Source organism: Gymnoscopelus microlampas (genome assembly GCF_963454915.1).
Source record: "Gymnoscopelus microlampas genome assembly, chromosome: 12".
NCBI classification, from domain to species: Eukaryota; Metazoa; Chordata; class Actinopteri; order Myctophiformes; family Myctophidae; genus Gymnoscopelus; species Gymnoscopelus microlampas.
Window position 1 is genome coordinate 1,171,389 of NC_139949.1, and position 62,600 is coordinate 1,233,988.

Here is a 62,600-nt window from a genome sequence, read left to right on the forward strand (position 1 = left end):
CTTCAGTTCCCAGACCACAGACAAGGTCAGAGAGAGAAGGATGAGGCTGGCTGGGCACTGCGTCAGGCACCCGGAACTAGTGGCAAGCAAACTGACACTGTGGGAGTCAACCCTTACTGCACAGCCAGGAGGGGAAAGAGGTGTGCCATCTATGTAGACACACTGCGGCTTGACAACGGAGCCAGTAGGAGGTGCACCACCTATGTAGACACACTATGGCTTGACAGCAGAGCCAGTAGGAGGTGCACCATCTACATAGACACACTGCGGTGTGACAGTGGTGGAGCCAGTAGGAGGTGCACCACCTACATAGACAGACTGCAGTGTGACAGCGGAGCCAGTAGGAGGTGCACCATCTATGTAGACACACTGTGGCGTGACAGCGGAGCCAGTAGGAGGTGCACCACCTATGTAGACACACTGCGGTGTAACAGTGGAGCCAGTAGGAGGTGCACCACCTATATAGACACACTGCGGTGTGACAGCGGAGCCAGTAGGAGGTGCACCACCTACATAGACACACTGCGGTGTAACAGTGGAGCCAGTAGGAGGTGCACCACCTATATAGACACACTGCGGTGTGACAGTGGAGCCAGTAGGAGGTGCACCGCCTACATAGACACACTGCGGCTTAACAGTGGAGCCAGTAGGAGGTGCCCCATATACGTTGACGCACTGCGGTGTGAAAGCTGAAGTAACAACACTGCAGAGCTCCAGACCATGATGCTAGTCAGGAGGGTGTGGAGGGCAGCGATTCAGGAGTTCCGAGTTGGTGTTGGCTAGACCACACTCTCACATCTCATCGCAGTTCCCATAACTTAAGGCCATGCTGGTGGTGATGTTTTGAGCCGTGTGTGTTCAGTTTTTCTTTAGGAGATGTGGGAGGTGACAGCTGGCAGTTAGCCAGAGGAGAAATGTCCTTTACGTTTGGACGGACCATGGACACATGGATGGACTGTCTCTCCACTTACACGTCACTGCTTTGTTCAATCAGAAACACTTTAAAATGTCCTCTTTTTAACCACCAGTGTCCCTATTCTGGGGATATGTTAAGGTGAAGACATTTGGTGTAGAGGGAAACACTTGGTGCAGAGGGAAACACTTGGACATTTGGTGTAGAGATAAACTCTGGGTGTAGAGGGAAACACTTGGCCATTTGGTGTAGAGGGAAACACTTGAACAGTTGGTGTAGAGGGAAACACTTGGTGCAGAGGGAAACACTTGACCATTTGGTGTAGAGGGAAACGGGTGGTTAGAATGAGACACAGGTGTCCAGAACCACTCCAAAACGGTGATTCCACTGCCACTAAAAATAACATTGAAGGCCCACTCCACCAAACCTCATGTTGTTTGTGTGGTAAATGTGTTTTAGAATTGCAGAGTGTCGACCGGCGTGTCACACCACGAAAGTGACGTCAAAAGTGACAAACAAAGCAAAACAAAGTGTTGTGGAGGATGTCTGTGGCGGTGCGGCGTTCTTCTGGAAACATGGAAGGCTGCACCCGCTTTATAAAATGTTACAGACTCTGAGGGCCATAATTTGCACAATTTAAGTACCAGGTCTTATGACTTCACTTAAGACCTGGAGGCGTGGCCAATGCTTTTTGGCTATTTTGAGTGGCCCAACGGCATTGGCCACGCCTCCAGGTCTTAAGTTGAAGGAGCAGTTCACCCAAAAAATGACTTATTTCCTATCAATTACACACCCCATGAAGCATTGAATTAATGGAGATTTTTTAGTTGTTGTCGCATTCCTAAGCCAATACTTTGATTATCGGTGGTCTCTCCTGTAGGAGACTCAAAGACTCTCCTTTGTGTCTCCTACCAGATACATTAGCATCTTTATTATTATCATCCAATTATTGGCTTAGGAATGCAACAAAAACTAAAAACTCTCCATGAATTCAATGCTGGGGTGTGTTAAGACCTGATACTTAAGACACTCAAAATAGGGCCCTGATTGTTTTGGAAGACGCACAAGACTACATCCACTTCCTTGTTTAAGTTTTGTGGCGTTAACCAAGCCCCCAGAACCGAGAGGGTAAAGTGAAGCTAGAGTCGCCTGGTGGCCGACTTTGGAAGTGCAGCTGGGGGCCCTATGCATGCAACGAATGAAAACAGTTTTGACCAATGGGCTCGACGCACGAGTTAGCATTACTGCGCATGCAAGACATAACTCGGAGGAGCCCCGTAACGTCATCATCCCCCCCCCCCAAAAAAGGGAGTATGCACTTGCCGAGCAACTCCATAGAAGAGAACGGGGACTTCTGGTTACCACTCTAGTTCTTTTATAACTCTGGTGGCGGTGAGTCACAGACAGTACGAACGCTCAGAACGTTGAGACACACGTAGCGCAACACTTGACGCTCACAATCATAAATTGGCCTTTAGTGTCAGCCCTGACTGAAATCAGTTTACAATGAGTGCTGGGACTGAAACACGCATTTTGTTGGTGTCCAAAGTGTCCTTTAAGCACTTTACGCTTCTAAAACACGTTAACCTAAAGCTCTTCAAAGAAAGAAACATTAGGTCTGGAGTGAGGGAACACCTCGTCTCCTTGTCTCTTCTTTCACTGCTCCTTGACACTTCTGTCTCCTAACTCACTTCCTCTTGCAGATCTCCTCATATGTGGGCGGGGCGTCACAGAAGGAGGTCCTGGTGGAGGTCTCGTCCCCGCTGCTCTCGGGGGCGTGGGCTCCCGTCACCTCCTCCCTGCTCGCGGGGGCGTGTCCTCCCGTCACCTCCTCGTAGCTAGGGGGCGGCGTGGCGCCCGACAGCCTGGAGGCCACCGACAGGGAGGCGGAGTCATGCACGTAGAGGGCGGGGCCACTCACCACCACGGTGGGACGGTGGGAGGAGGAGAGCGCCTCCTGGTGGGAGGGGGAGGAGTCTCTGTGGACCAGGATGCGAGGCGGGGGCAGGCTCCTGGACAGAGGAAAAATTATAATATTTAAATTAGATCTTCAACAGGGGGTCCGGGACCCCTAGGGGCTCCTCAGACTTAGTACATGGGGGGTCGCCAAATCTTTGTGTGATAGGATAGGAACTTTTGAATAAATGTTGTGACCTTGTAGATCAGCTATTTTCCGCAAAGAGGTTTGGTTTAGAGGGGGAAAGAATAACATTCCAAGTACAGAGCCAAAGGTCAAGTTTACAAAGTATTGAGGACCCTCTGGCGTCTGACATAGAAAGGCACACTTTTAAGGATTATGTGATTAAATGTCTGAAAATACACATTAACATGAATGCAATAGAAAAGGTAATGTGTAAACAAACAAACAAAACACACATTTACACAACACTTTTACAGTGCTCTCAAACAATACAACCGATGAAAAAGTCTAACCTGCAAATCAATTTTATACAATATGTAGTGGGGGTCCCCGTTTCATCTCTCTCTCAGCTAAGGGGTCCTTGGCCTAAAAAATGTTGAAGACCTCTGTATTAGAGGGTTTTGTATAGTTACGACGTTAGAGGGTTTTTGATACTGACATGACACTGACCATGATACTGACCATGATACTGACCATGATACTGACATGATACTGACATGACACTGACCATGATACTGACATGACACTGACCATGATACTGACCATGATACTGCCATGATACTGACCATGATACTGCCATGATACTGACCATGATACTGACCATGATACTGACCATGATACTGACATGATACTGACCATGATACTGACATGACACTGACAATGATACTGACAATGATACTGACCATGATACTGACATGATACTGACCATGATACTGACATGATACTGACCATGATACTGACATGACACTGACCATGATATTGACATGATACTGACCATGATACTGACATGACACTGACCATGATACTGACCATGATACTGACCATGATACTGACCATGATACTGACATGATACTGACCATGATACTGACCATGATACTGACATGACACTGACCATGATACTGACATGACACTGACCATGATACTGACCATGATACTGACATGATACTGACCATGATACTGACCATGAAACTGACCATAATACTGATACGGTGGTGTCAAATGTCTATGAAATCTATGAAAAAATTGAATCTGCAACACAATTTTATACAATATGTAGTGGGGGTCCCTGCTTCATATCTTTCTCTCAGGTAAGGGGTCCTTGACATGAAAAACGTATGAAAAGTATCGTTTTATCACTTGAGAAATATTGTTAGAGTCTGCCGTTTTCTCTCCCAGGCCGACACAGAAAGGCTAATGCATGCTTTTATCACTAACAGGATAGACTGTTGTAATAGGCTCTATGCACAGCAGCCATATTGTGAAGACATTCACAGGTGTTACCAATGAAACTAATGAAGGCTCTGTTCCATTTAGTGTAGCACAGTGGTTCTCAGATAGCACAGTGGTTCTCAGATTTTTCAATTTCCACGACCCCCATAACTCTGAGAGTGTACAAATGGAACCAAATGGACCCGTCTCAAAGTTACACACTCGTAAGGGGCCATTTGGAAACCCCTTAAGGAACCATGAGGGTCCCTGGACCCAAATTTTAGAGCCAATTGGTGTAACCGTGAGCCAACATGCACAATATCAGCACCCTGACTCCGTTTGACCAGAATGGAACAGAGCCTTCATTAGTATCATTGGTAACACCTGTGAATGTCTTCACAATATGGCTGCTGTGCATAGAGCCTATGCTCTCCTATCTGGTGTGCCGAAAAAAAGACGTTGTCCGGTTACAACTAGTCCAGAACGCAGCAGCACGCCTACTGACCAAGACCAGACGGAGAGCAAACATCACACCCATCTTAAGGTCACTCCACTGGTTGCCTGTTAGTTTTAGAATAGATTTTAAAGTCCTTTTATTGGTTTTTAAATCACTAAATGGAAACGCACCTGCCTATTAATCTGCAATGCTCTCTGGGTATGTGCCTGGTAGGGCTCTCAGGTCCTCTGGCACTGGTTTCTTACATGTTCCAGAGGCTAAAACTAGAGCTGAAAGCAGTGGTGTAAAGTAACTAAGTACATTTACTCAAGTACTGTACTTAAATACAATTTTGAGATATTTTGACTTCACTGGAGTATTTCCAATTTCCAGTACTTTTACTTCTACTCCACTACATCTCAGAGTGTACTTTTACTCCACTATTTGACAAGTTTGGTTACTAGTTACTTTGTAGATATTGATGATTATTACAAAACATACATTAACGACTTCAGCCCTACATACATTTCGAGCCATTTGAAAATAGCAGATCTAGAAGCTTTTTTTTTTTTTTTAGATATTTTTTGGGCTTTTATGCCTTTATTTGGACAGGACAGTAGGCTGACAGGAAATGGGGAGAGAGATGGGGGGGAGACATACAGCAAAGGTCGTCAGGAACGGGAGTCGAACCCGCGACACGCTGTCAAGCTGGATTACCAGCATGTGGTATGCGCCTGGACCGATAGGCCAGCGGACGCCCCACAGATCTAGAAGCTTTGTGAGCTAGTAGATCGGCTATTTTCAAAGGATTTTTAAACATTTGAAAACTTGTGAAATGGGACATTTTGCATAGTACTTTCTACTTTTGGTACTTTTGTAATGCGAGTATACTTTTTCCACCACTGACTAAAAGGCACAGAGATTCAGCCTTCAGCTACTATGGTCCTACAAAGTGGAACAGCCTGCCTGTCTCTGAATCCATGGACACCTTTAAAATAAATCTTAAGACACACCTTTTTAGCATTGCCTTTACCTAGGTTTTAGCATTACTCCTTTTTTATTACATTTTCTTTTCCCCTTTGTTTTATTTAAAAAGTTGATTGTCCTTTTTCCTTTCATTAATGTTTTTAAAATGTTTATTTATTTGTGAAGCGCATTGGGTTGCACTTGCTGTATGAAATGTGCTATATAAATACACTTTGATTGATTGATTGGCCCCTGTATTAAATAATATTTCAAATATTAAAAAATGTATTCTGAACGTGACCAGATAGTCTTAAAGCTATAATGTGGCCCAGTGGTTCCCAAACATTTTACCTCGAGACCGTACAGAGAAATGTGATGTCTCCCCTGAACCCAAAGTAGTGTTTTTTTTACCTTTATCATTTATGTTTTATAAATTGTTTGGGAAGATGAAATACATGAAAATAGTAACAGAAAGAAAATCTAAATCAAACCCCCTTCAAGGATTAATCAATATCAGTCACCAGAAGCAGGGACGTGTGTTTTCAATGAGGCTAACATGGATAAAATGGAGTTTGCTTCTGATCAAATGAATATCAAATATTATCTAAATACCGGTATCTAAATACTGAATCAAGCAATTTGAAAACTGTCTGTGGTGACTACAAGATGTCTACAACTGTCACTAATAATAATAATAATAATAATAATAATAATAATAATAATATCTCGGATTTCAGATTTAAATTTTCTACAATATGAATAAATAAAGATATTAACTGGAATACAGACTGTGCCCGCTGTCAGTGGAGTACAACCCACGCACACACACACGCGTACACACACAGAAACAAGTGTTAATATTTGAACACCGATATCTATGAAAGGAGATAAGTTCAGCTAAAAACAGACACATCAGTTTTCCAATGCTACTCTGGTACACGCACGCACACACGCACGCACACGCACACGCACACGCACACACACACACACACACACACACACACACACACACACACACACACAGTGCACCTGTTGTGCTCGCTAGTACAGGGTTTCTCAAAGTGGGTGCCGTAGACCCTCTAGACTTAGTAAAACTGAGTTGTACTGTACTTGTACTTGGTGCATTCTTTTTCCATCTACACCAAATCGCAGATGTACAAGCTCACAACGTGTGGCGTTGCAGGGCGTTGTGACCTTGTAGATCGGCTATTTTTGACGAATGTTCCCCCAGAATAGAGATGCTGGGGTTCAAGTGGTTAAATATCAAGTATAAAGTTATTGTAAATCTGTCCTAAATGGAAACAGATATTCTATCAAGTTTTCCCTGGTGACATACTGTATATTTATGCACCGTAATATGACATAAATGTAAGGTGCTATAAAAGTAACAATGTCATTCAAGGGTGATGTGGATGAAAAATATATTTACAGGGGTGATAAATACAATAATAATACAAAGTTATTTACAGGGGTGATAAATACAATAATAAAAATATATTTACAGGGGTGATAAATAAAATAATAATAATAAAAGGTTATTTACAGGGGTGACCTGAGACAAAAAGGTTTGAAAACCACTAATCTAGTAGGTGATTGGATCAAATTATATTTGAAACATTTGAAAAATAATTTGTCATATAATTTACCTTTTATTATCGTGTGAAAACCTATCTATATTTCAAATTTTTCATAATCAATTATTAATAAGAAAAATAGCCCTATTTTATACTTATGACAGTGCTGTGCTAGTAAAAATAGCTGATCTACAAGCTTACAAGGCGCCGCATCTTGTAGATCTTGCAGATTGGCTATTTTGACTACTGTGACCTTTATTAACCATTCCAGACCACGACTGGAGCGGTGTACAACACAGATAGGAGGTCCCCTTCACTCAGGGACCTTTTAAAACAAGAAACACACAGAAGTGTAGAAAACTGTATATTTACTTGTGGCGACGCGAGAACTACCTTTTCTGCGCCATGGTGAACTCAGAGCAAACTCGACCGTGTTAGCAGGCCCTTGGCCTCCGGGGAAATGGCGGCTAAATTTTGATCTAAGTCTGGTCACCATCCGTAAGCTCTTTAATAACCAGATCCACTATCACAATACCCAGTCCCCGACTTAAGACAAAACTGTGTATATGAGGATAACTGTGTTATAAGAAAGACAGGGGGCAGAGGGGCCCCCTACACTTACTGGCCAGCTTCAACAGAAAATCAACTTGACCTTCACTCAGTCAAAAGACCCCATTGAAACAACCTATCCTACTCCTCTGACTAGAGAAATGCACTGAAACTCATGCGTTACACCAACCCACCATCCCCATGGCCTGCTACCCAGACCTTCACTCACTCTTACGTACAGTCACACACAGGGATAATGAGTCAACACATGCAAACCATCTCACTCTTTAAGCCACCTTGCCAACTCTCAGCACATTGTCATAGCACACCGTCATTGCAATACACCTAAATGCTTACAATTCATTGCATACAAAACATTGCACTCCTAAAACATTTGCTCAATACATCACTCCGCCCAGCTTTGTATCAAACGTTGGCATCAACTTTAGCATCAGTTACAAATCTCTACCTGTATGGGGTGTGTATAGAATGTGTATGTATGTCGCCGTAGTGTGGAATTCTCATACTCACCGAGGGCTTGGTGGTGTCCTTCAGAAGAAACCCCTAGTCTAATTATCTTTATAACACTAACTCAGAAAATGAGGCTTTTTGAAAGATTAAAAGCTTCCCTTTATTTGCTCAGTTCATAGTGGGATTACAGATGTGTATTTAACAATACAAAATACAAATACAAAATACCAATAGAAATGAAATCAATAATGTTTCATGTCTGTCTGGTTTCCAAATGCCTTAATTTAGGCTTGTCCTAAACTAATTTAGAATTTAGATTAAAAAGAGGAGGTTCCATTTAGATCTCATTCAGCCTGAAATACAGTCTAAATTTGGTAATTCCAAAAATGTCCTTAAAGTAGCACTAAATAGGTTTAATCTCAAAATAGAGACATTTACCCTTTTTGATTTAATTAATTGTTAAAAGTAATATTTTACCATCTTAATTTAATTAATTATTTACCTTCTTAATTTATTTAATTCTTTACCTTCCTCCATGTGGAGCCAAGACTGCTTAACATCTGAGCAAGGTGCAAGAGAAGAAGCCCCAAAAACCTAAGAGCCCAAGGGGCCCAAAGGGCCCCCAACAGCCGTCCAAAACCTCCCAAGTCTCCCTCAGCCTCTGTCTCCCCAGCCTCTCTAAAAAACCCGCTTGATGCTCTCGTGAGCGCCCCTTTATACGGTAGTACGGTCTAAAGGAAGTTCTCCAGATATCAGTGTGTGTATGTGAGTGCACGTAAGTGTGCACATGGGTGACTTTTCAAAAGTTAAGAAAGTCAGTGTGTGTGTATTTGCGTGCACATAGGCGTGCATGCCTTATTCTTAGAAGTCAGACGCTATAGGTGATTCTCAGAAGTCAGTGTGTCTGCATGTGGGTGTATGTGTGACTTGTCCAACAGCTACCCACACACACAAAAAATGCTTACTTTGCACCTTGCACGACATTATCAGCATTGCCATATATGGGCATACTGAGGGGTTAAATGTCCTCCGAAATGTTTCTTATACCTGAGCATAATTCAGTAAATGCAATTATACTGCATATTATCAGCAATTATATATGATTAAATTAAATCATTAATCAGAAAATCAAATGATTCACACTTTCATGTGTGCATGTAACATTTGGTTAAAACTATCAGATCTTGGGTACTCGTTGACCCCACTGATCAGCCATAGATGCAGGCTGTATGTCACGTACGCCGCGAGTGCAGCTCACATACAGGAAATGCACGTAAAGGAAATGGAGGCCTCTGCCTGCTGCAAGCCTTCGAGTGCACCTCAGCAGTCATTTCAACCAGTCAATATCATATTCTTTCTTTAGGCAAATCAAGTGATAACATAATTTAAAGCCTATATCCTAAAGTGAGCTGTTCAACATAAATTACGTTCTAATACATCTCCAGATGTTCAACACCTTGTAGATTGGTTTGATTATTGACTACTGTGTGAGCATGTAGATCGGCTATTTTGACTACTGTGAGCTTGTAGATTGGTTTGATTATTGACTACTGTGAGCATGTAGATCGGCTATTTTTACTACTGTGAGCTTGTAGATCGGATTGAAGATTGAATACTGTGAGCATGTAGATCGGCTATTTTCGTCACATTCCAAGCTTTTGACAAATCTTGACGTTTTGGCTTATATGCCCAAAATAGGTTTGCAAGGTTGGAAGTGTGTGTGTGTGTGTGTGTGTGTGTGTGTGTGTGTGTGTGTGTGTGTGTGTGTGTGTGTGTGTGTGTGTGTGTGTGCGCGCGCGCGACCGCGCGTGCTCTCACAGCAGGCAGTCTGGTTCAGCCATATGTTGTGTACTCTGGTTCAATTATCCTCTATGGGACCCCCACCCCCTTCTATCCCCTAGATTCCATCCTCCAAGACCCTCTCTTCTCCCCTCCCCTCCCCTCCCCTCCAAAAGTACTCATTGTGCAGAATGTCCCATTTCACAAGTTCAAAATGTATTAAAAAAGCATTGTGATTTTGTAGATCTGCTATTTTCAAATAAATATAAATATATATACGGCTGAAGTGGTTAGTGTGGTTTGTAATAATAATCAAAATCTACAAAGTAACTAGTAACTCAAGTTACTAGTTTTTTTTACTTTAAAGGGTTAGTTCAGATTTTTTGAGTATTTTCTGTAGGAAATACTTTCTATTAATGTAGTGGTTGCAAAGGTATTAATTGATTGCCCGAGTCCCGTGGTCAGAGTTATGGTCCGTTTCTGATAAATATGAATGTAGTTCCGGTAGATTAGTACATTTGGTGGGGGCCGCTCATTAAAAATAAATACATTTTAAAAAATAGCGTCATTTGTATTGTTGACCTATTTCTACCATATAGAGCAGGTTTCGTTCAATGTCGACCCCTCTGTCACATAATACTATTTTTTGTGTCATATATTGTGTGCGTGAGTAGGCTGCCGCGGCGCAGTGATTCTGGACACAAACATTAGTACCATGTGACAGAGGGGTCGAAATTGAACGAAACCTGCTCTATATGGTAGAAATAGGTCAACAATACAAATGACGTTAGTTTTTTTAATTTATTTATTTTTAATGAGCGGCCCCCACCAAATCTACCGGAACTACTTCATATTTATCAGAAACGGACCATAACTCTGACCACGAGACTCGGGCAATCAATTAATACCTTTGCAACCACTACATTAATGGTAAGTATTTCCTTCAGAAAATACTCAAAAAATCTGAACTAACCCTTTAACATAAATATGTTAAATAAAAATGTACATGTTCTAGGGGATAGAAGGGCTTTTTTCAGTATTTACAATTTTCAATACTTTTACTTCTACCCCACGACATCTCAGAGGGAAATGGTGTACTTTTACTCCACTCCAATTATATGAAAACTTGAGTTACTAGTTACTTTGTAGATTTTGATTATTATTACAAACCACACTAACCACTTCAGCCGTATATATATTTATATTTATTTGAAAATAGCAGATCTACAAAATCACAATGACCCCAAATGTCCCCACAAGTATATTTGAGAAATAGACCATATTCCTGGTCCTCACAAGAGAAATGGTTGTTTTACGGTTAAAAAAGTTTTTTTGAGATATTTTTACAATTAGAAAAATATTCAGCTTGTGTTTAGGGTTAGGATTAGACATTTAGATGTTAGGTTTAGGGGTTGGGTTTGAGTTTTCCCTATTTTAAACTTAATTGTGTGCCTATATCGCACACCGATAGATTGCCGACCTACAAGCTCATAAAGCGTCACAGCGTGAGGCCTTGTGAGCTTGTAGATCTGCTATTTTTCAGCAATTGTTCTGCTATTTTGTCATCCAAAAATGTTTATATCCTCACAAGTATAGTAATACAAACATAGTGTGTGTGTGCTGTAGATAAGCAGGCTCTTTTTGGACTGCAGGTAAACAGGCCTACACACAAACAAACACACACACACACACACACACACACACACACACACACACACACACACACACACACACACACACACACACACACACACACACACACACACACACACACACACACACACACACACACACACACGAACCAGCCTGTGTGTGACACACAGGCTGGTTCCTATGAAGATTAAAGTGAAGAGTTTGAGGGTCCTTTTTCTTCGACCATAGTAACATAACATAAAGAGGAAAAATAAAGGACTTAAACAAGCTGCACCTTTTACACCGTATGACATTATTTGTTCGTAGATCAGTGGAAGTAATAAATGCTGACTTGACATGAACACCTTTGGACAGCTCACGCTCTAAACTCAGTGTCCTCACATAACTTCAGAAAAACAAGCCTACTACGTTTATTTCAATAACAACAGCTGATTACATAAAAAATCTTCACAGACGCTCTTTTCAGAGCCAGGACGTCTTATCGTGGACCACATGTTGGAGTTCTCAGACCGTCCTCGACTTTATTTAGTATCCAGGTTGTAGATTAACTTTCCACTGGGCACAATGACGTGTCCAATGCAAGTCTATGAGGAGAGAGAGTATAAAAGACGACTGTACCACACAGTATCTTCAGTCACTCTGTTCCAGAATGAAGGCTGCTGGAGCTTTGGTTGTTCTGCTGTTGTGTCTCTCTGAGGCTGGAGCTCAGGGAGAGGGAGGGTCGGTCGATGAGAGACACAACAATGTAGAACCAGCTACCCTCTTACAACCTGACCTCTGGACTGAGCTGAGGGAGCTGAGAGACATGGTGCACAGCCTGGGAACCACCGTGGTGGAAATGAGAGGCGAGACCAGAGAGAGCCTGAGCAACGTGGAGGGAGAAGTCAAGGAGCAAAGGAACTCAGTGAGTGATCTTCGGGTGGAGCTGGGCATCACCAAACATGAGATGGATGGGATGGCAAAGGAAAATGCAGGTCAGGATGTTTAAGAAGCTACATGCTTGTTGTGCAAAATGTGGTTTTAAGTTGTGAAGATACAGGCTGATTTTCCAATATGTAACCGTTTCGCTGTAATTTTCTCTTCAGAAATGGTTGCCAAATTGAGTGCCGGTGAAAAAGAGCTGAAAGACCTTCAGGCCAGACTGAGCAGCAGTGAGACCTACGTCCAAGTGCTTCAGTACAGACTGGGTACCACTGAATACCAAGTCCAACTCCTTCAGACCAGGCTGGGTTCCACTGAAGACCAGGTCCAGGTCCTACAGACCAGACTGAGCAGCAGTGACAAAAATGTGGAGGCCTTGAAGAAAGAAAGTGAAGGTAATTAGAACAAAATGATGTTCAGTGGATGCAAGGAGAGTGTTGAAAAATGACTAACTTTAGCGTTAATTCATTTTAATAATTTGAGAATATATGCTGTGTTGATAATGTAATTTGAAGAAGTTGTGAAGGTACAGGCTGATATTTAATCGTTTCGCTGTAATCTTCTTCTCTTCAGAAATGGCTGCCAAATTGAGTGCCGGTGAGAAAGAACTGAAAGACCTTCAGGCCAGACTGAGCAGCAGTGAGACCCACGTCCAGGACCTACAGACCAGACTGGGTACCACTGAAGACCAGGTCCAGGGCCTACAGACTAGTCTGGGTACCACTGAAGACCAGGTCCAGGTCCTACAGACCAGACTGGGTACCACTGAAGCCCAGGTCCAGGTCCTACAGACCAGACTGGGTACCAGTGAAGACCAGGTCCAGGTCCTACAGACCAGACTGAGTACCAGTAATTAGAACACAATGATGTTCAGCGGATGCAGGCAGGAGAGGACAGTGTTGAAAACATGACTTATGTTAGTGTTAATTAATTTTAATTACTTAATTTGATGCTTGGAGAAGATATAGTTTTGATAATGTAATTGATTGTATATTTGACCCATATAATCCACATAGGAAAGCTTACCCTAAATGTGTATTTATGATTGATTTAATATTAATGTTGTGGATTTCAGCCCATCTTGCTCAGCTGTCCACCGTAGAGACCAGGCTCACTGTCACTGACAACAAAATGCAGGAACTGTGGAGTAAGTATGTTTATAAAAATGTTACATTTAGATTAAATACTGATGTTGTTAAGCATTATATTTCCCAGATTATTTATTTTTAAAATAATTATATGAATCTGTTGTATGCAGGTAAATGGGGCTTTAATATAGGGCTGATAATATAATATATGCTTTTTTAATATTATTAACAGTTTGATAATGTTCCTGTGTTAACAGATAAACCACAGGTGGCCTTCTCTGTTGGTTTGGGTTTTGGATATGTTGGACCATTTGGTTCTGACACCACTCTGGTCTATGAGAAAATCTTCTCTAACATCGGCAACGCTTACAATCCATCTACAGGTAGGTGGTGATTAAGTCATGTTATGTACTTTACAAAATTAATTAACTCTCACCAACTAATTACGCAATTACATATTGTCACTGTCAGGTGGAAACCTTGTATGTCCAAAACTGTTACCTTTTCAGGAAATGGGAAAAAAATAAGCTGTTTTCCAATGGATCCAATGTAGTTATTATTTATTCACAAGCTCTTATTAATACTTTTCATTGTTTCAATATTTATAAAACCCACATACACACTTCAACCGTGCGTCTCTGTTTTGGGCATGACATTACAGGCAAAAAAAGAAACAAATCTAAAATCGTTATAACAAATCTAAAAAGCATGATGTGACATGCTGTGAGCTTGTAGATCTGCTATGTTTGCTACTTGTGTGTGACACTGTCATATGAAGAAGTATAAAATATCAGACATGTTCAAATCTAAAATCGTTTTCTGACTTTTTCTTTTTTTTTTAACAGTCATGTAAATAGTTCCCATTGAAATCAATAGTCAGGAAGGGATTGAGAGAACTTTAATATCCTTTGCATGTGTATTTGTGTTTGTGTGCGTGCGTGCGTGCGTGCGTGCGTGCGTGCGTGCGTGCGTGTGTGTGTGTGTGTGCGCTCAAAGGTATCTTCACAGCTCCTGTGAAAGGAGTTTATCACTTCAGGTTCACTGCAGCTCTCTGGGATGCATCATCAGAGCGTGTGGTTATCGCGATGTATAAAAATGATCAGAGACTCACGTGGAGCCAGGGATTCCATAATCACGGATACATGGAAACCGTTTCTAGTGGAATGATCATAGAGCTGGAAGACGGAGACACAGTTTACATGAGTTTACCATATGGCTACAGGCTCTATGATGACTCAGGCAACCAAAACATATGGAGTGGTGTTCTGGTCTATTCTATGTAACACTGCTTCTGGTACCATTACTTTATAGAGTGTATTCTATGTAACACTGCTACTGGTACCATTACTTCATAGAGTGTATTCTATGTAACACTGCTACTGGTACCATTACTTTATAGAGTGTATTCTATGTAACACTGCTACTGGTATTACTCAATCAGTGAATAAACACATATTCAAACGCACTATTGTCTGTTTATTGTATGTTTTAATGATTCTTTTTAACACAAAATATTCAGCTGGAATTCCAAAGATGTTTTTACATGCAGTATATTGTGGCTGTCAGGTGGAAACCTTGTATGTCCAAACTGTTACTTTTCAGGAAAAAAAAACCTGGGTTTAACCACTTTCAACCTGGTGACTATGGGGACTATGGGCATGTCCTTATAGATTAAAGATTTTAAAATTATTATAATTATAATTACTAGACCATACCCGGTCGGCGCAGCGCATCCGTGGGGGGATATGCGCACATGATCTGGCAACCCGGGAGGCAGTTTGTCCCATAGCTGGGCAGCCGCAGCTATGGGACGACATTCTTTGACACAAAAACGCTAATAAGAAGCTGAGATTTGATGAAATTGAAAAACGGGCTTCACAGTTAAGTTCAGATGGTAATGGTCAATGGCTGAGTGCAAAATCAGAGCAATTGGTCCAGCCAGTGGGGAGAACCGGGTAGCTTCACCACCACCACCACTACAAACGCACGCACAGAGGTTACTAGAATTATAGTAGGATAATTGTTTTTTCAAAGATAGCAAACATAGCCAATCTGCAATCTTGTAGATCTGCTATTTTAGAAACTTTTGTGTGCCACTGTCTACTGTCTGACGAAATATAAAGTAGGGCATTAATGTATATACAAAAAACAAAAACATAAATATAGCTGCAAGCAGCGATAATACGGGGCCAGGTAATGAAGAGAGAAAAAAGAAAGAAGCAATGATAAGTAATATGCACAATAAGCCATAGAAACATAGAATACTGAACTTGAGAGAAAGAAGACCATGCAATTAACATGAGGATTTTAAACCCTCACTAACCCTAACCTCAGTAAAACAACGCCTAAGCCTATCCTCAAGACACACTATGTGTTATCCGAATAATGCCAAATCATGATCACCTCAATGCATTGTCGTGGACAGGGATCGAACCAGCAACCTACGGACTCCAAGACTGCCTTTCTTCTCATTGAGCTAGATATATGGCCTCCCTGATAGTGTCTGTTGATATTTATAAGTATTTCCGTTCATTTTGAACCAGGCCTCTGTGTCCCGAACTACTCTAGATCACTGGTTCACAAACCATTTACCAATAAAGGCATTTTTGTGTCTCCTCAGAACGAAAACTAGTGAAAGTAGCCGATCTACAAGCTCACAAAACGTTGCTATCTGAAAAGTTGTGAGGTTGTAGATCGGCTATTTTCAAAATGAAGTATATCATACATTAAAAGAGAGACAAAACTATAAGTAATATGCACAATAAGTAGTAGTAGTAGTAGTAGTAGTATTTTATTTTGATCTTAGCAGGATACATTCAACATATCATCATATCATGTCATGTATGATTAAGACCAAAAAGGAGTAGGCTGAAGCCAATGATCTAGTGAAAACGGAGGTCAGACAGATTATCATCTGTTAATTTCACGCAAATAGCTGAAAAATCCTGGGTTTAAGTGTTTTTCAAACTGCTCAAAATCTAAAGGACAATCTAAGGGCGGAGCTTACTGGTAAAAGTGATACATGTGTTCCTCATGAGTCAAGGCACATGTGTAAGCAGGTTTAATGGCTGTCGGCCAAACGAGGCATGACTTTTGCCTGTTTAAAGTTTGCATTTTCAAAAAATTGCTATAGCACCCCCGTTTGACCAATTGGAGTGAGATTGGTTTCAGTGATATTTGAATGACCCTGTACATTACTGCAAATTTTCAAAGAAATGTGAGTCTGCATGTATGTGTTAGGGGCAGATGAATAATTGTCATAAAACTGCAATATTCATTGGCTCATTAAAGCTTAATTTTTCACTTAGAAAATGATAAAAGAAAGGACGCTCAGCTTCCAAATCCCGCCGATTTTCGCCGTTTTTTTTTCTCACACGCCGTTAGGAGAAGCCCCCAAGGTTGGTGCTGCACTGCTTTTATCCGCCAGATTTGGACGTTCACTGCATATTTTGCACCGTTACGGTGCGTTCATCATCGGTGACGAGTGCCTCTAACAGCCGCTGCGTGCACGCAGCGAGGCGATGCGAGGCGACGCGAGGCAACAATCACACGAGCATGTGCAGCATGCGTCCCCTTCCCCTGCGCCTAATGGCTTTTATTTTTTAGTTTTGCTAAAAAATAAAAGCTTGGAAATTCCTGTCCCAGCTGTTGGTACGCAAAAGCGACTCGCGTCGTCTGATGTGGTGCGCATTATTTATTTTGGGTGCGCATGCGCACCTGCGCACCAGTTATGTGCAGCCCTGTATAATGATTAAATATGTGGATTATTAACTCATTCACTGCCAGAATTATTTTGGCCGCGTTTGCCCACTGCCAAGATTTTTCATTGAAAAAAAAAGTACTCAGGAGCCGAGATACAGCATTTTTAAGTTTTAAGTTTACAAGGAAGTGGATGGGAGTCTAGATCTTCAAAAAATCATATCTCCTTGGTCTTTGGGTGAAATAAAAAAAAGAAAATGTAAAAAAATAAATATATATATATATATTTTTTTTTTAAGTCGTTTTAGTCGTTCTAGGCAGGCATGGCTTAGGGACAGAAGTCGTTTTAGTCGTTCTAGGCAGGGAATTAGTTAAAGAATCATCTACATGTGGATTATTGAAAAAACTTTTACTATCTAAAACTTGGATTCATAAATGAGGGGATCATTTAGATGATGAATGAACCCCTCACTTCTGAATCCAAGTCCCTTCTTTAACCGAATACAATATTCTGCTTAGAAAACCATAGCTTGCATATCGTCAGTGTCGGTTATCTCCGTATTATAAATTTAAAATGTTTTTTCCCTGTAAATGAATGTCATTCATGTTCATTCGTGTATTTTCAGGCAGTTAACAACTTAAACCCTCAATAATTAAACGTGTATATTTGGTATTTTTTCACTATACAGCAGGGCAGGAATTTCACTTCGGCCACGGCCGAAGTGAAATCGAAAAATGACATGCCCTACGGCCACAGTGGCCTTGCCCTTGATGCCCTTTGCCTGCACTGCCCCAGCTGATTTCACCGCTTCTCCTCAGCCCTATCTTCCTGTCGATACGCTAGACACCACCAGTTGTCTGGTTGAGATTCTAAATTCTTATTGGACAACAGCAAGTGAAACGCTGCACATACAATCAGTGGTACTGTAGGTTTGATTTCAAGCCTAGATATTAATCGCACGCAGCCTAAAATGCCGCAGAAGCCAAGCAACTCTTTTGACAGAGAGAGGGGGAGGGAGAGAGTGAGAGAGAAACAGAAAGACAGAGAGAGATTATGAAAAATTAATAAAACCTGTTGGATGACATTGATAATAACATTAATGTGTATTAGCCATAGAGTTAAAAATAATAGAGAGGGCACCGGATATCCCCTCCCATCCACTTGCATTGAATTGCTCACCCAGCGCATGAGGCGAATTCACCCCTTCTTCCGGGTTGGAAATGTTTAATCCCCTGCACAAATACCAGGGCTCTGGCCCAGAAGTTTCCTCGACCCCAGGGGAGGACTGGCCATTTGGCGTATCGGGCAGATGCCCGGTAGGCTGCTGGGCCAGTTTTAGGATTATTACGGTCATTTCCGGGTCGCACGGCCCAATTATTAGTTACGTTAATGTTTGGGCTGGGATGCTTCCCAGCAGGGGCCTCAGTGCGGCTGAAGAGTTCATGTTCAGCCTAGGTGCTGGGCTGAAACAGTGAAAGCCCCCCCCCCCCCCCCCCCCCGTTGACAAAACGGACTCCCAGCCCCCGTTGACAAATACACATTAATTTGGGGTCCTTGACATGACAATGTTTGAGAACCACTGACTAAGAAGAGAAAGTGAATTTGAACCTTCATGCAGTAGCACGTGTCAACCACTAGGGGTCCTATCAGACAACAGGATATATCTCAACAAGAGAGCAGGGAGACCAAATACAACCAGAGGCGCTGTATTGATAAACAACGGGATATTAATGGTGGGCGTGACCAGTTGATGACATCAGGAGGTTAAATATCAATTCCATGTTCATATTAGCTAAATTCCTTTTTGGGGATTTAATTAACTAAGCATTTAATGTGTTGTTAGTTGACAGTTATAAGTTGCTCTGAGGAAGACCAAGAATGCATATATTGTAAATGTAATTTTCTGACAGTCTATTTAAGTCTATATCAAGTTTACTATTTAGAAGAACTCCATGAAACATTGCATTTATTTATAAAATAGAGCAGGGGTCTTCAACAGGGGCCGGGACCTCTAGGAGGTCCTCAGGATTACTACAGGGGGCCGCCAAATCTTTGTGTGAAAGGATTTTTTTTTGTGTATTTTTTACATTAACCACTTGAATCCCAGCATCCCTATTCTGAGGAGAACTAAGGGAAAAAAGAGCAGACTAAGTACAGAGTGAAAGGTCAAGTTTACTAAGTATTGATGGTTTAAGTGGTTAAATGTCTGAAAATAAACATTAACATGAATCTAATCTGAGTTCCCAGAAGTTTTCGCCAGCTCTCGCATACAAACTGGAGGGGCGAGGAAACTTCTGGGCCAGAGCCCTGGTATTTGTGGACGGTAGGGGTGTGCCGATACACTAATTTCACGAAACGATACGATACGATATTGGGCTCACAACTTCGATACAATTTCGATACGATACGATACGCACTTTTTTTATTATGACAATATATGGGGGAGAAAAAAAGCAAATGCAAACAAATAATTCTGTTTTTGCATTATTCAGACATGCAAACTTGTAGCTTTTCAGCTCCAATAGCCGTTTTGAATCCAAATAGGGCAATAGTGTGACACCTGACCCGAAAAAAAACAACCAACATGTTGTCACCCTTTTCACCTCGGGGCTGTTTGCATGCCTGATTATTATGATTGTAAAAAAATTTTTTTTTTTTCTTTTTTTTTTTTTTAAATGATTTTTTTTTTCCAAAACGATACATATCGTCACGAAAACGTATCGCATTTACATGCAACACCCACTGCATGTGGATCCCGCCCCCTTTTCTTCATTGGCTGTTGATTTGAATCAGAACGCAGTGGCCGCGCCCCTGCTGTCCAGGCTCTGAGGCGAAGTCTCCCAGACTGACATGAATCCAACATGTCAAACAAGTCTATGACGCTATCTATGAAATCTATGAAAAGGTTTAATCTGCAACACAGTTTTATACAATATGTAGTGGGAGGTCCCTGTCTCTCAGCTAAGGGGTCTTTGGCCTGAAAAACATTGAAGACCCCTGAAACAGAGCTTGAGAAAGAAGCTACTTCAGTAGAGTGCAGAGTTAAAAAGAGATGGAGATTTTGCAACTACTAGGACTGCGGAGTTATACAGATATCTTCATTTATTTGCTCTTGAACAGCTGAAGCACTCTTTTCTAGTCTAAACTAAACGCATTGTAGTGGAAAATATAACGTTGTCACTTTGCAAATGTGTGTGAATAGCCTTCATGGGTGAGATCGCTGGTTAACTTTAGTATCACAGACACACTGAGAGATTATTATTTTAAACCCAAAATTGAACATTAGCTTTTACAAATTCGGAGAGATGTGGTAACCTAGGCTACTTATAGGATGTCAAATCCCAAGAATGGTCTTTCCCCAGACACACCGCCATGAAACTAGCCAGCCTCCTCCTGTGGCGTGCCATCAAGTTAAATATATGATTCTGTGGGTTGTATGATGTTATATCTGTGTATCTTGACTTATGCCTTTGAAGGGCTCAATATTTAAATGTTTTTTTTCTGTGGATTGTATGTTAATCTGTATATTAATTTATGCCCTTGAAGGGTTCAATGTTATGCAATAATATCTGTATTTTGCAACCTGAATACAATAGCATTGCAATAAATGGTTAATCCTGACAAAGGTGTCTAACTGAACTCTGTTTATGTGCAGCAGCTACATGAGTTGGTGCAAGTGATCTATGCAAAGTGGGTGGTTGTCTTCTATTGCTCTGTAGCCTGCACACCAATTCACTATTCAGTGCCAACAATGGCTGTTCTTCCTCAGGAAGATGAGGAAGCTTCAGGTTCGACCATCAATCCTGCAGGCTTTCTACAAGTCCTTTGTGGAATCCATAATGAATTTCAACATCACAGCGTGGTTTAGCATGATGTGTGCCTCACGACAGGGTTGTTAAGATCAGTGGTTAAGATCACTGGGAGGACTTGAATTAACACATAATAACATTTTGTTCACAAAGAAAAATATGTTTCATAGTGTTCCTTTAACAAACAAACAATAAAGCTCCTGGTGTGTTAAGGCCCTTTAATTGCTATCATTTGTAAGACCATTCATCGGCAATTAAACCATCATCCTACCTGTTGGCTCCTGCGATGCGATTGGAGGAGGTGGTCAGGTACCGGGGGGCGTGTCCTCCTGCGTAGGGGGCGTGTCCTCGCCGACGGGTGGCTTTGTGCAGCTGACACCGCCACAGGAGGAAGAGAGCGATGATGATGAGCAAGGCCACGCCCAGCAGCGGTACCACCATGTACACCGTGTCCGCACGATGTTCCCCGCGACCGCCGTCTCCTCCGCTCACCGTGTACACGCTACGAGACTTCCAGAACTCCATCTGGAGGGAAATGACATCACAGTGATGTCACAACGACATCACAACGACCTGCATCACCGCCGATCACCGTGTACACGCTACGAGACTTCCAGGACTCCATCTATGGACATATGACTTCACAATAATGATGTCACAATGACGTCATAACAACCTGCGTCACCGCCGCTCACTGGGCCTGTCACAATAGGCTCCATGCACAGCAGCCATATTGGGAATGAATTGGGCCCCTTCCTTACTTCCTTCACAGGTGTTACCAATAATACTAATTAAGGTTCCGTTCCATTTAGTGTAGCACAGTGGTTGGGACGATATGAAAATGTCATATCACGATAATGGTGGCCAAAAATATCACGATTACGATATTATCACGATATTAGCGCGCTGCTTAGAAAATGTCATATCACGATAATGGTGGCCAAAAATATCACGATTACGATATTATCACGATATTGGTGGCGAAAAATATCACGATATTAGCGCGCTGCTTATAAAATTCTGAAAATGCTAGAAAAATAGTGAAATCACATGACCTGTCATTTCTGTTAAAGAATATTTATTGTCTTGTCACACTAGGCAATTTGTAAACATCCAAGACTGTCTCACATGGAGGTAGAGAAAGACAATGTAAACATACATTTTAATAACACCACAAGTAATCTCTCAACTTCAATTATTCACAATAAGGTCTCTTCTCTTTACATAAAACACAATATTTTTCTTCCAGGCTGCATGTCTAGCAACACCCAAAGAGACTGCTACAGTGCAACCAAACAATAGTGCAACTGTAATGCAACTATGCAAGTGCAAACTGTATTTCATACTTTCTTTGAACCTTTTTTGGAAACAAACTACTTGTCCTGAACACTGGCACTGTTCTGTAAAAAATAAAAAGGCTGCATATAGTCAGGGGTGCACATAACTTTTTAGGTCTGGTACGCAGAAGAGCACCTGGACATGTGACTTGGTGCGCATGGCGCCCGTCCCGTTTTGTCAACGGGGGGGGGGGGGGTCAGCCCGTCCCGTTTTGTCAACGGGGGGGGGGGGGGGGGGGGGGGTCAGCCCGGACAGTTTTGTCAACGGGGGGGGGGGGGGGCGTTCAGCACGGTGCCCACCGGACAGTTTTGTCAACGGGGGGGGGGGGGGGGGGGGGGCGAGAAAAAAAAGGACGATCTGCTTCTAAACTCCGCCGATTTTCGCCGTTTTTTTTCTCACGCTGTTAGATAAAGCCCACAAGGTTGGTGCCCTGTGCTGCTGCGCTGATTTTATCCGCCAGATTGGGACGTTCACGGCATATTTTGCACCATTACGGTGCGTTCATCATCGGTGACGAGTGCCTCTAACAGCCGCTGCTGGCTGCGTGCACGCAGCGAGCCAGGCAATGCGAGGCGAGGCGAGGCGACGCGAGTCATATCTCTACCCCTCCGCCTAATGGCTGTACATGGGGCCGACGGGTGCTTTAGAGTGATTGTGTGAGTGTGGCTTCAGGAAGTAAATTCCTAGCCTCGATCTCCAGGCTTTTATTTTTTAGTTTTGCTAAAAAATAAAAGCTTGTAAATTCCTGTCCCAGCTGTTGGTGCGCAAAAGCGCCTCGCGTTGCCTGATGTGGTGCGCATTTTTTATTTTGGGTGCGCATGCGCACCTGCGCACCAGTTATGTGCACCCCTGCATATAGTAATCATTGCTATAGAGTGTTTGTTCAGTAACAGGAGTCTCCTTGTCTCTCCAGCTCTTTAATAAACAGAAAATACATTTTTCGGTAGGTGTCAAAATCTCAGCCAATCAGAATTAAGTACCCATTTTTAAGCTTAATTTGTAGTGTTCCAGTTCCAATTTTGTCTGCTCATTTCTTAGTGTCATCACTTCCAATGTCACTTGTTTAATCTGTATCCTGATTGAGTTCTCTGTCCTGGTTGGATAAAATTGGAAATGAAACTGAAACTGAAACGAAAATGCATTTTCTGTTTAATAAATAGGTGGAGAGACAAGGAGACTCCTAATACTGAACAAACACTCTATAGCAATGAGTACTATCAGAATATAGAGCTATTTAACACTTATTTTAACCAAAGCAAATCACTTACCCTACCTTTAAGGATGATTTAATTTTAATATAGTACAAGAATAATGTAACTATCTGTAAAATATAACCCCCCATTTATTTAATAAAATTATGTATTGGGTTATAGCCTATTTGTCTCAATATTTGTCACATTCAGGCTCAGCCCTGGACTTCACTGACTGCAGGGGTCACATTAAAATCACATATTAGAGATTTTATGTATTTTCCCCTATTTTCTGTATTTTTCACCATTTAAATTATAGTATTTCTTAATTTTTAATAATTATAGCTTGTAGATTTTTTTTCACCATTTGAAATTGTTTTAAAATAAAATGAACAGTTTTCCCAACCGACAGAGAGTCAGAGACAATATTTAGCCTATATATGGTTCTGTATTAGTGTATGAGTCAGTTTTAGCAGCTTTAATTCTAATTGGCTACTGTAGACTGCCTATCAATTTCATGAGCCTGGGTAGGGCCACCTGGCCTGGCGGAGATCTGCCCTGTTGCGCAGAAGCACAGCAAGTGAAGGCAATTACCTTAAACAGGAGCTGCGCTGCGGAGCCCTGCTTCTAAAATTTCGCAGTTTTGCGTGCTTCAGCACCTCAAGCCCGTTGGATAAGCCACCACTGAGTGAACGTTACATGAGCATAGCGTTTACCGAGGGTAAAGTGTTGAATATTTAACCAGCTGGGTTTAACGAGACAGCGGCGCAAAATGAAAATCCGATGTTTCCCAAACGTGCTGTCACAGATGATCCAACCATCTTATAACAAATGTAAGCATATGCCAAGATAACCGAGTTTATATAGCTGATTCTGAGCTAAACATATTTATTTAATTTCGAAGTTTTTATATTTAAACTTTATGATGAAAGGCCGCGGCGGCCACACACATAGCAGCTGTTGTTAATGAGCAGCACGAAGCAGCTTGACTGAAGCCGGTTGAGAGCCAGCTCCGTGCAGCGCGCACTGGAGCGGAGGTTTCTTTGCGGGAGGGGACAGGGGAGTGGAAGTTTTTTAGGCATTTCATTCATTTATTTGTCCAAAAAAAAAAAACATAAAATAAAGATTGTCCACGAGTCTTTCTCAGCTACGGACACGGACACCTTCGTACTAGTAGCCTACAAGGACAGCGAGGCGAGTGCAGTCAGTGCACTGACTTGCTGCGACGCTGATATTACACTCGCTGCGACGCTGGCTTTTACACCCGCCTTCTTTGGAACTGTATCCTGTGCAGTCCACACACACATATATATGCATGCTCACAGCTGTTTCCGTTTCCTTTGATTCTCGCTAGGCCGGATATGAAACCTGGCAAAGCAAATGGACACCAATCGTTTTTGGTCGAACTTTTTTTTTTTTTTTTTTCGCGATAATTACAGACCCCGCGATAAAGTTATCGTGGATTTTTTTTTATCGCGATATACGATAATATCGTATATCGTCCCACCCCTAAGTGGTTGTCTCATTTTCAAGGACCCCCATAACCCTGAGAGTGTACAAATGGAACCAAATGGACCCGTAATAAGGGGCCATTTGGGAACCAAAATGGAGTGTTTCTAGTGAGCCAACATGCACAATATGAGCACCCTGACCAGAATGGAACAGAGCCTTCATTAGTATCATTGGTAGCACCTGTGAAGGAAGTAAGAAGAGGCCCAATTTCTTTCCAATATGGCTGCTGTGCATAGAGCCTATTATTTGAGATAATCACAATAATCTTTTGCATAATCGCCATAATTGTTTCCACGTCACTCGTTCATCCCCTGGGTTACGGAGGTAATTTCTCTATGGAGAATAACATTGGGTCATTTTGAATCGTCTCATATAAGAATTGTGGTCTAAAAGACGGCGATATTGTCAGGGATGGGTCTCTGTATCGTTTATGATAGACAGTCACTCATATTTGAGTCTGACGAAAATTGTATTAATTCGGCGGCGGTAACATTAGCATTTTCTCATCGTCAGTTGATGCTTTATATCCATATGAGTCAAAACGCCCGGCTCATTTGTTTATTTTTGGAACACAGTTCTTATATGAAGAGATATTAAACACGTCTATGGGAAAACATTACAAATGTATTATTTTATACTAGAGTCTCGGGGGGCTACGCCCCCCTCGACCCCAGCCGCGCACGGGGCTATAGGGCTGTGAGGGCGCGCTTATTTTGGGGTACCAAAATGGTGGGATAGAACTGTCCAAAAGTAAAAAATAAAAAATTGGAAAAAAATGTTTATATTTCTTTTTTACGTGGTGGTCCGCGGACCCCCTGGTGGTCCGCGGACCCCCTGTGAGTGTTGGGACCCCCGGGGACCCCCCTGGAACATGGCGGACCCCTTCCTTCGGCTGTTTTTTTTTTTTCATGAACGTCCTTGCTTGTTTCTGTCGCTTGTTTTTGAAAACCTGGCATCCCGACTGACATCACTGACGTATCCTTGGTATTTGTACTTCCGGGTTGCATAATTATGACATCACTGTCGAATCCTTTGGTGTCATGAACCTACGCTGGTTTGTTTACCAGATGTAGCAGGACAACGTGCTGTGGTGTGCCCGTCGCCGTTTATTTTTACCAGCTTGCAAAGCTGGTCTAAGAAGAGACAGACCTACTTTCAACACATTACAGATTTGCATTCGACAGATTTGCGACAGATTTGCGTCATTGGCTGTCCTTTAAGCCAATGATGGGGATACTTTCCCCTTTCCCATGGCCTGGGTGGAACAGCGAAGGACCTGCTTGTGTGTTGCTGTGGAGATGCGCAGAGTTCAATGGCGGCCGCTCGTGTTGTTTCGGCTAAAGCCGTCGCCGTTCGGTGTCGGTGGTGCGCACGGTAAACGGTACGAAACTGTTTCACCTTCCGTTTTGTCCGTAATGTGGTGAGTGGAATAAATTATGTTGCAACGTGGAAACTGTGAAGTGAGCAATGATAGATGCCCTACGCCACCCGTAAATTCTGCGCGTCCGCCGTGGCTACTGTGTTGGCGAGATGTGGTGTGTCGGCGTTGTGTTTACTTGATTACAGAGCTGTGGCTATAGCGTCAGCGGCGCGCGGAAGTCACTCGCCGATTATATAAGTAGATATCAATGCATTGCTGTACTGACATTTTTACATCTTTCCTAAAAATCATTCAATGGATGCTGATAATCCCACATTAATTAATAAACATGAATGGATGCTGATAATCCCACATTAATGAATAAACATTGAATGGATGCTGATAATCCCACATTAATGAATAAACATGAATGGATGCTGATAATCCCACATTAATGAATAAACATTGAATGGATGCTGATAATCCCACATTAATTAATAAACATGAATGGATGCTGATAATCCCACATTAATGAATAAACATTGAATGGATGCTGATAACCCCACATTAATGAATAAACATTGAATGGATGGTGATAATTCCACAGCTTCTTTTGATCAGCAGCAGGTGAAACTCTCCTTAGTGATCTGTCACAATGGACCTAATATCTCCTTCCTTTCCTTTTTGTGTTCAACAAGTGACAGGACCAGCGTTAATCTTGTCGAGTAAAGCTATGACGAAAAATGTTCGTCCACTACCTTTTTTCACTGAAGAAAACTAAATAAAAACTAAATAAAAACTAAGCTATGATGACTAAAACTATGACTAAATATACTGACAATTTCATCAACAAATAAAAACTAGACAAAAATGTTAGGGAGGGACTAGTGGAGAAGAGATCCAATAGAACTAAGTCATTTAATGCTTGGTTATGTGCAGGCCGAAAATAGCCGATCTACAAGCTCAGAGCGTGTTGCAGGTGCGTTGCGAGCTTGTAAATTGGCTATTTTCGGCACAGAGCTAAGTATAAATCAGGCATTACGCCATTACGGCCTTCCAAAATATGTTTTTGTCAAAAACAACTGTAGATTTAGTTGACTAAAATCTTATGATATTTAGTTAAAGGTAGAGTAAGTGACATTGCTACAGAGTGTTATATAGTACATTTTCAGGTAGGTGACAAGTTAACATTTAAGCCAATCAGGAGAGAGCACTGAAAATGCATTTTCTGTTTAATAAAGAGCTGGAGAGACATGGGAAACTCCTTTTACTGAACAAACACTCTATAGCAATGAGTACTATCACAATATAGAGCTATTTAACACTTATTTAACCAAAGTAAACTAACTAAAACTAAAACATTTCAGGTGACTAAAATATGACTTCAAAGTAAATGGAATTGTATTCAAAAGACTATAACTAAAACTACAACAAAATTAGCTGTGAACATTAACACTGGAGAGGTCCACACAACTCCCCCTCACTGCTTGCACCTCCCAGTACTCACAGTTTTCTCCTTGTTCTCGAACACTTCGTTGGCCTCCTCGAAGCTGCAGCTCTCCTCGCCACACTCCCTCTCGATGTTCCCCTGCCGCAGCTCCTCCAGGAAGCCATTGGCTCGAGGGAAGCGCTTCAGGAGCGAGTGGGCCGCTCTGGAGCCCAGGAACGCTACCATAAACACAGTAGTAACCACATGCTTTTACTCTACTATTATAGTAACCAGCAGTGGTGGAAAAAGTACTCAAATATTTTACTTAAGTAAAAGTATCAGTACTGCAATGTAGAAATACTCTGTTACAAGTAAAAGTCCGGAATTCAAAATTTACTTGAGTTAGTAGTTGAGTTACAGTAGTATATGCCCATACCCTGTATATTGGCATGCCCATACAGTATATGGGCATATTGGTTGGATCAGTGGTTCTGGAATATAGCCAATCTGATCTGTGGCTCTGGACAACTGGATTTCCATATACAGTATGCCTATATATGGGCATATCTGGTTTGTTTATGGTTATGTCTGAGTCATAGTGACATGCCTACTGTATATATGGGCATATCGGGTTAGTTTATGGTTATGTCTGAGTCATAGTGACATGCGGCATGTGACTATGCCATAAACAAACCTGATATGCCCATATATAGGCATGTCACTATGCCTATATACGGGCATATCAGGTTTGTTTATGGTTATGTCTGTGTCACAGTGATATGCCTATATATGGGTGTATCGGGTTTGTTTATGGTTATGTCTGAATATATTTTCAGCGCCTACGTTATTTTGGCGCGAGTGCCGTGGTTTTGTGTTGTTGTGTGTTGTTATGTCTATTGTGTTGTGTTGTGTTGTTTTGTGTTGCTTTACCTCCAGCCATCTTCCTCTCGGTTCAACTCACACTGTGTAGAACTGAAAAATAATGATTCATAATTAATAATCATTTAGTATTATTACATTAAAATAATAATTAATCATCATTTAGTATTACTACATTATAACCATAATTCATAATATTTTAGTATTTGTACATTATAATAATAATTAATAATCAATTTAGCATTATTACATTATAATCAAAAGGAGCCAATTTGGTGCAGGTACTAAACAAACATTCCTCTTTTTTCAACCTTATCTTCATCTAACTGGTCCTCACTAATGCTCATTATAAGATGACACCATGTCTGTCTACTCACTCTGTGTCTCATTGGTGGACTGTGGACAGTTCATAAACCCTGCCTACCAGTGACATCATGGACAGGGATTCCAAGCTAATAGAAACTACAGCCTTTATCTTACTGGAAAGCATAATGAAATAAAATAAAAAGTAAAAAATAAAAATGTTTAAAATCTTCTTTGAACTGACCGATCCTGCCTACCGATGATGTCACTGGTAGGCAGGTTTCTGAACTGTCCACAGTCCACCAATGAGACACAGAGTGAGCAGACAGAAATGGTGTCATCTTATACTGCGCATTAGTGAGGACCAATTATATGAAGAGGAGGTTGAAAATGGGTGAAGTGCTCCTTTAACCACTTGAACCCCAGCATCCATATTCTGGTGGGGACATAAATGGTAAATGGTGCATTTATTAGCGCTTTTATCCAAAGCGCTTTACATAGATTGTGCATTACATTCACACATTCACACACACATTCATACACCGATGGCGGAGGAAACCATGCAAGGCACCAACCTGCTCATCGGGAGCAATTAGGGGTTCAGCGTCTCGCTCAAGGACACTTCGACACTAGTCTCGCGTAGCCAGACAACTATTCCACAATCTCCGAATGCTAAATAGAGTCTGGAACTACACCACCTGAAAGCCGAGAGAGGAAGCTGTCACTTCCGTTCACGAAAATATATTTAAAAATATTTTCCCATTTATATCTCTGCTGTCCGGCAGGAACCAGCTGACTCCAAAATGTTCATTTTTTAGGAAATAAAATAAAAGTGGAGTTAGGAGGTTTTGTTCATCATTGATAAGAACAGCTGAATGGACCTCCAAGCTCACAATGAGGTTGGAGGTCAAAAGGGGGTGGAGCCTGGACTCAGCAAAACCAGCTAACTCCGGTGGACTTTGCTGGTTTAGCAGAAAATGTGAGGATCCAATGGAGTTAGCTGGTTTTGTCAGAAGCACTTTTTAATGCTTTTCATTAGTTTATATTTTAATGATGATCAGAGCTTCCGAGTCCCAGACTGTATGACCGGAAACATTTGAAAATTGTGGGAGGCAACAGTCTGGCCACGCAAGGCCACGGGAGCCCGGGATCGAACTGCGAGCCTCTGCCAGCCACTCTACCCCTGAGCCACTGCCGCCATTAGACAATAATAAGCAGATTCACAAGCTCTGAGCTTGTAGATCTGCTATTTTTTCTGCAAAGAGATTTGGTTTGCTGAGTCTAGCTGAGGGTTTGAGTGGTTAATAAAATGTTTATATTTGTGACATACATTTCAGAGAGAGGTTGTGTATAAATAATGTAACAATACACTTACTGCACACACTCTGCTATAAATATACAGCTAGAGGGGTGTGCGTGTGTGTGTGTGTGGGGGGGGGGGGGTAAGGGGAGTGGGGGGTTCCCATAGCAACAGAAATGGAAAAGGGAGAGCAGCTTAGATGTGAATCTAAGCCCCCCCACACACACACACACACACACACACACACACACACACACACACACACACCTCAATATTTGCCTGGAAATATCAAGTATGTGTCGAGTGGGAAGTCTGATCCAGACAAATCCCTGTATCTATCCGTCTGTCTGTCTGTCTGTCTGTCTGTCTGTCTGTGATTGATTGAATACTTAATTAGTCAGAAATGTAAACAGCAAAGAGGGACAGTACAACATTTAGGCTAAAGGGGAAACGCAACAAAACGTCCTGGGGACTTGTTTCCATTGTGGTCCTATGTATTCAACTCATCAACAGACCATGGAATATTAACCACAGTGTGTTGGAATCAGGTGGGTCATGAGCTTTAGGCCGAGTAGTAGTCGTATCAGTTTAGTTTTTAGTGACACACTGAGGCAGTGGTGGAAAAAGTACTCACATGTTTTACTTAAGTAAAAGTAACTCTGAAAAGTCAAAGTCCGGAATTGAAAATGTACCTGAGTAAAAGTACAAAAGTATTGGATCAAAATGTACCAAAAGTAAAAGCTTGTTGTGCAGAATGCCCCATTTCACAAGTTCAAAATGTAGAAAAAATACGTTGAAAATAGCCGATCTACAAGCTCACAATGCGTCGCATCGTGACGCATTGTGAGCTTGTAGATTTGCTATTTTCAAATGGTCTAAATATATATAGGACTGAAGTGGTTAGTGTGTTTTGTAATAATAATCTAAATCTACAAAGTAACTAGTAACTAAAGTTTTCAAATAATTGTAGTGTAAAAGTACAATATTTGTCTCTGAGATGTAGTGGAGTAGAAGTAAAAGTACTGAAAATTGGAAATATTCCAGTAAAGTAAAAATACCTCAAAATTGTACTTGAGTACAGTACTTGAGTAAATGTACTTAGTTACTTTCCACCACTGATCTTTAGTGCACTCTTGTTGACAAAGGAACAAATCCTGCCTAAAAATCTTTGATTGACTTTCTTCACTTTTGATGCCTTTTTTTCACCTAAATAGGTAACCACTTCTTTGCTTGAAATTACTATATGGTCAACTCTGACCTTGAGGTAATTGTCATTACTCAGGTTATGTTTGGACCCAAAAAGAACCCAGGTGTAATGACAGACAGTTTGTTATCAGAGTCAGAGAGCCAAATACAGTGTCCCTTGTATGCCCATATATGGGGATCCCTGTTGTCCTCAATATGACCTCAAGGTACCTATGATAATGGTACTGTGTGTGGTTTTGGCAGACAGGCAGGCAGGCAGGCAGGCAGGCAGGCAGACATTAAGACCTGAGGCCGATTCTAAAAATGTCTTTTCAATCCTACCAGTTTTGTGAGAAACTTATGTTCCTATATCAGTGGTGCTCAAAACGTTTTTGTGTCAAGGACCCCCAAACTTATACGTATTTGAACACCGACCAGACAAACTGAGTTCCTTTTTCTATTCAAAATAAGGAGGTGGTGGCCCTCAGAGGCAAAAAAAACAAGGGGAAAAAATATTTTGTCCCCCTTTTTTTTCCACTGAATGGGTCCCAGATTGGGGGTTCAGTGACTTGCTCAAGGACACTTCGACACTAACACAGGGGGGAGATGGGGATTGAACCAGCAACCTTCCAGTTTCCCAAGCCACCACTGTATACCTCCTGAACTAAAGACTCCACCCCCTCCCCATAATGTGAATATAATAAATGCCATCTATTAATGGAGGCGAGGGTGTGTGTGTGTGTGTGTGTGTGTGTGTGTGTGTGTGATTTTACTCTTAAAATACCCACCCACCCACTCTCTCTAGTCACTCACTCTCTCTCTCTCACACTCTCTCTCTTACACACACACACACACACACACACACACACACACACACATATTCTGGACTCCAACTCAACAAACAAAACCAAACATAATTGACACCATAACGTCATCTAAGACAGCACAGGAGGGGGGAAAAACTAAATTCAGAAACTATGACGTCACGATGCTCGGCGGCTCCATAACGGGGCTAATTAAATATTAAATTATTCATGTTGAGTTTTAATTCAGGCATTTTGTGTGTGAAAAGACCCAAACTGAACCAATTCTCCTCAGTCAAACTAAGAGAAAAGCCACTCATAACACCCAGAGGAACAAGCTGCATGGCGGCGCGGTGAACATGAAGCTGTTGTTACAGTATAACATGATAAATGTTAATGTTTTTACCTTCATTTTATCTTCATTTCTTCACATTTTCATCCAGGCGCGTCTCTCTCTCACTGTCCGCTTCTCGCCGTAGGGCCCGCCCTCTGCCGTGACGTAGCTTCTCTCCACCAGCCAACGGGAGACGAGGATTCCCCGCCATCGACCAATGGAGGCGAGGAACCGGCCGCCCCGTGGGAGCAGAGGATGTTGGGACTTGTAGTTTCTTCTGTCTGTGTGTGTGTGTGTGGGGGGGGCAGCTTTCTCCACAGCTAGCCACACCTTACGGCAAAGAACTACACATCCCAGCGTTCCTTGCGGCAAATAACTAACTACACATCCCAGCGTTGAGCGTTCCTTGCGTCAAAGAACTACACATCTCAGCGTTCCTTACGGCAGAAATAAAACTACACATCCCAGCATTCATCACGGCTATAACGCTAACAGAGGGCGCTTTGCCAGGAACAGCGTTAGATAGAGATAGAGTTAGAAATAAGGGTTATTCCATATTCCATAGAGTTATAATATATCGGGTTATTGCCAGAGCCTTATATTTATTCCCATAGACTACTACTAACGCCAAACGTGCGATGTCTAAACTGTAGTGAAAATAAAGAAAACTATTTCACTACTCTCTCACTGAAACAGTTTTATGAGTGGAAAACGTCTCAGAACCAAACCGTTTGTGTAAAATATACTTTTTGGCCAGAAAATAAAATTATGTAGGAAAATCTTTGATTCACTCAAGTGCCCACCTAACCTACAGATTGGTGAGGCACTTGACTTGAGTAAATCGAAAATTGTATTTTCTGGCCCAAAAGTACTCAGCAAGGGAAATCAGTCGCCAAGAGCAAACATGTCTGTCTTGTAGAGCAGTGGTTCTCAACCTTTTTCTTGCCAAGGACCCCCAAATAGACACTTATTAGACCGCGGACCCCCATTTGAAAAGATAAGCCAGGGACCCCCATAATAGAAGATCTTTACGGCTCTCTAGCAGTGTCATTTCAACCATTTTAATTTCAAGGACCCCCAGTTTGACATGCATTAGGGCTACAGACCCCCATTTAATGGCATGTATGTCTCTGGGACCCCAATTCATATTGTAAAATCAATGTTAATTTAACTCTGAGAGTGTACAAATGGAACCAAATGGACCCGTTAGGGTCCATTTGGTTCCATTTGTACACTCAGAGTTACAGACCCTAAGGGTCCATTTGGTCCCTGTCCATCATTTAGCTGGGGACCCCCTGGAACCCCCTCAAGTACCCCTGGGGCTGGGGGTCCCCGGACCCCACTTTGAGAACCAATGTTGTAGAGCACTGTCTGGTTTCTTCTTTTTTTCATGTCAAGTACCCCCAAATTGACACATATTAGCCCGCGGACGGACCCCCAATAGAAAACATATGCCAAGGACCACGATCCCCATAAGAGAAGATTTTTTTTTCAACAAAAAAACCCAAAAAGGTAACTAAACCCGGAAAATAACCACACATTTTCGCATGACTGTCGTGACTGCCTCACGACCCCCATAAGAGAAGGTTTTGGCTATATAGCAATTTGATAATATTTTGTTCTCTGGTCCATTTGGTTCCATTTGTACACTCTCAGAGTTACAGATCTGTAAGGGTCCATTTGGTTCCTTTACTATCAATCATTTGGCTGGGGACCCCAACTCCTCAAGGACCCCTGGGGGTCCTCGGACCCCACGTTTCCCCCTAGTGGTGCACGGAGGTACCACAGGGGGTATGTGAGAGAAAGGGTAATGAAGAATTCATTTTACTGTTACATGTAATGATAAAACAATTTGAACCGTCTGATCTGTAAAGTGTTAAAAGATATAAAAAACAAACTTGACCAGGAGGCACTAATTATAACTCGTTCACTGCTTTTCTTATTTATAATGTTATTTTCTATAAAAGGTGACTTATCATTCATTCATAGCATCATATGCTAGCTTTCTATTGTAATTAGGTAAAATTGTAGTTTTATTCAGAAATCAGGGAACGGGGAACTGAAGCTAAAACAGTTCCAACCACTACCGTCTTTAATTAAAAAAATCACAAATTCATCATTAAATAGACTTTATTTTATTTTTCCATCCAGCAGTGACAAACTATAAAAAAATATATCAAATATTAATGAATGTGCATATTATGCACAGTATTTACATGGTCATAATTTACTTGGTTGTATATACATTGGCAGGAATCACATCTTCCTTGTAAACATATAAGTTCTCCCAAATATGGGAAAGATACATAATCAATAATAATTATCATAATTAATGTGACCAGATCAGATCTGTGTATTCAGACATTGTCGACCTATCTGCGTTAAAACAGATTTTTCAAAAATGTTCCAAAATAGCAGATGTACAAGCTTGCTGCGTGGCACGAAGTTTTCTGAAAAACATATGTTGCTATATATATATATAGCTCAAATCTAAAATGACACAGATGCTTTCCCGGTTTTAATGGGTTAAACTTGTTTCCATGTACGTTTTTCATTTCTTTGACTCTGATCACCTTCTCTCTCCACACAATCCCTGCTTGTCATGGAGGAAAAAAAAACAAATCTTGCCGTCAGCCTGTTCCCTGTTGTTTATAACACAGCACCACTCACTGACAGTGTAGCTGAACACACTTAGTCGTTTTGTATAGGTTTTGGGATCTTTTAGGATGTTCCTCCGCTTTCCGGATCCCGACCCCGAGTTCTGTAGCTTCTGTAGCTGCGAGTGTGAACGCAATCTGTAGTCTTTTTTGCCGCTGCTTGTGAGCGCAGCATCACAGTTCAGTTGCGTGTGGTGAAATGATGATGCAGCACTTTCACGCATTTCTCTTCCTCCTCCTCCTCCTCCTCCTCATCTTCATCGTCATCATCATCCTCGCTGTCAGTCTCCTCGTAGAAGGTAATGGTCGCCTGAACGGGGAAGTTTCTGAGCAGCGTTGCTCCGTCACTGTACAGGAAGTCAAACGTTTTGGAGCGCGGCCACATCAACCTATAGGAACACAATGTAGAGAAACATGATGAATATATAGAAATATATGAGTTATATTATGTTTCTATAGAAACATATTCCATCATTCAAAACCCATTCAGTGATGTTCAGCTATCATCAGTACACACACATGTACACATGGTAGGCCTACAGAGTATACACTATATTTCTCTAGCCCTCCACTCTCTAGTATGAAAATCTGTCTACTAAACTGTCTCTGTACTTTTGGTTATTATGTTGGCACTGGAAACATTGTGCTCTTTAAAATGTGTCTGAATAATCCCGTAAGGGATGGGCTGTGTTGAGGCAGTCAGACGCGAAAATAACAATTATTCATTCATATTTAATTTGTAGACCTGGCATTCCACAGATTATTGTTTTATTTTATTGTATACTATACTGTTTAGAGTGATGATAGGTTCTTGGTTTACCTATGATACCAGATTACTATTTCCATACTGTATCTTCAATGTATTACCTTGTGTTTACCTTGCTTATACTGTAAATCGCTCTGGATTAACCCATTTAGACCTGAGGCCGATTCTAAAAACGCCTTCTAAAACCTAACCTAAGTTTTCTGAAAATGTTCAAATTCTTACTCAAAAAATAAATAAAAAATGTTGTTGCTATATAGTGCGTAGCAAAAAATCCTGGAGGGGGCGTCAACAACAAGTGTCATTTGGTAGCGCGGACATCTTGGTGGGGGATAAACAGGTTGACTTAACATTGACCCCCACCTGGGTCTGCAGGTGGTGACCGTGGTGACGACACGTTGGCAAGCACTATAGACAGGTTTCCTGTTAGTAAACATGAGAGGATATGACCGCGCAGAGGAGGGGGAAGCCTATAGAGGGCGCCATTACCCGCAGCAGCTCTGGTCAAATGTCCATTCAAAAAAGAAATGATCTTCACCGGGTTTAATGAAAGTAGATTAAATTATGCAGTTTGTAATACCTTGTTTACTCAATAAAAATGATTTGTCGGAAGTTGGATCTGTTTGTATATAATAGCAGCATTATGCCTATTATGCCTATAATAGCAGAATTATGGCTATCTAACTCCCGAACATAACAACAGAGTGAACGGCGCAACAATTCTTTTCCCCCGAGCATGCGCAGATTGCGCATTCTGCTCTGTGATGACGTCGCGCGGAAATCCGTCTATATGTTTAGCAACAACTAATGAGACACAGAGGTGGCTTCCGGATTGAAAGGTATAACGTATAACGTATAGGTTACAAGTTACAACATGTCTAAATGGGTTAAGAGCGTCCGGTAAATGTCTAAATTGTAAATATAATATTTATGTAATATATATCTACAGTAAATGCACAAGATCTCTCTGTGTCCATCATGTTGCCCCCCTCCCCCCAATCTAGTAGATATTACATAGCCTACATAGGCTATGTATACATGACATTGAATATTTCTCACCTGACAGGGTGCTGGAAGCTGTGAGCTTTCATCGGACCGTCTGAACATCCAGAAGCTGAAGAGGGTCTGGAGTACGGCTGTGGAGAGACACACAAACAGTACATGAGTCCACTGATACTTTTTTTAAAACAACCATTTCTATCATCATTGTTATGGTGCTTTCTGTGAATGGCCCTCAAGCCATTAAGGTGGGAACGCATCTGTGTGTCATTTTAAGATTTCTTTGGGCTATTTTTGGTCGTGAAAATTGTGCAAATCTTTGAAGATATGTTTTTTTAAAGCGAACATTTTCAACTCAGAAGCAAAGATTTGAGTTACAAATGTTCGCTTTAAAAATATATATATTGAAAGATTTGCACACATTTTCACGATTTAAAAAAAAAATGACACAGATGCGTTCCCGGTCTTAATTCGGGTTAACTCTTTGTGAGAGCTGCAGCTGTAATCGTGTGGCGTGACACTAAAGCTGATTCTGTTGAACTGTGCTGAACTGTGTTTCCGTGTGTCATTTGTCAGCTCAGGGTGCGAGGTTTGCCGGCACCTTGCTTGGTCACTTATGAGGTGACATTTCACACACACTGTGGGAACTTCCAGAAAGTCAGAAACCACAGTCACTCTCCACACACACACACACACACACGCACACGCACACGCACACGCACACACACACACACACACACACACACACACACACACACAGATCAAGAGAGTATTATTACGACAGTAAAGTTATGTAACTTACACATGAGAGCTTGTTTCTAACAGATGTCCAGGGTCTCCATAGTGATGCAGAACTGCAAGAGAGAAAAAAAAAATATTATTATTATTATTATTATTATTATTATTATTATTATTATTATTATTATCATCCAACACAGTTCCCTCAACAGGCTTGGTTCTCAAACATTTTCAGATCAAGGACCCACAGATTCATTGTGGTTTATAAATTGATATGTATTTGGCCACAGACCCACACCCCAACTCACAACTTGCTGGGGAGTGGGGACCCCCTGGAACTCCACTCAATGAAAACTGGGAGGGTCCTCATACCCCACTGTGACAAGTTGACAACCAGTGGGCTAGCTAAATTTGCAATTTGCAATTTACAATTTATATAGCATTGGCCCAAGACTGACAGCCACGACTAATCAAACTATAAACACATTTATCGATCCAACATAAAATAACAAGACAGAAACCTGGTCAGACTACAGTAAAATCCTCAGGGATAATTTAGCCTATATCCCAAAGCTCTTTGGTTCAAAAAGCAGCTATATGGAAACAATGCAATCAGATATAAAATGAATTCAGCCATTCATCCATATTATTCCAATTTTCAGTACTTTTACTTCTACTCCACTACATCTCAGAGTATGTACTGATTATTATTACAAAACATACATTAACCACTTCAGCCCTATAGCCTATACATTTCGGCCATTTGAGAATAGCCGATCTACAAGCTCACAATGCCTTGCATATAGTGATCTTGTAGATCGGCTATTTTCAAAATATCTTTTATACATTTTAGACACATGATAACTTGTGAAACAGGACATTCTGCATAAAATGAGTACTTCTACTTTTGGTACTTTAAGTTAAAAAAAATCACCAATACTTTTGTACTTTTACTCAAGTTAATTTTGAATTCCGAACTACATTGCAGTATTGATACTTTTACTTAGGTACAAAATGTGAGTACTTTCCCACCACTGGTATTTTATCGAGTCTAATTTTTACTTTCGTATCTATGATTGATATTTAAAAAAAAGCCAAAATCCATCTAAGGATAGATCCATTCATTCAGTATGTATCATCAGCATTGTGAATCCTCTTACCTGGAGGTTCCCTGCGGTCGGTCCATAGTGGTGCTGATCCCTTCCTTCAGAGCAGCTACAGGACGGGGATCATCCTGCACTGATGATCCGGTTCGTTCAACAGTTCCAAAGGTGATCATGTTCATCATCATGCTGCTATATTATAGAACCACCAGGAGGAGATCTGCTCCGAAATGAATCAATGAATGAAAATCTCCAGGAGATTAGAAGAAGCGACTCGATCGATATACACAACGGATGAATGGAGAAGTGGAAAGCAGAAGTTGTTCTCTTAGTTCGTCGCGTGTGAGTGTGTGTGAGAGAGTGTGTGAAGAAGAGTGTGTGTGAGTGCTGCTCCTTATAGGATTAGAGGAGAGGAGGGGGGGATCTTGCAGGGTGAGGGTCCTAGACCAGTGGTTCTCAACCTGTGGGTCGAGACCCCACATTTTGTTGGGGGGGGGGGGGGGGGGTTCTCAGATGGACCCCCCCCCCCCACCCCAGTTATACGTTTCCATATAACTGGTCAAACATTGGCCAAATTGTCAAATAACGTAAGAAAGAGGCAAAAACATGTCAGATCTACAAGCTCACAACGCCTCACAACATGGTGTGAGCTTGTAGATCTGATATTTTCCACAATATTTATCTGGGGGGTCCCCAGACTGTATAGACCATTGGTTCTCATTGTTGTTGTTTTTTGCAAATCTTTGAATATAGGTATTTTTAAAAGTGAACATTGTTAACTCAAATCTTTGCTACTGGGGGTCCCTGGAACTAAATATATATTTTTAGATGGGGGGGTCCGCGGCCAAATCCATATCATTTTGGGGGTCCTTGACAATGAAAAGACGTCGAGAAGCCGCTGCCGTAGACAGACATGCAGGTCAGGGGGGGGGGGGGGGGGGGGGGGGGCAGAACAGAAGAGAGAGGTTTAATTATGGAGTTTCAGAGAGCTTGTCTAAACACTGGGCTCCCAGCGGGGAGGTGAGACATTTGGTACCGTTTGGTTGTTGATGAAAACACGCAGGTTAAAAATCCCACACCATCTGTGAGAAAAACAGCGGGGACCCCCACACCCCTGGGCTGGCCCCTTAGAGAGAGAGACCCCTGGGGAGAGACTAGAGAGAGGGGGGGGGGGATAAACTAATTAACAACCAGAGAAAATGACATGTAGATGTGGCTGAAGTTAAACAGGCATGTTAAACGAGCGTACTAATGCCTAATTAGCCTATTTAAAATCTAGGTGATAGACTATTTAAGCTCAAATCAACCCAGTTTCAGCTGACTCTCCCAATTTGGGGCAATTAGCCATGGTTCACATGACGCTTGTCTGTCACAGGCGTCATGGCGCAACTTGTTCCTGGTTTTTGAATTTTCTCCATTTACAACCCGTACATCTACATAAACGTTCAGATTTCAAATATAAAGTTCTTACCCCACGGCCACGGATGTTACAAGTTAAAACACCCGGGTCTAAGTACCCGTATCTTCCGTATTGTTTAATAAAAAGCATTTTAATCCGATCGGCAGCCATTTTCTCAGTTATAATGTATCAGAGTGCAATACACCTCCCAACCAATAGGGTCGCGACGTTGAAAGCGTATGAAGGATTTTTAAATGGCCACCAATCGGATTAAAATGCTGTTTATTGTACAATACGGAAGATACGGGTACTTAAACCCGGGCGTTTTAACTTTGTATATGTGTGGCCGTGGGGTCAGCGCTTTACATTTGAAATGTGAACGTTTATGTAGATGTGCGCGTTGTAAATGTAGAACATTTAAAAACCAGGAACAAGTTGCGCCATGACTGTCTTGTTTCAGGACAATAGCCATTGTGAGTTTTCATTGTTCATTCATTCGTTCATTCATTCATGTAATCATTTATTTCAGTTTTCCGCTGACCGCTGATGAAGAACTGTGGAGGAAAAAACAGATTTATGAGGTTTGATGTGCATTTGGGCCCTCATTTATAAAATAAATAAAATAAATAAAATAAATAAAATAAATAAAATAAATAAAATAAATAAAATAAATAAAATAAATAAAATAAATAAAATAAATAAAATAAATAAAATAATAATAAATGGGCCCACATGATGCCCAGGTTGCCCACTGTTCCAGTTACAAACAAGACCAAAAAAAATGCGGAATTCAATAACATTCTACATTGCATTCTACATTGCAGTAGGCTATTGATACTTGTGAGTGAGCTACTTTTAGTGATAGTTTGAACTGTAGCCGACAGAAGCGCTGTCCTTCCAGTCAATGGGATGTTCAGACTCCATGCATGAGTCAGAGGCTGTCAGTCAGAGAGCATGCGTCTCTCCTCAGTGTTAAAATCCTCACCAGACCTAATGTCCTAATGACAGTCCTAATGGCTGATAATGGACCCCCGCGGACCCCCACACCCCCACCCAAAGACCCCCACATCACCCCCTGCCTTTACAACAACAACAACACACACATGCTGCAGAGACATGTAGACATTTGCAGACACAGAGAGAGAGAGAGAGAGACAAACTCTTGGCAAAAGGAGCCCAAATGTTCCTGCTGTTAATGAAGTTATCTTGACAACCAGTCTAATCTAGTCTAATCAGTGCTTAGGTTACTTTAATTAAGCAACCTAATTAACCCCCTGGCTGCCACCCACATGTGAAAAACAACACAACTAAACTGTTTTCACCTGAAGAAGAAAACACATACTGGTAGGCTACTTACCTGAAGTGGTGGAAAAAATACTCAAATGATTTACTCAAGTAAAAGTATCAATACTGCAATGGAGAAATACTCTGAAGTAAAAGTCCAAAATTCAGAATTTACTTGAGTAGAAGTACAAAAGTATTGGTAGTAAAATGTACTTAAAGTACCAAAAGTATAAAGTACTCATTATGTAGAATGTCTTATTTCACAAGTTTTCAAATGTATAAAATGTATAAATATCTTTTGAAAATAGCAGATGTACAAGCTCACAATACGTCGCATCACAACGCATCACGACACATTGTATATATTTATATATACACCCTTTCTGGACATTTAAAATGATTATTTATTGACACAATAATTTAAAAAAAAGTTTGGTGAAAATATATTCTTAAAGGATTTATACCTATGAATTACATAAGATTTATTTAAAAAAATTGTCTGGTTTACTTTTTTACCCGCTTGCAGAGCGCGGGTCTATTTTCACACTGAGTACAACGCAACAGATTTCCGACATGTATTCCAGTATTCGACACTTTTTTTGCGTGATTGGCTGTCGTTTAAGCCAATGGGATACTTTCCCATACTCTGAACGGGCGGCCTCGTCCTCCCAAGCTATGGGACTAGACACGCCTCTGACTGCCCATGAAGACGGTCTTCTCGGGCTGGCTGATTTTCCAGAAGAGCTGAAATGAGCAATGAGCAAATGAAAAAAAAACTCTAAAATATTCTAAACCCACTATAGCAATCTGGTAATATCAGCCTACATATCACTTAAATGTCAGAGCTTAACTCGGCATGTAAATATGATATAAATGTGTTAATGTGAAGTGGATTCCTTCCAGCGCTAGCCGATTTTGGCTAATAGTAACAGCAACTAACTAACAGTTTTTAGCCAAACGCGGTCATGTCCGCTCTCCATTAGTTCTCGACGCAAGTCGCGTTATTACACCCGTAATTTCCATGTATTGTACATCCCACAATAAAATGTATTAACCATGTTATGGTGCTGTAATGTCTTTATATTTTCGCAACATAACACTGTCTTTCACACGGGAAAAAAACATCACTTCCGCATTTTCTTTTTTCGTTGGTCTAAACAAAGACACGGTTGCCAGATTTATGAGAGAGATATAAGCAACCAGGTCAATGAAAACAAGCCAAATATTTAAGTGACTATTAGGCTACATGAGCACTTTAAACCTATATGCATCGGCTATTTGAAAATAGACTATTTGGAAATAGCCGATCTACAAGCTCACAACAAAATAATAACAAATAAAAAGCAACAACCAATATTTACAAGCAACTTCACAGAACACGAGGTTGCTTAAAATTAGTACACATGGCAACACTGTGTGTGTGTGTGCGTGTGTGTGTGCGTGTGCGTGTGCGTGTGTGTGTGTGTGTGTGTGTGTGTGTGTGTGTGTGTGAATGAAAAACAAGCGCCGAAACAAGCGTTTTTTTCCCAAACAAACACATTTACACTTGCATGTGTGTCACCTACATTGTCAATCTATATACCATTTTAAAGGTACGTGCCTTGTGATTAAAATGATGCAAACCATTCCAAGATTGATGATGCTTTTAGCATCAAAACTGACGCTAAAATCAGCGTGTTTTATGCTTCATTAAAATAGCAGATCTACAAGCTCACAATGCGTCGCCGCCTTGTGTGCTTGTAGATCTGCTCTTTTTCATTTTTTATTGAATACTTGAATTAGAAAAGACATTAATGAAACCAAATGGACCCATTTGGGTATTTTGTTCATGTAAGCCAGTAGTGGAAAGGGCAAACTTGCATGAAATTAAAAGACACGTTGTGAGCTTCACATTCATAAAGGCTATGTGGTATCTGAAACCCACAGACTTCACTATGGTCTGGTAAAGGTTCTACTGCACTTTTAGTTAACACACACACACACACACACACACACACACACACACACACACACACACACACACACACACACACACACACACACACACACACACTTAATATTGGTAGCCAACCGATGAACCTCTCTGTGGAGTCCTTTCGGTTGCATTGGAATGGCTGAGATTTCATTTTGAAGACCACTTTTACATTTTGTGCTGCAGATTGGGGCAAAAAAAGCCTGCCGCAAGCGGGGATATTATGACTTGTCATATCTTGTTTTTTTTTACATCTAAACTTGCACTCTGCCAGAAAACACCCTTGTCTAAGACAAGGATTCACAACTTCAAACATTCTTTTATTTTTTTTGTTAAAAGCATTGAAAAAAACTATCCATGTGTATTGATATAACATATGTGTAAGAATGTACTTTTGCCATCAACTTTTTTTTTAAATGTATTTTTTGTGAGGAGAAGGCTTCCGCACACCCGGTTCCTCTCTAGTTGGTGCGTTGGTCACAAAAAGTGTACTTCAAAAAAATCTTAATGAAAAGATTAGACCCGCACACAACAGCTCACTTTGTTCAGAGATATTTAATAAAAGAGCAACGTTTCGGTCCCTTCGGACCTTTCTCAAGCTAGGGTATAGACAGGTTGACAAACATTTTATACTTTCTGAGGCTATGACAGCCAATCAGAAGAGGTCAATGTGATCATTCATTCAGACAGCTGCGTTTAAAGTAGTCATGTGACTTTTGTTAAAATGCACAGTGCCTTAGAAAATCCTATACATGCATTATTGAAAATAACTCATGACAATAATACACAGGAAAAAAGTCATACCAAAATAAAAACAGGGAAATCAACAATAGTAATCATATCATAAGATCCTACTCAAAATAAGAGTGAAAAAATAATAATAATAATAAGAAAACAACTACACAGAAACAGGCAAAGAAGTTACAACATTACATTCAATAAGAATTCATCATTAAGCCCTTTCGGGTGAAGTGTTTGAAGTGTGAATATCCAGTATGCTTCCCTCTGTTTAAGTAGATGATCATGATCACCACCTCTCCTTGGTAGGGGGACTTGTTCTATGCCAATGAAACGGAAAGTAGAGATGTCATGTGTACAATCATTGAAATGGACAGCAACAGGATTAATCTCTGTCATTCCTACGTATGGAACTTTTATGTTCACTCATTCTCTGTTTTAACTGTCTTTTAGTTTTACCAACATATGCCAGACCACACGGGCATCTGATTAAATATACCACATGGGTTGACACACAAGTGATAATGCTGTTAATTTTGAACTTCTTGCCTGTATGAGGATGACTAAAAAATGTGGTCTTGTGCGTATTGCCACACTGGGCACAATTGCCACAGGGATAGTTCCCCATAGGAAGAGGACACAAACGTGTTTGTTTTAAGACAACCTTAGGAGACTGGTAGTCTGAATGTACTAAACGGTCTCTCAGGTTTTTTCCCCGTTTAAAGGAGAATAAAGGAGGATACTTAAACAGTGATGCCAATTCTGTGTCTGAGTTTAAAATATGCCAGTGTTTTTTAAAAGTGGCGTTCAACTTGTATGAATGAGGAGAAAACGTAGTAACACATGTGACAGAAAATCTTTTCTCCTTCTTTTTTGTTTTCTTTAATAGCTCAGACCGGGGCTTCTGTAAAGCTAAGGAGTATGCCTTTTCAATGCATTCACTTGAATGTCCTCTTATAGCAAATTTTGCTTTCATCTCAGAAGATTTATGGATAAAATCCTCCGTGGAGGAACACACTCTTCTAAGCCTATAAAACTGACTAATAGGTAGCGACTGAATCAGGGGGGGAGGATGATTACTAGTGGCCAATAGAAGAGTGTTACAATCGGTTTCTTTCTGATATAGGGTAGTGGTCAGCTTGCCACCGTTGACCTCTATCCACATATCTAAAAAGTGCACTTTAGACTGACTGTAATCGCTAGTAAATTGAAGATTAGAGTCAAAGCCATTTATAAGTAAATTGAATTTTTGGATGTCGTCATAGCTCCCTTTAAAAACACAGAAAATATCATCTATAAATCTATACCATTTAATTATGTTTTCCCTGAACACATTTTTCTCTGGATCATAGACATAGTATTCTTCAAAGTGTCCCATAAAAGGATTTGCAAAATTAGGAGCAAAGATGGACCCCATGGATGTACCAGATACTTGTAAGAAAAACTCATTGTCAAAGCTGAAATAATTATTATATAATTAAAAACTTCAAGACATATGAAGCAAGATCTATGATGAACTGATTGGGAGGTTTTACTGTCTGATCTCTTTGAGACAGATAATATTTCAAAGCATCCAAACCGGCATCATGTGCTATGTTTGTGTACAGGCTTGTGACATCTAAGGTAATTAACCAGGTATCCTCAGATAGATCAGAAATCTCAGAGATATTGTTAATGAAATCTGTCGAGTCTTTAATATACGACGGTAATTTATGAACAAAGGGTTTAATATAGAAGTCCACAAACTCCGACAAAGGTGACAGAAGTGAGTTCATTTGTGACACTATGGGTCGTCCAGGTGGATCAACCAATGACTTTAGTATCTTAGGAAGTGTGTAAAACACTGGTCTGATAGGATGTTGGCAATATAAAAAGTCAAATTCAGGTTTGGAAATAAAACCATTTGTTTTGGCATTATCCAAAAAGGTAAACACTTCACGCTGAAAAGATAAGGTAGGGTCACCTTTAAGTTTTCTATAGAACTTCTCATTTGTCAGCTGAGATGTAATCTCTGATCGGTATTTAGGTACATCTTGCACCACTAGACCTCCCCCTTTATCAGCAGGTTTGAAATGTATTTTTTGTAAACGTTTTTGTCCTCTAAAGTTGTGTCCAAGATCGTTGTCAACTCTGTCAGATTTCTTCAAAAACGTAATTTAATCTGGCATAAACAGGTTTTAGCTATATTCTAAGGTCCCCTGTCTCACTTCCGGGTTTAAAAAAAGGCGTGAAAGCTGTGAAAGCTCTGGTAAGCTTTTATTTTTTGATAAATGCACTAATTAATATTACTATCTGGTGTGTCCCAACCATAACACATGTCAACTCCGTCAGTCCTTCAAAATCCCCCCCCCCCGCAAAAAAAGAAGTGCAATTCAATTAGCATTAATAGAACCTAAGCAACTTTGAATAAATTGTCAACTCACTGCGACTGTGCTGTGGAATGAAAAAAACATAGCATTTTGTCAATTCCGTCAGATTACATGGTTTAATAGTCCATACTTTGATCTTTTAAAATATCTTTTACCGACATAATTGAAGAATATATAAACAAATATATTTTTTATCAAGAAAGGGTGTATATATATCTGCAAATATATATAGGGCTGAAGTGGTTAATGTATGTTTTGTAATTATAATACAAATCTACAAAGTAACTAAAGTTTTCAAATAATTGTGGAGTAAAAGAACCGGAAGTGACGGACAGCCAGGTAGAGGCCTAGGAGCTCCGGATCAAAAGTGCTGGGACGAAGCGAGGTAGACGAAAAGAAAAGGCAGGTCCCGCAGCACCGAGTCCATGAGGCGCTGGAACGTCTGCGCAGCGTTCTTAAGGCCGAACGGCATGCGAAGAAACTCAAACAGTCCGAAAGGAGTAATCACAGCCGTTTTGGGGAAGTCCAGCGGGTGGACAGGCACCTGGTGGTATCCACGCGCAAGATCCACCTTGGAAAAAATTACCTTCCTGGCCAAGTGGGCGGAAAAATCCTGGATGTGCGGGACTGGATAACGATCCGGCGTAGTCGCCTCGTTACGATGGCCGTAATCGCCACATGGGCGCCACCCACCGTCAGGCTTTGAGACCATATGAAGAGGGGAAGCCCATGGGCTGCTGGAGCGGTGAATGATGCAGAGGCGCTCCATGGACTCGAACTCTGCTTTGGCGATGGTAAGCTTGGCAGGGTCGAGACGGCGAGCCCAAGCATTGACCGGAGAACAGTGGCAGTGGCTAAGTGGTGCTCCACACCATGCTTGGCTGTGGACGAAGAGAAGGTGGGTTGCGTGAGGGCCCAGGAACTCATTCGTGGCAGAGAGCATGTTGGACAGTCTGATAGAATCCCCCCCCCCCCCCCCCCGAGCGAGCACGCGTAAGAACAGTAGGTGGCCACGTCGATCAAACAGCGTTTTTTCGCGTCCACCAGCAGGACATGTGCACAGGAAATCCGCACCGATGAGGGGAAAAGACACGGTTGCCAATACAAAGTCCCAGTCGAACTGCTGCCCGCCATAACCCAGAGACACATGCCTGGTGCCGTAGCTGCGGATAAGGGTACCATTAGCAGCTTCCGTGTGCAGGCGCTGGCGTTTCCCAGCACGCCGAAAGAACACGGGGGTCGGCACCGCTTGGCAGTGGGGCCAAACCTTGTATGATAATAGCACAAACCAGTGTCCAGCCCCTGGCGTGGGGCTGTTGCCGCGACAGCGACCGACGTGGCGTGGGGCAGAGGCGAAAAAGGGCAGGGCAGGTAATAGCGCGGCCGCATATTGTTGATGGCCAGCGAGGAAAAACCTGTCAGCCTCCGCAGCCAGGGCACGGCAGTCTGTTATTTTAGTGTTGGCCAGAGCAGCCCGTACCTGAGAAGGCAGCTGTTGCAGGAACAGGTGGATGAAAAGGAAGTCAGGCTTATTTGCTCCCATGAGCATCCTATCCATAAGTTCAGATGGTTTATTATCACCCAGACCTTGCAGGAAGAAGAGACGGTCGGCGCGGTCTGCATCAGAAGGCTGGAACGTCTTCAGCAGGTGAGTTTTGAGCGCGCCGTATTTAGCCGCCCGAGGGGGGGAAACAATCAAACTCTCCACTCTGAGCGCTGTTGAACTTCCAAGGGCTGACACGACATGATAATATTTAGTAGCGTAGTCGGTAATGTTCCGCAACGCGAACTAAGCTTCCGCCTGAGCAAACCAAGTCGCGGGAGAAGCTTCCCAAAACTCTGGTAATTTAACGGGAGCGGCCGTTGCTGTGCTGTCACTAGTAGAAACATCTAGACGAATGTCGGGGTCACCAATGTAGGAATTGTAAGAAGGAACGTACTTTAACTTCTCTCTTTGGGCACGCAGAGCAACGTGTCCCATTTATTTCACACACTCACTCATGCTGACAACACAACACACACACCTGTTCCGTATTGTCTCTAATCAAACCCCCCCACTCTCTTAAAGAGCCCGTGGTGAATTATGCCCCAAGACAGTAACTACACCTTTATGAATGTCCCTCTGACTGGAATCATTGTCATTAAATCCATTTCATAATTCTTTATGTTTAAAGTTAGTGAAAGTTTTTTTAGAGTTGATTTAAAAGAAGACATTTTCTAGGAGTATGTTCCACATAACGTGGAGCATAAAAACTGAATGCTACTTCTCTACTTTTGGCTCTGTTTCTTGGGACAGAAAGCAGACCTGTTGCACACACGCACGCACGCACGCGCACAGGGACACACGCACGCACGCACGCACACACGCACAGGGACACACGCACGCACACACACACACACACAAATATTCTGCCCCATCTACTTAAAAAAATCAAGGAAACTAATTGCATCATTTGATTAGATAAATCAACCAAGACTATTAGTTCTTGTATAAAATACTTAACTGTTTTAGTAGTAAACTTAAAAGTAAAATCTACAAGAACTATCAAATAAAATATACAATAATTTTTCAAGTAAAATATGCAAGTATGATTAATACAATAATTTAATATCAAATATGTATTATTTATTTCTGAGTACAATTTTCTTTCTATCAAATTTTGTATTACAAACTTAAATTACTGTAAATGTTTATCTTGTTCTATGAACACCGGCAGCATCAAATGGAGTCAAATGGCGTCAGGTGAAAAAAAGGCATTTTATTTATTTATTCCTCCCCCCACACACAGTATTGGAACATACTGATACAAAACCTTCATGGAAGGACAGCTTTTCTTAGCGTTACAACATTCTGCTTCATTAAAACATCCATATTACAAAAGTTAAATAATATAAAATAAAACAGTACAATTAAGTGCAGATATAATACTTGATACGACTTATTCCTGCTCAATCTGATATCCACAACTAATAATAAAGACATCAGTGCATAACAACAAAAACAGAACAAATAACAGTTACATTTCTACGTGTTAAAGTGCAGCCACAATAGCCTGGCTCCCTGAATCGCTAGCCTCTTATTCAGGGTCTGGTGACGCTGTCGAAGGCGGGGTTTTCTCGGTTGAAAATCTAACCGGCGGCCCGGCCCAATTGAGATCGGGATAATCCAGTATGAACCAATCTTCAAAGAGTCCCACTTTGGCCACGCCCGCATCTCAGAAAACGGCTGCACTGAGAGGGCTTTCAGAGTGAATAATGGAGTAAAACTAAATGAAAATTCAGGCTGAGTGTCAGGCTACAGCCACAAGTTAATACAGCAACTTATGATAAATTAGGTGGTATCGAGTAAATAGTATCGGCAGCCGAAACTAAACCTGAGGGCTATGTACATGTGTCACATCTTGCTTGTAAAAATATATAAGTTCTCCCAAATATGGGAAAGATACGTAATTAATAATAATTATCATAATTAATGTGACCAGATCAGATGTGTGTATTCACATCGTCAATCTATCTGCGTTAAAGCACTTTCAAAAATAGCAGACGAGCTTGTAAATCTGCTATTTTTGAGAAGCACCGTTCTAAATCCTATAGTTTTCTGAAAAAACGTATGTTGCTATATATACATAGCTAAAATGTAAAATGACACAGATGCTTTCCCGGTTTTAATGGGTTAAACTTGTTTCCATGTACGTTTTTCGTTTCTTTGATTCTGATCACCTTCTCTCTCCACACAATCCCTGCTTGTTATGGAGGAAAAAACCCAAATCTTGCCGTCAGCCTGTTCCCTGTTCTTCATAACACAACACCCTAGTTCTGTAGCTTTATAGCTGCGAGTGTGAACGCAATCTTTTTTGTTGCTGCTTGTGAACGCAGCATTACAGTTCAGTTGTTTGTGGTGAAATGATGACACAGCGCTTTGACGCATTTCTCTTCCTCCTCCTCCTCCTCCTCCTCTTCATCGTCATCATCATCCTCGCTGTCAGTCTCCTCGTAGAAGGTAATGGTCGCCTGAACGGGGAAGTTTCTGAGCAGCGTTGCTCCGTCGCTGTACAGGAAGTCAAACGTTTTGGAGCGCGGCCACATCAACCTATATGAACACAACGTAGAGAAACATGATGAATATATAGAAATATATGAGTTATATTATGTTTCTATAGAAACATATTCCATCATTCAAAACACATTGAGTGATGTTCAGCTATCATCAGTACACACACATGTACACATGGTAGGCCTACAGAATATACAGTACACTATATTTCTCTAGCCCTCCACTCTCTAGTATGAAAATCTGTCTACTAAACTGTCTCTGTACTTTTGGTTATTATGTTGGCACTGGAAACATTGTGCTCTTTAAAATGTGTCTGAATAATCCCGTAAGGGATGGACTGTGTTGAGGCAGTCAGACGCGAAAATAAAAATGATGTTCTTATGTTATAGACTGATGATAGGTTCTTGGTTTACCTATGATCCTAGATTACTCCCCCGCCGCATACCTCCAGAATTTGTGTTTTGTGTTGTAATAGTAGATATTACATAGTCTACATAGGCTACATAGACATGACATTGAACGTTTCTCACCTGACAGGGTGCTGGAAGCTGTGAGGTTTCATCGGACCGTCTGAACACCCAGAAGCTGAAGAGGGTCTGGAGTACGGCTGTGGAGAGACACACAAACAGTACATGAGTCCACTGATGCTTTTTTTAAAACAACATTATCTGTCATCATTATGGTGCTGTCTCTGAATGGCCCTCAACCCATTAAGGCGGGAACGCATCTGTGTGTCATTTTAAGATTTCTTTGAGCTATTTTTGAAAGATCGTGAAAATGTTTATTTTTTTAAAGCGGACATTTTTTAACTCAGAAGCAAAGACAAATGACAAATGTTCGCTTTAAAAATATATATATTCAAAGATTTGCACACATTTTCACGATTTTTTTCAAAAATAGCAGATCTACGAGCTTGTAGATCTGCTGTTTTTGAATAACCAAAGAAATCCAAAAAATGACACAGATGCGGTCCCGGTCTTAATTCGGGTTAACTATTTGTGAGAGCTGCAGCTGTAATCGTGTGGCGTGACACTAAAGCTGATTCTGTTGAACTGTGTTGAACTGTGTTGAACTGCGTTTCCGTGTGTCATTTGTCAGCTCAGGGTGCGAGGTTTGCCGGCACCTTGCTTGGTCACTTATGAGGTGACATTTCACACACACACACACACACACACACACACACACACACACACACACACACACACACACACACACACACACACACACACACACACACACACACACACACACACTGTGGGAACTTCCAGAAACCACATTCACTCTCCACACACACACACACACACACACACACACACACACACACACACACACACACACACACACACACACACACACACACACACACACACACACACACACACACACACACACACACACTGTGTGTTATTATGACAGTAAAATGATGTAACTTACACATGACAGCTTGTTTCTAACAGATGTCCAGGGTCTCCATAGTGATGCAGAACTGCAAGAGAGAGAGAGAACATTATTATCATTATTATTATTATTATTATTACCCTTATTATTATTATTATTATTATTATTATTATTATTATTATTATTATTATTATTATTATTATCATCATCATCATCATCATCCAACACAGTTCCCTCAACAGGCTTGGTTCTCAAACATTTTCATATCAAGGACCCCCAGATTCATTGTGTATTTATAATTGATATGTATTTGGCCACAGACCCACCCCCAAACTCACAACTTGCTGGGGAGTGGGGACCCCCTGGAACCCCACTCAATGAAAACTGGGAGGGTCCTCATACCCCACTGTGACAACCAGTGGGCTGGGCTAGCTAAACTTGCAATTTGTAATTTATCATGACATTAATCTCTGGTTAATGTCTGGTTGGTTAAACATGAATCAGTTATTAGAATGTAAACATTATAGCCTCCAATCCTTTTAAACCAATAGGCATAATTACATTTACTCAAGTACTGTACTTAAGTACAATTTTGAGGTATTTTTACTTTCCAAATTTCATTACTTTTACTCCTACTCCACTATATCTCAGAGGCAAATATTGTACTTTTACTCCACTGCAATTATTTTAAAACTTGAGTTACTTTGTAGATTTTGATTATTATTACAAAACATACATCAGCCCTATGCATTTCGGCCATTTGAAAATAGCAGATATACAAGCTCACAATGCGGCATCGTGAGCTTGTAGATTGGATATTTTCAAATGATTTTTAGCGGCGCTAGCCGCTCTATACCTTTAGGTATAGAGCGGATATTAGCCCTCTATGCCTGGCTTTTGCGTCAACGTTCTGATTGGTCAGGTGCGCCAACGTTCTGATTGGTCAGGTGCGTCAACGTTCTGATTGGTCAGGTGCGTCAACGTTCTGATTGGTCAGGTGCGCCAAAGTTGTGATTGGTCACTATTCATGACATCACTATGATGTCATGAATATAGAATTCGATGTCTATATAAACGATGACAATGACTTCATCTTATTATTCATTTGGCTAAAGTCTCCGTCTAGGTAAGTTATTTAAAGTTAATATGACGAATAGAAAGAGAAAGATACAAGAACAGATGAAGGGTGAATGTATAGAAAGTCTGAGTTCGGGACCCAGTCATCCGTTATGACAGAATGGTTTGATAGAGACGATCGAGAATCCAAGAGTCCGTTAAGGTTCTGATTGGTCAGGCCCGTCAAGGTTCTGATTGGTCAGGCCCGTCAAGGTTCTGATTGGTCAGGCCCGTCAAGGTTGTGATTTGTCAGGCAAGGGGACTATTCATGACATCACTATGATGTCAAGGTTTATTTTTTATTTCCTCATGTTTTTTTTTGTATATATTTTTATTTGGCTAAAGTCTCCTTCTAGGTAAGTTATTTAAAGTTAGATCCTCAATTTAACTTTATCTGTCGTCGACGCTCTGATTGGTCAGACCCGTCAACAAAGTGATTGGTCAAGCTTCACATGACACATGGCTATAAACACATTATAAACACATATCGATGACATAATGTATTCAAAGGCGCCGCTACCTTCACACAGGGTGTGATTTTTTATACACGTTAGACATATGACAACGTGTGAAACAGTCTTGATCCCAGGTTACATCCATTCATATATGAATCAGTAGGCTATTGTTAATCTTCTTACCTGGCGGTTCCCTGCGGTCGGTCCATAGTGGTGCTGATCCCTTCCTTCAGAGCAGCTACAGGACGGGGATCATCCTGCACTGATGATCCGGTTCGTTCAACAGTTCCAAAGGTGATCATGTTCATCATCATGCTGCTATATTATAGAACCACCAGGAGGAGATCTGCTCTGAAATGAATGAATGAATGAATGCTTCTAAAAATCTACTAGAAGAACCCAGGAGATTAGAAGAAGCGACTCGATCGATACACACGGATGAATGGAGAAGTGGAAAGCAGAAGTTGTTCTTAGCCCGTCGCGTGTGAGTGTGTGAGAGAGTGTGTGAGGAGACAGTGTGTGTGTGTGTGTGTGTATGTGCTGCTCCTTATAGGATCAAAGGGGAGAGGAGGGGGGTGATCATGCAGGGTGAGGGTCCTGTAGGCGACTGGTTCTCAACCATGTGGGGGGGGATCCCCGGGGGGGGGGGAATCCCCAGATGACAGTGAAGTGACAATTTAAGGACTTTTAAGACCTTTTTAATAACTTTTTTTTTGCTATCACAGCATCATAAGGAATCAACAAACTATATTATAAAAACTGGTCAAACATTGGCCAAATTGTCAAATAATATAAGAAAGAGGCTAAACATGTGGAAAATAGCTGATCTGATTCCCCACAGTATTTATCTGGGGGGTCCCCAGTTCAAATATGGTTATTTTGCAGATATATCTTCCACAATATTTTGTTCAAATATTATTATTTTTGGGGGGTCACGGCCTGAAAGGGTTGAGGACCACTGCTAGACAGACAGGCAGGTCAGTGGGGGGGGGGGTTAATTATGGAGTTTCAGAGAGAGCTTGTCCAAACACTGGGCTCCCAGCGGGGAGGTGAGACATTTGGTACCGTTTGGTTGTTGATGAAAACACGCAGGTTAAAAATCCCACACCATCTGTGAGAAAAAACAGCGGGGACCCCCACACCCCTGGCCCCTTAGAGAGAGAGACCCCTGGGCAGAGACTAGAGAGAGGGGGGGGGGGGGGGGGGGTAAACTAATTAACAACCAGAGAAAATTACATTTAGATGTGGTTGAAGTTAAACATGCCTTGTAAGGTTACATGTGTACCCTTCAGAGCTTACTAATGCCTAATTAGCCTATTTGAAATCTATAGGTGATAGACTACTTAAACTCTAATCAGCCCAGTTTCAGCAAACTCTCCCATGGCTGGGAATTTGGGAATGAATTTGGGACAATATAGCCATGGTTCACATGACGCTCGTCTGTCACAGGCGTCATGGCGCAACTTCTTCCTGGTTTTAAAATTATTTTCCATTTACAACCCGTACATCTACATAAACGTTCAAATTTACAATATAAAGTTCTTATCCCACGGCCACGGATGTAACAAGTAAAAAACGTTTTTTTTTTAATGGCCACCGATCAGATTCAAATACTGTTTATTGAACAGTACGGAAGATACGGGTACTTAAACCTGGGCGTTTTAACTTATATGTGTGGCCGTGGGGTAAGCACTTTATATTTCAAATGTGAACGTTTATGTAGATGTACGCGTTGTAAATGTAGAACATTTAAAAACCAGGAACAAGTTGCGCCATGACTGTGTCATGATATGACCGTCATGTTTCAGGGCTAAGACAATAACACAATAATTGTGAGTTTTATTTATTTATTTATGTATTTATTTATGTATTTATTTATGTATTTATTTATGTATTAATTCATGAATTAATTAATGAATTCATGAATTAATTAATTAATTCATGAATTAATTAATTAATTCATGAATTCATTAATTAATTCATGAATTCATTCATTCATTCATTCATTCATTCATTCATTCATTCATTCATTCAGCAGTCCGCTTTAGTTCCATGCATGAGGCATGGTGATGACGATGACTCTACACGTCCCATACGCTGGACGGAGGGGACGCGTTCTGGTTGGCGTTGGCTGGTTCGGTTGTCAGGACAACCCTTGGTGATTGACAGTGAAAGAAATAAGACCGCTGATGAAGAACTGAGGAGAAAAAAAAAGATTTATGAGGTTTGTTCCAGTGACTTATTTTATTTATGATGCAACTGTTTGATACGTTTGATCATAATAAATACAACATGTTGAGCAGACCATAAGCAACCAGATAACGTCTCATTTCATTCTTGGTTTCATGAGAAAGAGATGGAACAATTAATACAACAGTGGAATAACATTTCTTTACTTAAACATCTACAATGTGTTACTTCAAATAATTGTAGTGGAGTAAAAGTACAATATTTGCCTCTGAGGTGTAGTGGAGTAGAAGTAAAAGTAATGAAAATTAGAAATACTCCAGTAAAGTAAAAAATACCTCAACATTGTACTTACAGTAGGTAGCCTACTTGAGTAAATGTACGAGTTACTTTCAAGTTTTTGATAAAAACTTTTTTATAGCTATGCATTTGGGCCCTAATTTATATATATATATATATATATATATATATATATATATATATATATATATATATATATATATATATATATATATATATATATATATATATATAAAATAGAATAATAAATGGACCCACATGATGCCCACTGTTCCAGGTAAAAACAAGAAAAAAAGTTCGGAATTCAATAACATTCTACATTGCAGTATTGATACTTTTACTTAAGTAAAAAATGTGAGTGAGCTACTTTTTCCACACCACAAGTAAGTAAGTAAGTAGATCGTTTGAACTGTAGCCTACAGAAGCGCTGTTCTTCCAGACAATGCGATGTTCAGCCTCCACGCATGAGCCAGAGGCTGTCAGTCAGAGAGCATGCGTCTCTCCTCAGTGTTAAAATCCTCACCAGACCTAATGTCCTAATGACAGTCCTAATGGCTGATAATGGACCCCCGCGGACCCCCACACCCCCACCCAAAGACCCCCGCGGACCCCCCTGTCTTTACAACAACAACAACAACAACAACAACAACAACACACACACATGCTGCAGAGACATGTAGACATTTGCAGACACACAGAGAGAGACAAACTCTTGGCAAAAGGAGCCCAAATGTTCCTGCTGTTAATGAAGTTATCTTGACAACCAGTCTAATCTAGTCTAATCAGTGCTTTAGTTTAATTAAGCCAACCAAATTAAGCCCCTGACTGGCTGCCACCTATATGTGAAAAACAACACAGCTAAAACTGTTTTCACCTGATGAAGAAAACACACACTTACCTGTAGTGTCAAAAACACTTGATAAATTATGATTATCATGCCTTTATGCAGTGGTGAGGAAAGTAGGCCTACTCAAATGTTTTACTTAACTAAAAGTAGCAATACCACATTATAAAAATACTCTGTTACAAGTAAAAGGCCTGTGTTCAAAATATACTTAAAGTACCAAAAGTAAAAGTACAAAAAGTGGTTAATGTGTGTTTGATAATATAATAAGTTGTATCTGCAAAGGAACAGTAACAGTAAAGTTTTCAAATACTTGTAGTGGAGTTAAAGTACAATATTTGCCTCTGAGAAAATAGGAAATACTCCTCAAAAAATGTATACTTGAGTAAATGTACTTAGTTACTTTACACCACTGCCTTTTTGAATGTCCCTCTGATTGGAATCTATCGATATGTTAACATTAAATCCATTTAATAATTACTTATGTTTAAAGGTAGAGAAAGGTTTTTTATATTTGTTTTAAAAGAAGACATTTTCTAGGATTTTTTTCCACATATAACATGGAGCATAAAAACTGAAAACTTCTCCATGTTTGGCTCTAAATCTAGGGACATATAGCAGACCTGTCGCAAACACGCACGCACGCACGCACGCACGCACGCACGCACGCACGCACGCACGCACGCACAAAACATCTCAACACAGTGTTGACTCGACTAATGTCAGATGTAAAAACTTGCCTTACCCTTTACGCCTAAACTTTTTAGGCACTTAAAAAATAATTAAAAAAAACATACATTTTTTTTTCAAAAAGCTCACAACCTGTAGATCGGCCATTTTCACTATTTAAAAATATTTTTCAAAACAGTAAAGAATTAATTCTTATTACCCAACTATAAAATGTAAAAACTCCAGTATATACAATCTAACTAACTTAAGTATTATTATTATTATTATTTATTATTATTAATTAAATGTAACTGACAGTGTTGACCGACACAGCGATCCTCTCCTAAACATAAACCACAGTGCGTACACACAGGTAGAGGAGTCTGCATGATATATAGTTTGGGTGTGTAGTTATTATGTTCATTCTAACCCTGGAATGACCTCTGGTTGCTTTGTTTTTTAACATGTTGTCTGGTCCTCCAGGAGGTCACGATCCCTGCGACCCCCAAAAGGGGCAGACCCCCAAACTGACCCCAAACTGACCAAAAGCTACCCCCCCCCCCCCACCCCCTCTCTCTCTCTCCCCCCCCACCCCTGCAGTCCATATCAATTTAGGGGTCATTGACATGAAAATGTTTGAGAACCACTGATTTAGAACTCTTTTCAGTCTTATTTCATAGAGGTATTTATTTTCATAGACCGGAGGTGATGGAATGCTTCATTATCATACATTATGCAAATGAGACCACCCCAGGTTGGTTGTTCACTTTTAAATTGTTTTTTTTGGTAACTTTTTTTATTTGTATCCTATTTGAATCAGGGTTGTACATTAGCGTTACCCTAATAGTTATTCTGTATTCTCTATAGTCTTAAAATTAATAAATACCCCCCCCCCCTCTCTCTCTCTCTCTCTCTCTCTATCTCTCTCTCTCTCTCGCTCGCTCTCAGAGGAATGTTGCAGCTGCCCTGCTCTTGTTTTCTTTACAGCTCAACTCTTATCTTAACTAGACCTCCACACACACACACACACACACACACACACACACACACACACACACACACACACACACACACACACACACACACACACACACACACACACACACACACACACACACACACACACACACACACACACAGTAAAAGTTAATGAGTAAAAGCGTGATGTCGATCTGGGTACAACCAGATCAAAGGTTTAATACCAAGTGAAGCAAAGTCTTGGTTGGTTTCAAAAAAGCGTTATTCCAAGTTTGATTGATTGATTGATTGAATACTTTATTAGTCAGAAATCTAAACAGCACGTGGTACAGTCAGACATTACAGTTTTTCACAATTGTTAACACACAAAAAGCGAAAATTCAGCGCAATTTTCACAACCTTAACTCCATGTACTAATCGCTCCACCCAATTTGGCACTACTTCACACTCCCTTATCTGCATTAGACTCTTGACTTCCTTCCTTCTTTACACTCTGATGTCAATTACATTATCACCTTGTTGTCCAAACACTACACACAATGTTCAGTTGTTGCACACACTTCTCACATAAAATCTCAAAGCATCAATCTACAACACACCTTGTTGTCCAAACACTACACACAATGTTCAGTTGTTGCACACACTTCTCACGTAAAATCTCAAAGCATCAACCTACAACACACAAATAGTCAAATCTCTAAACATTCAGGTCTGGTGATCAATTTGCACCACCGGGCTGCTCCAGTGCGTGAGTGGTTCCAGGACCACCCACATTTTTCCGTTCTGTACCTTTGACCTTATTCTCCTTTCCTGAATCCCATTGAGGAGTCCTTTTGAGCTTGGAGGTGGAAGGTAAATGAACGGAACCCACAGAGCTGGGTCCCACTTCTCCAGGCCATGGAGGAGGCTTGTGGCGACGTCACTGTTAGGTTGTGAATCTTCTGCTATCTCACGATTCGATTCCGATTCTTGGGGTCACGATTCCGATTCTTTTCCGATTTTTTTTCAAAACAAATTAGTAAAATATATTATTTTCCAATTCAAAATCGAAAAATTTCATTATACAAAAATCGTGAAAATCGACACTGTTGAGGTCTGTCAGGGCTTCATGCGCCACTCGAGGCGTTTCTTCCAACGCTGCTTTGCAGGGAGAACATTGCCTATGATGTGGATGAGGCCCTCTGGCCAGACATGAACCGGAGCATGATGCCTAAATCATGTAGAGAAATAAAACATTTTTGGCTGCATATTTGTGTTTTGTTTTATGTTTGACTATGAAAAAAGTAGGCCATTTTACAAAAAGAGAAATGGCTCATTCTCCAGAGTCATTGTCATTCATATGGTGTGTTCCATTTATATGATTGTGTTTTCAATTTTGCCCTGCAGTGTGCTGTAAATGCTTGGTAGTGTGCAGCACATGCTTAGTTGTGTGTACTGTAATGAATGATATGTGTGTGTCATTTGAAAATATGGCTGTGTGTACCAAATTAAAACACAAGTTCCATTTTGTGAACAGTTAAGAGATTTGATGGCAAAGAATCATCTTGCGAAGGGAGTGTAGGGTTTAGCATTTTGTGTGTGAGGTTTTCAGTTTTGTGTGTGCAGTTTTGAGAAAGCCGTTATTGTTTTGAGAAACGTGTGTTAACAATTGTGAAAGACTGTAAGGCTAAAACGTCCTGGGGACTTGTTTCCATTGTGGTCCTATATGTATCAATTCATTCAATACCTTTGTCATGTGTATAAATAACTATTTCTAACACCCGGGAGCAGTATGAGTTGGCCTTTAAGGAGGGCCATTCAAGCAAGCCGCAAGTGGAGCCTGCAGTACCATCACGGCCCAAGACACCATCACGCCAGAATGAAATGTTTGGAACGGGGGAGTCTGGTGCAACGCTCAGGTCCTGGACCTGGTGAGACGAAGGAGGAGCCCAGCCAGGAGGCCACCCACAGAGCCTAGTCCCTCCACGTGCCAGAGCCTCTCCTCTCCCCCAGTCCCGGCAGAGTAGTTCCGGAGAAGCGGACTGAGGGGCCCTGTCTTGCCCTAAGAGGACTGACCGAGGGTAGCTACTGGGACGTAAGTCGGGAATTGATCAACCCCGGCTCCAATCACTATCAGTTTAGAGCACTGCAGAGGGGAGGTGTGTGTGGCGAAGGAAAATAAAAGCCTGGAGATCGAGGCTAGTGTCCAGTTGATGCTCGTTGACGCTCTTTAATGTTACATGCATCGAAGCAATTATGCCTCTGCACTCTCAAATAGGCTACATCTAATCTATTTAGATTAGATATAGATTTTTTAACACGGTATTATACTGTATCTGATTATAGATATACTTTTTGAGCTGTTGGAAATAACTAGGCTGGAGTTGGTTGGTAAAGTCCAGATGACAATATATGAGGTAGAATATATTTATATTTATGCAGTATTATATTGTATTTGTTATTAGTGTCTATATCTGTCCTCTGCAACAATGGGGTTTATAATTAGTGAGAACTTCACTTCTACCTTAAGCTTGCATAATTCTATTTATTTAAAACTGATATTATGTCCGATGTTTTGCTTTCCACATAGATTAGAACATGGCTGTGGTCAGTCTTGCTAAATGCACAGTGTGTGTAGTATCTGTAGTAGTGGTAGCAGAATGGATAGTGTTCTCAATACATGTGGGAACCCCATTGAATCCTGGTCAGATTGAAGAAAGTTGAGTATTTGGTAACGAGTAGTTTACAACCTTTGTCACTCTGCCCTTTTAATTATTACAGTTTTTCACAATTGTTAACACACGTTTCTCAAAACAATAACGGCTTTCTCAAAACTGCACACCAAAACTGCAAATCTCACACACAACATGCTAAACCCTACTCTCCCTTTGCAAAATGACACTTTGCCATCAAATCTTTTAACTGTTCACAAAATGGAACTCGTGTTTTCATTTGGTACACACAGCCATATTTTCAAATGACACACACAACATGCTAAACCCTACTCTCCCTTTGCAAAATGACACTTTGCCATCAAATCTTTTAACTGTTCACAAAATGGAACTCGTGTTTTCATTTGGTACACACAGCCATATTTTCAAATGACACACACAACATGCTAAACCCTACTCTCCCTTTGCAAAATGACACTTTGCCATCAAATCTTTTAACTGTTCACAAAATGGAACTCGTGTTTTCATTTGGTACACACAGCCATATTTTCAAATGACACACACATACCATTCATTGAGTACACACAACTAAGCATTTGCTGCACACTACCAAACATTTACAGCACACTGCAGGGCAAAATTGAAAACACAATCATATAAATGGAACACACCATATGAATGACAATGACTCTGGAGGATGAGACATTTCTCCTTTTGTAAAATGACTCAGTGTAGGCCTACTTTTTTCATAGTCAAACATAAAACAAAACACAAATATGCAGCCAAAAAAGTTTTATTTCTCTACATGATTTAGGCATCATGCCTCCGGTTCATGTCTGGCCAGAGGGCCTCATCCACATCATAGGCAATGTTCTCCCTGTCCAAGCAGCGTTGGAAGAAACGCCTCGAGTGGCGCATGAAGCCCTGACAGGCCTCAACAGTGACTAGGGCTGCAATCTATTTTCACGATTTTTGTATAATGACATTTTTCGATTTTGAATTGGAAAAAAACATGTTTCAATCGAGAATCGTTTGTTTTGAAAAAATCTGAAAAGAATCGGAATCGAATCGAATCGTGAGATAGC

The 62,600-nt window shown here is 41.0% G+C and overlaps 1 protein-coding gene across 2 annotated transcripts; it reads right to left on the bottom strand.

The window, feature by feature from the left end:
- Positions 1-1,711: 1,711 nt before the first annotated feature.
- On the bottom strand, positions 1,712-32,985 carry prrg3 (proline rich and Gla domain 3). Of its 2 annotated transcripts, none has more exons than XM_084074703.1 (5): positions 32,914-32,985; positions 28,968-29,009; positions 28,116-28,276; positions 21,480-21,733; positions 1,712-2,925 (listed from the first exon to the last, which is right to left on the bottom strand). In XM_084074703.1, the coding sequence occupies exons 2-5, from the start codon at positions 28,975-28,977 to the stop codon at positions 2,601-2,603; spliced, it is 750 nt and encodes a 249-aa protein (XP_083930829.1). In that variant the 5' UTR covers positions 28,978-29,009; positions 32,914-32,985; the 3' UTR covers positions 1,712-2,600. The 2 variants fall into 2 exon arrangements, with proteins under 2 accessions (XP_083930829.1, XP_083930830.1); XM_084074704.1 differs by lacking the exon at positions 32,914-32,985 and adding an exon at positions 29,795-29,859.
- Between the last annotated feature and the right edge of the window lie 29,615 nt (positions 32,986-62,600).

Bases quoted from the DNA above. Each gene is read 5' to 3' on its own strand.
- prrg3 (XM_084074703.1), bottom strand. The intron at 21,734-28,115 runs GTGAGTACTGGG...ATTTCCCTCCAG, and splicing joins TCGAGAACAAGGAGAAAACT to ATGGAGTTCTGGAAGTCTCG. The intron at 2,926-21,479 runs GTAGGATGATGG...TCCTCTGTCCAG, and splicing joins CGCATCGCAGGAGCCAACAG to GAGCCTGCCCCCGCCTCGCA.